At 46.8% G+C, this 54,867-nt stretch overlaps 1 protein-coding gene across 1 annotated transcript; it reads left to right on the plus strand.

The window, feature by feature from the left end:
- The first annotated feature begins 1,504 nt into the window (after positions 1-1,504).
- LOC150040006 (protein Shroom2-like) lies at positions 1,505-51,785 on the plus strand. The gene is made up of 11 exons (XM_090327456.1): positions 1,505-1,675; positions 19,488-19,639; positions 25,163-25,293; positions 27,064-29,396; positions 30,334-30,434; positions 44,588-44,755; positions 45,038-45,238; positions 46,439-46,987; positions 47,931-48,102; positions 50,118-50,390; positions 51,115-51,785. Exons 1-11 carry the CDS (start codon positions 1,505-1,507, stop codon positions 51,379-51,381), a joined length of 4,518 nt encoding a protein of 1,505 aa, XP_090183582.1. The 3' UTR covers positions 51,382-51,785.
- The last annotated feature ends 3,082 nt before the right edge of the window (positions 51,786-54,867 follow it).

Consider the following 54,867-nt stretch of genomic DNA (forward strand, 5'->3'; position numbering starts at 1 on the left):
TTCCTTCTCGTCTCTATGTTTCATTGGTTTCCTGCCAACAGTTTGGCAGTCCCAAGCTATTTAGTTGCATTATTTCTTGCATTTTTTTTTTAAAAAAAAAAACTTTTTCTGAGAGTTCCGTCTTGGAAACACATGGCTGAACAGAGGTATTTCTGGCATTTTTTTTTTTTAAAAAAAAAACATTGTTTTAGTACCCTTTTTCCCCAGTATTGGGAAAGTAAGAAGTGCCAAATAATGTAGTTCATTGGCTACTTTATAAATACTTGAACAACTCAAGGGCTGGTCTTTGAAATGGGATTGGACCCAGGGTGACAGTAGCTCAAGCCAAATACTTCCCATTTTATGCTTGTACAGGGCCTTGAACTCAGAAGCCGAGTGAAGTCCCTTAGTTCCAGCAGGGCTGGAACTGCTTTGAAACGTGCCAGAGCGCGATTGGCAAAGGCCGTGCCAAGGTCCTGGGGTCAGGTGGGGGCAGCGATCGCAAGGGTTTGGGTGTGTGTGGGGGGTGATGGGGGTGGTGGTGGTGGTTGGGGGCTCACCTGCGCTTGGGCGATTGGGAAAGGCCGTGCCAAGGTCCTGGGGTCGGGTGGGGGCAGCGATCGCAAGGGTTTGGGTGTGTGTGGGGGTGATGGGGGTGGTGGTGGTCGGGGGCTCACCTGCGCTTGGGATCGGGCGAAACAAAGGCGCAGGCCGCGCTCGCGCTCCTCACTACGTGGGGGGGAGGGAAGGGGGTGGGGAAGATTGACAGGTGCGCTGCGGGGGGAGGGGAAACACCGTCGCAGGGTGGGACCCCTCCCCGCACGCACGCACAAAGTCTCCAGCGCGCCACTGCGCACCTGGCACACATCCTCCGCCCCCTTCCCCAAACTCCGAAGCGCACGCTGCGCATGCGGGGGTCCGGTGGGAGCTCTGGAGCGCACACGCCACGCCCCCACTGCCCAGCGGGCCACGCCCCCACTGCCGAGCGGGCCACGCCCCCACTGCCGAGCGGGCCACGCCCCCCGCTCAGCGGGCCACGCCTCCCCGCCCAGCGGGCCACGCCTCCACTGCCCAGCGGGCCACGCCTCCCCGCCCAGCGGGCCACGCCTCCACTGCCCAGCGGGCCACGCCTCCCCGCTCAGCGGGCCACGCCCCCACTGCTCAGCGGGCCACGCCTCCCCGCCCAGCGGGCCACGCCTCCACTGCCCAGCGGGCCACGCCCCCACTGCCCAGCGGGCCACGCCTCCCCGCCCAGCGGGCCACGCCCCCTGCTCAGTGCGCCCCGCCCTCTATGAAGCACGCCCCGCCCCTTGCTCAGCGCGCCCCGTTCCCCAGGCTCAGCGTGCCCCGCCCCCTGCCCGGCGCGCCCCGCCCCCTGCCCGGCGCGCCCCGCCCCCTGCCCGGCGCGCCCCGCCCCCTGCCCAGCGCGCCCCGCCCCTCCTTCTCCCTCCACCCCGCGCGCGTGCGCGGCGTGCGCTTGGAGCCTCCGTGCGTCCTGCGGGCGCTGGGGCGGGGGTTGTTTCTCATGGAGGAGGGCGCGGAGCCCCGAGCTGGGCCGGCGGAGGCGGAGGCCGAGCCGCGGGGGTCGCAGGACGGCGGCGGGCGTGTGGTGGAGGTGCTGCTGAGCGGCGGCGCGCCGTGGGGCTTCACCCTGAAGGGCGGGCGCGAGCATGGCGAGCCGCTGGTCATCACCAAGGTGAGCGGGACGGTGATCGGAGGTGCGGGTGGCCGTGGAGCGGGGGGGAGGAGGAGGAGGAGGAGGAGCAGGAGGAGGAGGAGGAGGAGCAGGAGGAGGAGGAGGAGGAGGAGGAAGAGAAGAGGAGGAGGAGGAGGAAGAGGAGGAGGAGGAGGAGGAGGAGGAGGAGGAGGAGAAGAGGAGGAGGAGGAGGAAGAGGAGGAGGAGGAGGAGGAGGAGGAGGAGGAGGAGAAGAGGAGGAGGAGGAGGAGGAAGAGGAGGAGGAGGAGGAGGAGGAGGAGAGGAGGAGGAGGAGGAGGAGGAGAGGAGGAGGAGGAGGAGAGGAGGAGGAGGAGGAAGAGGAGAGGAGGAGGAGGAGGAGGAGGGGAGGAGGAGGAGGAGGGGAGGAGGAGGAGGAGGAGGAGGAGGAGGAGGAGGAGGAAGAGGAGGAGGAGAGGAGGAGGAGGAGGAGGAAGAGGAGGAGGAAGAGGAGGAGGAGGAGGAGCAGGAGGAGGAGGAGGAGGAGGAGGAGGAGGAGGAGGAGGAGGAGGAGGAGGAGGAGCAATGGCTTCTGTTCCCAGGTCTCCCCTCCTTTCCTTCCCCAGCACCCCTCCCCCCTGCAAGGGTGTGTGTGTGGGGGGGGGGGCAGAAAAAAGGGGGATCCCCCCCCCACCCCACCTGTGCGCTTCTGTGAACTCTTCCTGTGCTGCACACCTGCGTTGGCTTCCACCCTTCCACACCCCTGGGCTGGCAAAGCTCAGCTGCTGGAAATTCACTCCATATACTGATTTTTTTTTTTTTTTCCAGCTTCCTGTGTGGAGCCAGAGAAAGTTTTCTTTACAGAAAAGTTGGCAGGGAACTCAAGACGGGTGTCCCCGCTCAGCAGGAAGGGCTGGGGTGTGTGTCTGTGTGTCTGGCTTCTGCCTGGTGCTCAGGAAATGACAATGATGTGGTCCCCCAGCCTCTCATGACCCTGGGAAGGCCAGGAAATGACAATGATCTGGTCCCCCAGCCTCTCATGAAGCTGGGAAGGTGCACAGCAAACTCCCCTCCGCTTGTTTTCTTCTGGGTTCAAAGTGGTGATCAGGGGCCTGGTGGTACAGTGTTTGTCCTAGCATGCACCGAGACCTGGGTTCGATTCCTTGGTACCACAGACATAGAAAAATATAAAAAAAAGCTGCAAGTGGTGCTGTGGCTCAAGTGGTAAGAGCGCCAGCCTTGAGAAAACCCCAGGACGGTGTTCAGGGCCCCAGGACTCGCAAAGAACAAAATTAAAAAATAAAAGCGGTGATTAAGTTTCCCTGGAAAGACTTCAACCTCTGCCCCCCCACCCCCTGCTCCACTTCCAAGAGCAAAGTTCGCTTTAAAAGTAAATATGCGCCACTAGTAAAAGCTATTTGAAGGTGACTTAGTGTTTTATTTATTTATTTTTTTAATCTGCCTGCTTCCCTCACCATAGCAGGGAGCAATTCAATGAAGCCTAACCCACCCTCCAAGTCTGGTTTTCAGGAGGTCGGGTAGCTTTGTTGTTCAGCCGGTGAAGGAGACTACGTGTTTCTCCGATTTGCCCTTCCTTTGCCAGTTTTCACTCCTGCATCAAGCTGATTCTTTGAAAAGACCCTGGGCAGGCGCTTCCTGCACACTTGTTTTTGCTTGTATTTTTCCTTTCTTTGTGCTGCTGTGGCTCAAACCCGGGCCTGGAACATTTCTGCTCTACCACGGAGGCTATACCAATGGCCTGTGGTTTCCAGCGAAGGTTGTAGAAGGCATTCCTGACGGTAACAGTGAAAAAGACAGAATTCACGCAGACCTTGAGTATTTCGTGTATTTCTTTTCTTTTTTTCTTTTTTGTCATGGGGCTTGAACTCTGGGCCTGGGTGCTTGTCCCTGAGCTCTTCAGCTCAAGGTTCTCCTCTTACCCCCTAGAGCCACAGCCCCACTTTCCCGTTTTCTTAGCGGTTAATTGGAAATAAGCGTCACAAGGTCTTTAGTGCCTGGGCTGGCTTTGAACCGTGATCCTCAGCTCTCAGCCTCCTAAACAGCTAGGATGACAGGTGTGAGCCACTGCGCCCCGCTTCAACACCAGTTCTTGCAATCTTTCCTTTGCACTTAAATCTTTGTAATTAAATAGTTATATATGCAGTTTGCTATTTAGCTGACTCTGATTTGGAGTAATTTGGATGTCGTTTGAAAGTCTCAGAAGAGTCCTCGTGTCCACACGGGAATGGGGCTGGAGGTGTAGGTAGGTCGGTGGTAGAGAGCTTGCCTTGCACCCATGGATCTCACCTCCAATACTGCACAACGAAACAGGCAGGGATGTCAGAAACAAGGCCGACTCGGTCCTCTTCAGGTACAGACATTTTCCTTAGGTCATTTTGTGCATGAAACAGTTGTCGGCCCAAGGAGGTTAAATTATTGTGTACCCTGAGGCCCCAAACCTGGCAAATCCTGGGAAGTCCTCTGGAAATTAGCTGGTGACTCCACATCTCCATAATGAGTATTGTGGTGAGGTCTGGGAGTGGCATTGTTAACTGTCTGAGCTGAATCGTGCTCCCTTACGACAGCTGTTGGTTGGCTGGTCGACCCACTCAACAGCTTTTCTCTCCCTACCACAGGCCATTGGCACCTGCCTCCAGGTGTGACAACCACAAAGGGTCCCCAGACATTGTAAAATCATTTGGCTAGGTTAAAAGGTAGGCTGCTGCCTTTTGCTTTTAAAGAGTTCTAGTTGCTTAATTCTTCTTTTTCAAGACATTGGCCTTTGGGGTGGGGTGTTTAGAAGGCCTTGCCATTTCCAGTGTTTGTGTGAAACCCTATTTCCTTCTCTGGCGTGGCCCTGAGAAACCAGCTTTATTTACATAGTAAAATGCAAACAAATACTTGCTTCATCTGTTTTTTTTTTCTGTAGCCAGAGAAAGGAAAAAAGAAACCCAGACTGTCTCCTGCGGTGTTTTATAAGCTTCCAGAGTGTAAAGTCTGACTTTTCTCTCTGATGTGAGGTAAAAGGACACTTAACATCCCAGGGAGAAACATTCAGGGAATGTGAGGAGCTTTGTGGAAGTCCAGTAAGGCCTCTGAGATGCCACAGGCTTCCACCCTGGTGACATTTCCACTGATTGACGTGTAATTTCAACTTTTGTTTCCAAATTTCTATTTGATTGAGTAGACTTTCTTGGAGGCATTTGTTCCACCTGACGTCTTGGATCTGAGCAGTTCGATTTATAACACCGCATTAAAAATATCTGTCGTCGACTCCCCTCTGTCACCGCTGTCAGAGGTCTTCTTCCTTTTCTTTGCAGCCTTGGGCCTTGTATTGAGCGACATTTCCCCCCAGCCCAGCCCTGCTACTTTGACTTTTTCCTTTCCTCTAGAAGTCAGTCAGGGAGAGCAAAGACAGAGCTGTCTGAAAAATGTCACCACAATGGCTTGCATTCCCAAGGGGCACGGGTTGTATTCTTTAAGAAGCATTAAAATGCACCAGCTGGGTGTCAAGAAGCCCCCCTGTGGCCTCAGGAACGTTTGTTAAAGGGTGAGGGTGCAATGGACTCTAGGCTTGCTTGTTCTTAACAGTCTCTCTGCTCCAGCACTACCCCCCCCCACACACACACCAAAAAGAACCCCCCAAAAACCAGAAACTAGGAAGAATGTTTTCATTTAGGCCTGGCCTTACAGAGAGGCTCCTTTGAGATAGTCCCTGCCTTTCTGGTTACCTCTGGGGAAATAGCCTTCAGGACGGAGACAGTGTGCGTGTATGTGTATGCATGCGTGCGTGCACGTGTGTGTGTGTGCATGCGTGCGTGCACGTGTACGTGTATGCATGCGTGCGTGCACGTGTGTGTGTGTGCATGCGTGCGTGCACGTGTGTGTGTGTGCATGCGTGCGTGCACGTGTACGTGTGTGCATGCGTGCGTGCACGTGTACGTGTGTGCATGCGTGCGTGCACGTGTGTGTGTGTGCATGCGTGCGTGCACGTGTATTGTATGCATGCGTGCGTGCACGTGTATTGTATGCATGCGTGCGTGCACGTGTGTGTGTGTGCATGCGTGCGTGCACGTGTACGTGTGTGCATGCGTGCGTGCACGTGTATGTGTGTGCATGCGTGCATGCATGCATATGACTGGTACTGAGACTTGAACTCAAGGCCTTTTGTTCTGGCTTGGCCCTTGTACTCCAGGCTGCTGCTCTTAGCACTTGTGCCACACCTCTGTTTTCTGCTCTTTGCTGATTCAGTTGACATAAGGCTCTCCCAGAGTTTTCTTTCTGCCCCAGCTGGCTTTGAAGGAGGATCCTCATATCTCAGCAAAGCAGATTGGAGCCACCAGTATCCTGTTCCAGAGCAGTTTTTTTTTTTTTTTCCAGTCCTGGGCTTGAGCTCAGGGAGGTTGTGGGGGGCTGGAGGTTTGGAGGTTCAGCTCCTGGAGGATTCCTCGTCTCTGAGACATCAGTGTTTACGAGTCACCCCTATACATCCTACATTTCCCCCATTATGAAACAGCTATAAAGTTTCAGCTGTGCATCATGCCTTGGGTACTTGCTGAGTTCAGTCTGTGGTGTATTTCTCCAACGTGTCCTGACATTTATCTCTTGGTTTAAAAACAAAAATGGAAGAGACTAACTAGTTTTTCCAAGAGCTGGCTGAATAATAAATAGTTGTTTTCAGCAGTTCATCATGAAGTGGGTGCTTTAATGCACTTTTATAGCCAAAGAAACTGGGCCTCTTGTCTGGCCTTGCAGGGGACGGTTTGGAATACATTTTGGGGTTGTTTCGTGTCAGCATGCAAAGAAACCTGAATTTGTGACTAGATTTTTAGGGGTGCTGGAGAGAGGGAGAAGGAGACGGCAGCCTTGGCTCTGTGGAACGTTTTCTTGTGCATAGCAGGCATTGTAAAGCTAATTGTAGGGTATAAAGGCTGAATAGACATTTTTTTTTTCCCCCCCAGGTTATCTTTTACTTTCAAACACTGGTTAAGTGTGGGGCATGACTTTGAGTAGTCGTAATTCTACAGGTTTCTGCTAGCCTTGGGTCTGTTATATCTGCAAACTTGACGCCGCAAAGAAGGCTCAGAAAGAGCTCTGGAGTCCATGTTGCTTTATATGGCTTTTTTTTTTTATTATTTTTTGGTGTCACGCGTGGGCTTGAACCTGATCACGAGCCATCGAGCAGGGAAGACTGCTGATGTTGGATCAGAAAAAAAGGGAAATCGGTTCAGCGTTGAGTAGGAAAGGGTGACATCGCCTTTCGGCCCAAAGGTGACTTAAGATTTTTCAGATCCAAGAGCAATTTGTGAAGCTAGCATTATAGATACCAGCCGCTGCTGCCTAGAGTATTTTCTTTTCTTTCTCTCCCTCCTCCTCCTCCTCCTCCTCCTCCTCCTCCTCCTCCTCCTCCTCCTCCTCCTCCTCCTCCTCCTCCTCTTCTTGCAAATAGTTACCATCACAGGAGCCAAAAAATATATTTATGACAAGTACAGAGAGAGGTTTTTTTTTGTTCCAGGATTACTTGTTATCATCGGCTTGTTCTAAGAAATAAAGTCCTGAAAGAGATCAAAAGTGCTTTAATCCACTAAGCCCCCAGTTTTTGAAAGTGAGAGCATTTTTATGTATATCTGTACAGTAAGAGGGAAGGATTACGTACTTGGTTGAAGGAATCACCGTGGGTGTGCACGGAACACCTAGCTTATTTCCCACACGCTGATTCTATACAATGCGACCTTGGGTGATCGATAATTTAAATTCTCCTATGGTGTTGCTTTGCCTCGGTCTCCCCTTGTCGATGGGATCTCTGGAGAAGTAGAGCAAGAAGGTGTGGGAAATCATTTCCAGTGCCTCCACCTCCACGTTCTGTGGAACTGACCGTGTTGTTTTAGAAATGAAGTACGGGAAGGCAGCTTGTTGAAGAACGGCATCGTCTCCGCAAGGCTTCTAAGTATGATCCTGGCTACTCTGCAGGCTGAGAACTGAGATTGTGGTTCAAAGCCACCCAGTGAGGAAAAAATCTGAGAGATTTAATGTCCAGTTAATCAGCAAAAGCCCACACGGACGGATGATTTCAGTGGCAGAGCATAGTAGTTATGTGTGAGATGCAACTCATAAAAGACGTTCCAATGGTTTTGCAATCAGATGAGATATTCACGCATGCCGATTGAGCCGTTGCAATGGTAAGAAATGACCATTTACACTGCATGTGGCGGTTCAGCCCTTGAAGGCCCTGCGTTCGTTTTTTCCGCACTGCACGTGGGGGGTTGGTGGGACAGTGGAGTAGAGATTTTTTTTTTTCATGGTGGTCTATGAAGTACATAAAAAAAAAGACAAAACTCCACTGTTGCTGACCCTCATCAGAAGCTTACACCTGAAATCCTAGCCACTCAAGAGATGGAGATCTGAGGATCGCACTTGGAAGCCATGAGCGGAAAAAGCTTCGTGAGAGTTTCATGCTATCCGTTCAAGCCCCAGTTCTGCACAACAACAACAACAAAAAATGTGCATATGCACAACACGCTTGGATTTGTGCTTCCTCCGTTTCTTTCCTAAACTCTGGGATGGCTCTTGGGTGTGATGGAAGGGTCTTTGAAACAACAAGATGCAAAAGGAAAGCTTTGTACGTGATCGAATTCCCTATCTGCATTTGTAAATGCCGACGCATTGAGCTCTCGTCGGTCTGGTCGTGGTGCTGCAGCTGCAACTCAAGGTCTCGCGCGCTCATTGGCCATCTACCGCTTGATCCATACCTGGTTTGTATGAGTGAATTGGAAATGAGCTGGTTTCCAAGCACACTGGTGAGATCTCAGCCTCCTGAGTGGCTGAGATGATTAGTGGCCCGACCCTTTCTTTTACTGGTGGAACTCAGCATCTTTCACTCTTGTGGTTTACCTGCGTACGGTGGATGCTTTACCCCTTGATGGACACATTTGCTAGTGGATTGGAAATAGAGTCTGTGGGAATTTTATGACTGGGCTAGCTTCGACCCTCAATTCTCCAGTTCTGAGTCTCCCCAATGGCTTCATTGACCATGCCCAGGCTTCCCAGAGCTTGTGTCGATCGCATCCTGGACTTGAGTTGGGGTGCTTTGCAAGAAAGAGAATGAATGTGTAAAATCTGGAGGGTGTCGGTTCGAGATCCTTTTATCCTGAACTCTGTCTGCCTAGAGTACTTGGTATAAAAGGTGGATTTATTTATTTTTTTTTTTTAACATCTAATGTGCATGTCAAAGATTAGGAGTTTTATGGGATGTTTAGCCCGGTGGTTATAATGAACCTTGCATTGTAATCATCCGGCAAGCTTAGCTTGCCGCATTATTTTTGTTTTTGTAAGAATTCTTAACCTACTCGACCACCAGCAAGTGTATTAGGTCTGGATCTGAGCCGTGGATCATAGAACAGAGGGTAAGAGGGAGACGAGGAGGGAGGCCTATAACAGCGAGCAGGAGTCGGGTCGTAGATTCAGGAGCAAAGGGAGCCATGGAAGGTGGTATGGTTTGGGTACTGTGATCAAATGTTGGTGCTTTCATTTACTAACGATATGTTCACAGGTGACTTATTTCATTTTCCTTATCCCAGTTGCTTCATCTTTTGGATGGGAATAATAGAGGAATCATATTGTATTCTGGAACGGTGAAAGAACATATAACGTTCTCCACGGGAATAACACATAAATCATATGTATTCTCGAATGATGAAAGAATATATACACTTCTCCAAACAGTGTAGAACCAGCCACAGAGGAAGTCTGTACTTGTGATCTATTCTTTCTTGAAATTTTTATTTATATACGGGCTGTGTGATCTGTTTTTTTTTTTATTTTTATTTTTATTTATATGGGCTTTATTTATACTACATACATGATACTTCCAAGAAAGGTGAATTTCAGAAACACAAGTGACAGAGTTATTTGAGAATAGGTTGACAACTCAATAGCCCAAAATGATCCACATAATTGTATGCATCTAATCTTTTTATTTACCTATATATTGACCTATTTTTTTTTTTTTTTACCAATCAGTTTTGTCTTTTGTTTTCTCACTTTTTCTTTTATTAAAGAATATATTAACATTGATTTTTACGTCATATTTCAAATGACATCTTTAACAAGTATTCAAGAAGGGCATCTCTGTATGCAATCACTGGCAGTTGGTTGGCCGTCTTTCTACTGTAGCGGCTATGCTTTTATCTGTGCAGAAACTTTTTATTTTTTAAGTAGTCCCATTTATCGAGTCTCTCTCCAATCTGCTGTGACCCTGGGATTCTGTTCAGGAATCTGTTGCCTGTGCCTTTGAGTTCCAGTGTCTCTGCAACTCTATTGTGCAGTGGTTTCAAGGTTTCCGGTCTGAGGGTTCCAGCATTATCTTGAAGAGAAGTGGAGAGAGTGGGCCTCCCTGTCTAATTCCTGATTTTAAGGTAAATGGTTCCAGTCTTTCACCATTTAGTATAATACTGGCTGTAGGTTTTTCACGCATGGCTTTAATTATTTTAAGGAATGTACCTCTTATTCCTATTTTTTTCTAGTGCTTTCAACATGAATAATGGATGTTGTATTTTGTCAAATGCCTTCTCCACGTCCAGAGAAATTATCCTATGATTCTTACCCTTAGCTCTATTGATGGGATGTATTACATTGATTGATTTGCGAACGTTAAACCAGCCTTGCATCTGTGGGATGAAGCCTCCTTGGTCGTAGGGTATAATTTTTTTTTTAAATTTGTTTCTGGATTCTGTTGGCTAGTATTTGATTGAGGAGTTTTGCATCTGTGTTCATTAGATAGGTCTGTAGTTTTCTTTTTTTTGTTGGGTCTTTTCCTGGTGTACTACTTTGAGCTACAGCTCCCAATTTTGGCTTTTTGCAGTCTAATTGGAGATTCCCACAAGTTTCCTATCTGGAAAGTTGGCTGGCTTTGAACTATCCTCGGATCTCAGCCTCCTGACGAGCGGGGGCGTCCCACGAATCCTGTCCCTTTCTTTTTCTTTTACTTTCTCTGTCTGGTCTTGATTACTTTCTCTTTTTTGATACCTTCTTCCTTCAGTTTAATCATGCTCTCTCTCTGTTTCCGTGCATCCTTTTTTTTTTTTTCCCTCTTTGCTTCCTTTGTTCCTGCCTTACGTCTTGCCGTAACATCTTCCTTTTTTTTTAAAAATTAATTTTTGTCACAAGATGAGGGGCGGGGGTGGGGGGGCGGAGGGAAATGGGGACCAAGATATGAGAAAGGATATCAATGTATGTGAATTAATGCACCTTCTATGTGGCAAATATCATGTAACGCTTGTATTAATTACAATGAAAATATATGAAAAAAAATTAATTCTTGTCTTTAATTGCCTTAACTTTTATGGCCCGTAATTTACAAAGTAGCTATCGGAGTCCTTTTCTCTTAGAAATTGGTAAAAAGCATCACTATCAACCACACATACATAATAGTTCCGCATCTTTGTGTTTGTGAATAGCGGCTATAACCAGCCAGCTGCTTCTGCTGAGATCGAATACTTATAATGATGATTTCCACCAGAAACGACAAGGTAGATGACATAGAAATATTCCTATTAACAATTACAAAGAGTTTTTCCTTTTCCTTCTCTTTACTGGAGTTTGAACGCACTGGCTTTTCACTAGGTTTTTCACTTAAGAATAGTGCCTTCCTACTTGAGCCACATTTTCACAAACCGAAGCAACAATATTTAAGATCTCATTCATTTATTCATTTCACACATTAACTGACGTATTTATTAAAGTGCCGGAGATTAAACCCAGGGCTTCATCATCGAAGACAAGGACTTGGAAACACTGAGCCTCATCCTCACCATTCAATTTACATTGTAAATTGAAGTTTGAATTTAATTAATTACATCCTGGGGTTTCTCCACTTCATCCTTTTAGTTTAAACAACAGTTTAAACATTAAAAGCTCGTTGATTTCTAGCTAGAGCAGGAGAAAAAGTGTTTTAAGTTGGAATACATGAGTCTCTCCCATGTTCTCTGCATCACAGGAGGCAGAGTGGTGCGTTTGCTTCCGTCAAAGGAGGGAAGCAGTTTCCCATTTTGGGATGAAGTATCCCACTTTCAGACTTAGTGGCGTAGAGACAGGAATAATTGACTTTTCCTGATTCAAAAGTTCACTATTCTTGCCATGAGAGCTTGAGGAGGGGGGGTTGGTGCGGGGAAATCTCCTGCAATATCAAGGTTCCAAAGGTTAGGGAGTAATTATATGTTTGAAAGAGGTTTTTTTTTAAAGTCTCTGTCTGAAACTTAAAGTTGCTGGAAGATTCTCTTTGAGGGTCACTATTAAAGGAAAAGCATCTCAGGTTGCATTGCCAAAAGATCAAAGGAGTCATGAATTTTTCTTTTTTTTTTTTTTTCTGTTTTTGCTCAAGGTCAGTGCTCTATCCCTTGAGCCGTAGCTCTTAGTTTTGGCTTTTTTGGTGGTTCACTGGAGATAAGAGTCTTACGGGCTTTCCTGCTTGCCCGTCTTCAAATCACACACACACATACACACACGTGTGTGTGTAAATTTTAAAATATATTCAAAAATAAATTTAAAAATCTTATTCCCCAACGCCTTTCTTTGATGATTATCACTTTGCTCCTCCCCCTTTAAAAATTTGTAGTTATTTTATTTCTATTTTTGGGCTGGAAATTCAATCCTAGGCTTCACGTATACTTAAAAAATTTTTTTTTTCTCTGTTCCCAAGACTATATCATTAACTCTTACTGGTCATTGAGAGACAACAAGAAAAGATTCCTACAAATGCTCACTTTTCACAGAGTGAAAACCCCATCATTTTTAACACATAATGCTTCTTTTTGGGGTGTGGTTCTGAAGTTCCCTAGGTGCTTTCCCTTAGCTTTTCCCCCTCCATGCTGGCACCCTACCACTTGAGCCACGACTCTACCTCCAGCCTTTTCTATTTGATCGGAATGTAGTGGAAAGAAGTTAGGTCACTGAGGGAATAGTGGGACTTTAGCTCCCCCATCCCAGGTCCTTTGACTCTTGTTTGTCTTTTCACTCAAAGTTAGTGCTCCAGCCATTGCGCCCTGTCTCCACTCCAGGCCTTTTGCTAGTTAACAGAAGATAAGAGTCTCCCAGACACGTCTTTGCTTTCCAGCAGCTTTGGGATGAGTTGCTTCTTCTGCCCCTTCCTCCTTCAAAGGGAATGAAGCCAAGTGAGTAAACTGAGGCAGGAATAAACCTCTACTCCTGATAAGACAATGATCCCAGGGTTTTCGTTACAGTAACACAACACTAACTCACATACTGGGAGAGTCCAGTGCCTGGCTGGACTTGTTGTGAAATTTCACCTTGCATAAGAAAAACCCAAGTGGCTTGTTTGGGAGGTGGGTTGCTTGCCGTGTGTTCTGCTTGGCCTGTTGGCGTGCTGCTAAAAGCGCTAGAGAGGAGAGATTCTAGCAGACCTTGCAGGAATTGAGCTTCATAAAAAGCAGGGTTAGCTTGTCCATCTTGCTGATTCCTCTGTGACTGGGAAGAATTCAGGGATAATCTTTACCGTAAATATACGAACCACACGTGTTCATTTGCAAACTGGAAACAAGGAAATGTGACCCAGAAGATCCAAGGTGCTCAGCTTTGACTGTGTGGAGTACCAGAGGTTCACAGGAAAAATGCATGATGTGTGTGTGTGTGCATGCATGCATGCACATGCACACGTGTGTGTGTGTGTGTGTGTGTGTGTTTGTTTGGAAGATAAACAACCTTTGGCAGTGTAAAAAGCTGGTTGGAGCTGGAGTTCCCCAGTGTGTTTGGAATGGAGCCTGGGAGCTTGGTTCTCACCGGGCTACCTTCCCTGAAGCTCTGCTATCTGCACGGAGGTATTTTCCTATGGCTCCTGACACAGGCAAGGCTTTAGGAGTGTCTAACTTTGTGGCTTGGGCGAGGTTGATCATTAAAATCCTTACACTATCAACCCCGTCTTTGCTTGTGCTCCGGGATGGTTTTTTTTTTTTAATGTATTATAAGATTGTTAGGAAAATCTAATAAGCCAAGTAATGTGAAAAATGTGTTTCATCTTGCCTCTCCCTGACCCCAGGAAGTAACCCTGAATTCTTGTCCTATAGAGAAAAAGCCGCTATCGTTATTAACCTGACGATGGAATGGACAAAGCCTTCTGTATATCCCCTGGGTGGTTTCGCAGGATCTTAAAGCCCTGTGCTGTTCCCAGGTCCTGTCCTGTCCAGTCTGCTGTGTGGGCCTGGCGTCTCATGCTTTCTCTGTTTGATCCAAGGGAGTCTTCTTTACCCCCTTTCCTTTTTGTGCCAATACTAAGCTTGAATTCAAGGCCTTGCATTCTCACTTGATTTGCTCCAGGCGAATACTCTTAGCACTCTGCTGGCCTTTTTTTTGTTTTTTTTTTTTTCTGGTTCATTGGGGATAAAAGTCTCAGGGACTTTTCTTCCCTGGCTGGGCATTGAACCTCGGTCTTCAGATCCTTAGATCTAGGTTTCCCGAGTAGCTAGGATTACAGGCGTGAGCCACCAGCACCTGCTTTACAATGTTTTCTTTTACTATTTCCGTTTTAGAAAATAGTTGGGAATTTTTCTTTTATTTTTTTTTTTTTATTGTCATTAGTAAAAGGGTTTACATGATATTTGCCAGATAGAAGGTGCATTCATTCACATGCATGGATACCCTTTCACACGTCTTGGTACCCATGTTATCTGCTATATATGTCCGGTTACTTTTTAATCCCGTTCTAATCGTTTTCCTTCTCTGTCACCGCACAGAAAGCTGACAAGCCACCCAGGCTTAGGCATGCCTTGGCATTCCACAGCTGGGTCGAGGTCAGGACCTGAGATGCCTCTTGTGTGTCTGTGTTCTGGCTCTGTCTACCCCTATTTTCCTTCCCTGTTGCTTTGCCTGGGAAAGCAATGAACCAGTCCATGTCATTAGATTATTTTTTTGTTAACTGATTTCCTTAGTGTCTCCTTATGGGCCCTTTTCTGTGTATGTGTTTTATTCCCAGGACACCACAATACATTGAATCTTCCGCTGCTTAGGTACTGGCAACGTGCTTTTCTCTCAGAATTTTTTCTGATTTTTTTTTTTTCCATGGAATAATGAGGTTTGATTTGGTGGGAAAGGGCCATCTTTTATCATGCATTTTCTTCATATTTAGTTGGCTGTCTGCTTGCCTGTCTGGATCTATTTCCATCCATCCTGTACCGCCCTACCCTTGAGCCAAGCCCCATTTCCCATTTTCTGGAGGTTCACTGGAGATAAGAGGCTCAGGTCCTTTTGTGCCTGGGCTGGCTTTGAACCTGGATCCTCACATCTCAACGTCCTGAGTAGCTCGGATGACAGGTGAGCCACCTCGCCTGGCGCGCTTTCATTTGAGCCTTTTGCTGCAGGATCTCCTCATTTTCACTCTTTGCTCCTGCTTTTTCTCTCTTTTCACGTTTGCACTCTGCTTTCCTTTTCTTGTATTTTTTCTTAAAAAAAAAAACAAAACTAAAGAAAGGTTTTAATAATAAAATTAGTACATCTAGGGCCGGGAGTTTGGCCTAGTGGTTAAAGTGCTTGCCTAGCGTGCATGAAGACCCGGGTTCGATTCCTCGGTACCACATACATAGAAAAAAGCCGGAAGTGGTGCTGAGGCTCAAGTGGTACAGCTCTGGCCTTGAGAAAGTCCAAGGACAGTGCTCAGGCCCTGAGCCCAAGCCCAGGACTGGCAAAAAAAAAAATCTATAAAATAAGACAATTTCCAGGCAAATTATTCAGTCCCAATGACACAGCTTGGTGATCATGTGGGGACCAAACCCAGCCAGACAGACTAAATGTGGATGGAATTTGTGAACTATCTGATTGTCAGTTTTCTAGGGGGTGGCAATGTGATTCTGGTTCCTTATTCATTTGGAGACTTCATTCATTTGGAAACACAATTGCATATTCTGTTGAATGTCAGCTCAATCTCATGTCCCGTTCTTTTAAATTCAATTTAATTTAATTTTTTATTGTTGGGGTAATGTATGGAGGGGTTACAGTTACATTTGCCAGGTAGTAGGTGCATTACTTCTCATTCATTTTCTTGTATTTTCGGTCTCGTTCTCACACTTTTGCTCTCGCCTTCTTTATTTCACTTTTTTCTTGCCTTTGCTCTTTTATTTTTCTCTCATTTTCTTACTCTTCTGCCTCCTTGATGTTTGTCTTGTGCGTTCGCTGGCTCTCTTGACTTTGCTCTTGCTTTCTTTTGCTCTCGTTTTTCACTCACTTTCTGTCAGTATTTTTTGTGAGACTCATTCATCTATTGCTGGTCATTCATTTTAACTGGTTTGACGTCTTTTCCCTTAATTTCTTTTTCACCCCGCCTCAGAGATGAGACATGTTGCACATAGATTTGGAGTCTGTGTTCCCTTGTGACTCCTGCCGGGTGGCTCTCTGGTTGCTCTGCTTGATTGATTGTCTTCTTTCCGCTGCATTTCAGAGTCATGATTCACTTTCCAGGTCAATGTCCACAGAACCAGGAAAATCTCTTTTGTCGAATACCCCGACAGGCCAGGGTTTAAACTTTCAGTCTCCCAATGTATAAGAACTTAGGCCTTCAAGCCTAAGTAGCTGAATCTCTCTCAAGCTACGTAGGAGACAAAGATCTAGGAATCATGTTTGTAGATTATTCTGTGTAAAAAGACGTTTGAAAGACAGCATGCCTACCAATTGCTGGGTGCAATGACATACGCCTGTCGTCCCTAGGGACATAGGGAAGGGCTAGGTCTGGGTGCAGTGGTGCGTGCCAGTTAATCTACAGCAACAGAGTGAAGCAGAAATAGAATTTAAATCCAGGCCACCCACACATGATCTTGGGGGGAAAAAGAAAAAAAAAAAACACGAGAAAGGCTAGTAGAGTGGCTCAAATGGTCACAACTTGAAGGAGGAGAGATTTATTGGGGGTCCTTGTTTATAAAGACCCAGGTTCGATTCCTCAGCACCACATAACATGGAAAAAAGCCAGACGTGGTGCTGTGGTTCAAGTGGTAGAGCTCCAGCCCTGAGAAAGTCTAAGGACAGTGCTCAGGCCCTGAGTTCAAGGCCCAGGGCTGGCAAAAAAAAAAATAGAGTCTAATGGACATTCATGCCGTGATCTCAGACTCTTGAATAGCTGGGATTACAGGCGTGAGCTATTGGCAACTATCCTTGTATTTCCTTTAAATAGGAGAAATGTCTGGTTTTCACATAATGTAGTGAGGCTAAACTTTTTGCAATCACCCTATTTATAAATTGTAACTTTCTTCTTTTTATAATGCTAGAGTGGCTTAAAAATACAGCCTTAGCCTTCTGGGTATCCTAGGGTATGTCTTAACCCATCCCTCCCCCTACCCCCTCCCTCCTCCATCCCCACCATGGGGCCCAGGCTTGCCTCACACTTTTGATTCTCCTGCTTCTGCCTGCTAAAGAACCATGATTATAGGCAAGTGCTACTCTGCCAGGCTTAGACAACTAACCCTTCTTACCATTTTTTTTTTTGTATGATCAACCTGAGAGGAAGAAAACTCCTCCTACCCAATGCCAGGCATAGTGACAGACATCTCTATTCCCAGTTACTTTGGAGATGGAGGCAGAAGCAGTGCTTGAGCGTGGTAGTTGGGTGGGAATCATCCTGAACAGCATAGCAAGACTTCATCCGTAAAAAAAAAAAAAAAGTTTTACAATCCGGTTGCAGGTGGGTCATGCCTATTATCTTTAGATCTTAGCTACTCGGCAGGCTAAGATGTGAAAGTTGAGGTTCAAAGCCAAGCCTGGGCAGGAAAGAACAAAGAGAAGAAAAGTTTGCAGGCAGGTAGTGCACGAGAAATGCTGTTAAAAATTAAGTCTTACACCTTGGAGGCCATGGGCCTCTGTCCCCTCCTTCCGAGTTAGCTCATTTCCAACATAATGTCTAGTGAGTGTCACTACGGAATTACATCACCCTTTATCCCATGGTTTCTGTGCTTCCCTGCCCCCCCTCCCAAAAAAAAAAAATCAAATAAACTTACCTACAAGATAAAGGATACATAAAAAAAAAAGCTGGGACAAAAGGGAAAAATACCAGAAGAAGAAAAAGAACTGCAAATACTACGATTTAAAAAAAAAAAAAAAACCCTTTTATTTTCAGTTCTCGGAGTTAATTTCCATACTTTCCAGCTTTTCTGGTACTTAAGTGGAGGTTAAGACTCTCATGGACTTTCCCGCCCTGGCTGGCTTTGAACTGTGACCTTGAGATCTCAGCCCCCCGAGAAGCTAGGATTCTAGGCGTGAACCTCTCGTCGTACCTGGCTCTGATAGATCCTTTACCCTTTGCGTTCACGTTGTTTAGATGTAAATCCTCCCTTTCTGGGGATTGTTTTTAGCTGTTATCCTTTTAGGCTTCTTTTCTACCTGCATGGGAGTAGGGTAGGCTGACACCTTTGCCTGTGTCCTGGGCTCTCCCTTGCTCCCTGTTGGGTGGAGCCAGCCTTCCTCTTGCAGGCCTTTTTATTCATTCACAGATGCTCATGGACCCAGAGTCTTTTCAGTGCCTGGCTTCTGCCCAGCCTTAACCTTTCCTCCTGACTGCCAAGCTTGCTCGGACCTACAATTCGGGGTATCGGGGAGGAATTCTTTTGTTTGGTGTGCACACACCAGGGTGGGTAGCTTGCCATTCCTGTGGGCTTCCTTGTTATCACAGGCAGTCAGACCTCCGTGCTTGCCCTGGGTGAGTCAGGCTTCCTTTCTAAAGGAAGGGAGCCCCAGTAGAATTGGTCTATGAGCCAGAAAGCATATGGACCCAGTGTTGTGACTGAGGTCCCATTGGAGCAATTCCATACGATCGTGGTTATGATTCATTGAAAACCCAGTGTCAACTTTAAATTGGTTTTTCTCAAGTTCCAGCCTAATAAATGCAACTGAATTTGAGAAGTTAGATAAGACTATACCGTGGAAGTTTTTAAAAGCTTTTTCTTTTTTTTTTAACTACTTTCCCAGGAAAGCACAATAAATATCCGGAGGACACAGCCTCTTGGCAAGGAAGCCAATGGAAAGAAAAATTATTCTAGCTCAAGAACTGGCATCAAACACCAAAACCAAAACCATAGTTCATACTATGGTATGTTATTTAGCCATATAAAAAGGGATGCGGTAAACTCAGGCCATGACATAGTTGACCCCCTAGCAGCATTATGTGAAGCCAAAGAAGCCAGATACAGAAGAACACACATTGTATGATTACATTTACGTGAACTTTTCCAAGTAGGCAAATCTGTGGGCGTACAACGTGCGTTCGAGTTGGGCATGGTGGTACATGCCTTGAATTCTGGCATGCACCAGAATTGAAGCAGGAAGAGTATGAGTTTAAGTCCAGCCTAGGATATATAGCAAAACCCTGTGCAAAAGAAGGGAAGGGGAAGGGAGAGGAGGAGCAGGAAGGGGAGGGAAGGAAAGAGAGAAGTACATTAGAGATGGCCGAAGGCCGGCAGCATTGGAAAGTGGCTGCAAATGGGCATGATGGTTTTGCAGTGGGTGGTTTGGGAACATGTTGTGGAATAGACCGAAACACACCAGGAAAAAATTACATGCCTTACGTGATTGAATGTATAGTGCTCGGACTGTAGTATGAACCATGGAATGGTTGCAAAAACTAGATAATGGGATTGATGTCTGAGGAAATGTTGAGCCAATTAAGAAAATGGCCCCCTTTTATGGCATGGATGCGGAAAATGAACCCATGTGTGTGGATTTCATGGTTTCGGTTGTGAGAATGTCCAAGCCTTCTCGTTCTGTCGGTGATGCACAGAAGCTCCAGTCGGTCCTTGGGGAAAGAAGTAGGGCGTGACTGCACGGTCCCTTCTCACAGGCGAAGCTCATGCAAGCCCGTTGTGTGTTGCAGGTCGAGGAAGGCAGCAAAGCGGCAGCTGCGGACAAGCTCCTGGCTGGAGATGAGATTGTGGGCATCAATGACGTGGGCCTCTCGGGGTTCAGACAGGAAGCCATTTGCCTGGTGAAAGGGTCCCATAAGACCCTCAAGCTGGTGGTCAAAAGGTAAGATGGGGACCCCTTTCCATGCTTACCGTGACAAGAGGGAGGAGAACATAACACGTGAGGGCTAACTGGTTTACCCAGGCCACTGTGGTCATCTGATTTGCACCAAGTCCTCCACGCACACGTGTGTGTGTAATTACAATGATAGCCAGCATTCTAAATCCTTCGGGGATTTTCTACCAAAATATCTGTATGTTCTTTTTTGACAGAATTAATGGCTTTTTTTTTTAAAAGAAAGTAGATTTTAAGAAATAGAACATTTATTTCAATATTGGTGTGTGTGAGTGTGAGAGAGAGACACAGAGAGACAGAGAGAGACAGAGAGGGGGGGGAGAGAATGAGAATATATTGGGGTTTGAACCCAGAGCTCCACTCTCTTTTTCTTTATCAGTTGTGGGACTTGAACTCAGGGCCTAGGTGCTGTCTCTGAGCCTCTTTGTGCTCAAGGATAGCATTCTACCAATTGAGTCACAGCACTACTTGTGGTTTTCTGGTGGTTAACTGGAGATAAAGGTCTCAGAGGGACTTTTCTAGTGGGGCCAGCTTCAAACCATGATCCTAGATCCCAGCCTTCTGAGCAGCTGGGATTATAGGCGTGAACCATGAGCACCCAGCAGGACAGATGGGAATCATAACTTAGAGCCCTGTTTGGCATTCTCTATACTCACAGTTTCTTTTAAATAGGGGTGTGTACAGAATTATTATGTTGTTTAAGTAGAATTAATACTCTAAGTAACAATGCCTAATGAGGCATAAAAACCAAGTGGTTAATTCAAATGCATATATATCTAAGCATTATTTAAATAACATACTTGGGTGTTGTAAAATTTCTTTAAAAACATTTCTATCTGAATTTTGAAACAGTAGAAGTAGATGGACTGAATTTGATCAGACTACATTATCTGCATATATGGAAATAATACAATTAATATATGCTAATTAATAACAACAAAATTCTAGATGTAGAGAACATTATTGCCCACGGGACAGAAAACTTGTTGAACGTGGCGCTTTGTTTAGACGTGTTAAAGGAAACTTTCCAAATTGGCGATTGAGTTAATACTAGAACTGAGCCGTCACGCACCAGCTGATGATAATTGGCTTTACATCCAAAGGTGTCCATACACACTAGAGTCTTGGAAAGCTCCGCACGTTTTGATTGCAGAAGCAGCATGGAGTGCTTTGAAAAGTGTTCATCTTGAAGCCGTGTGCTGATGGTTGATGTCTGTAAACCTGGCTGCTCGGGAGGCTGTGATGATCTGAGCGTGAGCATCATGGTTCCAAGCCAGCCAAAGCAAAGAAATCCAAGAGACTCTTATCTCCAATTAGCCACCAAGAAGCTGGAGATGGAGCTGTGGCTCAAGAGCCCCAGTCTTGAGCAAAGAAACTTAGGCTCTGAGTTGGTGTCCAAATATTGGCACAAAAACTATGTTGACTGTGAGCTGGGCCTGGCACCACACGTATTATTACCCCAATTCCTCAGGAAGCACAGTTTGGAGGATTTGAGGCTCACGGTGAGCGTAGGGAGATAGTTGGAGCAATTCGCAAGACCCTATCCCGAAAGAACAAACCAGGTATGGCGATTCTTTTCTCCATTGGAAGATGGAGGTCTTAAGGCCAGAATGGGAAAATCCCAAGACCCTATCTAGAAACAAACTAAATGCAACATTGGCCGGAGTCATAGAATACAAGGCCGAGTTCAAATCCCAGTGACAGAAATAAAATATACTTTTTCCCCAGGATGGAGTATTGCTTCTTAATAAAAAAACGCAGCTAGACTGAAGCAGAGCTCACAGGTAGTGTGTGTGCTTAGCACGCACAAGGCCACGGGTTCCATCCCCAGCAGCGAAAGTTCATTAGAATGGTCCTCTCCATGGAATACCTGGCCTCATCTATAAACTTGTGCCTTCCCGCTCGAGAGCATGCACAAATGATCCGCTGGATTGCTTCAACCCTTGCCTGGGTGCCACAGGCCACCTGCCTTGGACGGGAGACAGGTGAAACCACACGGCTGACATCTGCCAAGCAGCCTTTGAATAATAGTTTCCCACAGAGAGCCTCTCCTGGATGGCAGGTGCTCGCTGCTGTCTTTCATTTCTCATGATCCTGGGATAGGATGGCTGGGGACCAGGTTCACAAAGCCCCGGCGTCTTGTTTCCTGGGCTGAGGCAAGGTGATCTTGCCGTCACTGCCCCGGGGGACTCGGGATCTTCCTTGTCCCCCCCCCAATCTGAGATGCTTAGAAACAAAGGACTTGTCATCGTCACCTAACCGTGCTGTCTGCTCAGGTGGGTTGCGGAGCTCGTGAGGTTCCAGGTGGGGAGGGGTGGAGATTGGATGGGTGTGGGGTTGGATAGGAGCCACGCCACCTGTCTGGTGGGTGACACAGACTGGAAGCACAGAATTTTTGACTAACTCTTTCTCCTGGAAGTCGTTTGCCGTGTCGTGTGCTTGAAGAAGGAGACGGACGCTGCTCCCTCCGCGTTGCAGGAAGCTCTGGGCACATATGCAGCATTGTATTATGGATATGTCTCTGTTCAATTGTCATCTCGTCTCCTTTGGTGTCTACTTCTGTCCCCAGACACCTTGATGGTCAGGTTTGGAGCACATGCTTTTCGGGTAGAGGGTTTTCAACGAAGGCCACAGTCTATTTTTTTTGGTTTGGTGACAGTTGGTTTTGCCAGTCACTGGTTTCTATGGCTTAGAGAAAGACGGAGGCCAGAAAACAGGTGGCATGGTGACATTTTCTTCGTTTCTTTTCCTTGGCTTCTTGTACTAGGGCTTGAGCTCAGGGCCTGAGCATTGTCCTTGGGCTTTCTCAAGGCTAGAGCTTTACCACTCGAGCCTCACTGCACCCCTTTTCTATGTATGTGATACCGAAGAATTGAACCCAGGTCTTCGTGCATGCTAGGCAAGCACTCTACCATTAGGCCAAACTCTAGGCCCCCATGCACTGGTTATTTTTTAGATAGTCTCACTTCCTGGGCTGGAATCGGCCTATTTTAAATCCTTCGTATAACAGGCTGAGACCAACCAGCCAAGCCGTAGATTGAGATGGTGTCTCAAAGGCATTTCTGCCTGGAATGGCCTTGAACTGGGATCTTTTTTATCACAGTCTCCTAGGAGCTAGGAATTCAGGCATGAGCTCTGAGTATGTAGCTTTCTTTTGTTGTATAAAGGAGTTACTACGATTGTACTGGTGAGATTTACCTGTCAATCGCGTCACTCGGGACTGTTGTGTCAGCTCTGTGTAGTTGGAGGTCCTAACATGGGGATTTGTCATTCCTCCCCATTTCTGCTGCACATGCTGGGACTCTCATGATACGTGCTCGTGTCCTGGTCAGAAGTCACATATTTCTAGGGACTAGGTGGGGGTAAAGACCCTGTGTATTCCTCATGGGGAGAGAACACGAGCCTTGTTGCAAAGATGAGAACAGATTTCCTACTTTTAGCCCTTGGATCCTGACTGAGAACAGGTGAAAGTCAACCAGAAAGCTTTTTCCCCTCTTGGTGCACACGGTGGCACGAGCCATTCGTTGTTCCCAGTCTCTTGATTGTATTTGAGGATTTTTTTCCCCCCCCCCCAGTCGGGATTTTACTATGTAGCCCAGTTTCACCTGGTTCTCAAATCCCTTCCGACTCAGCCTCGCAACTGCTAGGATGACATGCAAATGCAAGGGAGTCTGGCTTGGGCCTTTAGGTAGGAACTTGATGAACTTGGAGAGTCTAACATGTGAACGTTCTTGTTTCCTTCGTTCTTGTGTCCGTACTCTGCTCAGAGTGCCCACATTTCTAAGGGCCAGGTAGGGTAAAGCGCACCAGCGTGTGCACCTTGTGTGGAGGGAAGACCACAGCTTTGCTGAAAAGAGCATTTCCCAACTCCTGCTCTTTGCACTGAGATCCCTGCTGAGACTGCGAAAGCAAGGCCCAGAGAGGGTGAGCGGGGCAAGAAAGGTATGCGTGCTCAGGTGACAGGTGCTTCCTTCAGAGAAAACACTGTAAGAGATCTGCCAAGTAGCTGCAAGATTTCCTAAAAGCACTAGAATTGTCATTTACTCCGCTTGTGGCTGTGCAGGTTTCTTGGGCCAGCTGTATTGAAAGGAATGGGGGTACAAGTCCATAGGAATGGAGTTAAACATTGTCTGGCCGGCCCATTTTGAAGGGTGGAGGGAGCACAAATGGATGTCACAGAGTTGTCTATTGGGACAGCTCAAATTTCGGGGGGGGGAAGTGTTCAAAATTCACCTAGACAAAGTTAACTTGGATAGAATTAACCAAGCCCCCTTTGGGCCAACCCATTTTGAATGGTTGGAGGGGAGGAGAATGTAAAAGATGAGGAAATCACTTGGGCCAGGCCACATACATTAAAGGAAGCGGAGGGGGTTTAATCGGTCTAAAGACAGTCAAGCGTGTCTCTTGGGCCAGCCTATCTAGAAAGTGTGGGGCATGGGGATACTCCTGCTTGGTTTTAACTCTAGCCCAATGGTAGAGTTCCCTTTGAAAAAAGGAGATAAAGCAAAAGTCTCTTGTTCTAGGACAACTCCAGTGTCCTAGAATATTCGTTGTACCTATTCTTTGCCAGTCCTGGGCTTGAACTCAGGGCCTGAGCACTGTCCTTGGGCCTTTTCTCAAGGCTAGAGCTCTACCCCTTGAGCCGCAGCACCACTTCCGGCTTTTTCCTATGTATGTAGTGCCAAGGAATCGAACCCGGGTCTTCGTGCATGCTAGACGCAAGCACTTTAACCACTAGGCCAGACTCCCGGCCTAGTTGTTCCTTATTCTTGTACAAGTTGCTTGGATCAACACTTGTTAAGGGGTGAGTGCAGGTCCATGTGGACTGGAATGGGGGTGGGTGTGCATGCACCTGCGTGTAGATAAGTTTATTGGGCCAGTCCACTGTACAGGTGGGGGTGTGATGCAAGGTTGACTTGGGTGAGAAAGAGCAAAAGGTTTTACAGCCATCTTTTAAGTTGCCACACATAGTCATTTTTTTCATTTCTAGCCCAGCATGACCTTGAACCTGTGACCCTCCTGCCTCTGCATCTTGAATGCTGAGATTGACAGGCATGTTCCACTATGTGCAGTAACAGAACTTTTGATCCTACCATCTTCACATGTGCTTAGAAATGTGGTTCGGTAAAAGCTGAAACTCAAAGGATAAGAGAGCCTGGTTTTATTGGCTCTGGAGGGTAGGGAAAAGGTTGATAGATGTAGAAAATATGCTTGATTTATTTTTTACATTGATCTACAATATTTTTGAGCTTCTGATGATCCGTGTGCACTGGGCACGTCGGTCTAGCGCTCAGGTAGTAAAGCACTAGCCAGTGAGCAGAAGCCTCAAGTACCAAGTTCAAGTCCCAGTCTTGGACCCAAAGAAGAAGGAAAAAAATAAGAGCTCTAAAACAGTGGGAAGTGCTTGCCGTATCTCAAGTAAGCAGTGAAATCATTTTCCATTCTTGTTTTGCCACCTTGGCATGAAGGTGTCCAGTGGGCCAAGTTCTCAGTGTTCATATTGTTTTCCAGGAGGAATGAATCAAGCTGGCGGCCTCATTCCTGGCATGCCACCAAGTTCTCTGATGGCCATCCTGAACTTGTACCTTCACAGCTCCCTGGTGCCAGTGGCTGCCCTTCCTGGCACGTCCAGCACCATGCAAGGTAGGTACTCATTTCCTCAGACCAAGCACAGCCGGAGTAATGTTTCATAAATGCTCAGCAATCCCAGCGCTCTCTGTACTTGACAGTGCCCTTGATGTTTCCGATGAGACGAGGCCGTAGACGCTCCATTAAAATAACACAATGAGCCCGGCACTGGTGGTTCATGCCTACAACCCCAGCTACTCAGGAGTCTGAGATGTGAGCATTGCCGTTTGAGGCCAGCCTGGGCAGAAAAGTCCGTGAGACTCGTGTATCCAATAAGTTACTCGAAAAGCCAGAAGTGGAGCTTATAGCTCAAGTGGTACAACAGTAGCCTTGAGCAAAAGAATGATCCGAGATGGCGCCCCTGAGTTCAAGCCCTAGGACCAGCATAAAAAAATAAAAATAAAACAATGAAATGGTGAGACAGGTGAACAAGGGTGTGAGAGAGGGAAACATGCATTCCCGTATATGTATTCATCTACAACCTGTATGCTTGTGTGTCTATGTGAAATATGACAAATTGTGCAGATTTTTAGGCATGCATGAGTAGTGTATTTTTATCTATCTTTTTACTGGCTTATCTCTGTTATACAAGGAGGGGATTTCTTTTTCTTTCTTTTTTTTTTTTTAGTTTTTTTTTTATTGTATTAATATTGGAGATGGAACTGAAAATTGGGGCTGTCTGTCCCTTAGCTTTTTTTTGCTCAAGGCTGGCACCCCAGCACTGGAAACACAGCTCTACTTCTTGCTTTTTACCGATTAAAGAGTTTCATAGACTTTCCTGCCCTGGCTGGGTCTTGAACCAACTTCCTCCGATCTCAGCCTAGGCATACAGGCTTGAGCCACCAGCACCAGTTTCTTTTATTGTTGTAAGTTTTCATTTGATTGCAGACAGCGAGTAGAGCAACGGCCACACTTGTGTTCCAGGAAAACTTTATTCATCAACTGAAATTTGAATTCCTTATCATTCTCACAGGCCATATTGGAGAACTATGAATTATTCCTTTGATTTATTTTCCCTTCACGGTTTAAGAATTGAAAAATGATTCTGAGTGTATGAGTTGTCAGGTGCTAGCCTCTATTACATTCAGATCATGGAAGCATCGATTCAAGGCATTGTCTGCTAGTAATATGGGTAATGTGTTTCGAGAACGTGTCAGCATTAAAAAAAAGCAATTGTAGACAGGTACTGGCGGCTCACCCTTGTACTCATAGCTACTCAGGAGACTGAGATCTGAGGATCACAGGTTGAAGCCCCATAAGAGATGTTACTCTTATTTCTAATTAACCAGGAGAAAGCTGGAAGTGGAGTTGTGGCTCAAGTGGTCGAGTACCATTCGTGAGCTAAAAAAGCTAAGCAGAAACATGAGATCCTGAGTTCAAGCCCTATTACTAGCATAAAAAGAAAAAGAAAAAAGATCAAAAGCAGTTGTCACTGGGTGTAGGTCACTCACCTTTGTTGAAAATCTGAGGATCACGGTTCAAAGCTAGCCAGGACAGTAAAAGCAGCCTTGAGCTAAAGGGCCAAGCAAAATCAGAGGGCCTTGAGTTCAAGTCCTACTACTGGTGCACACAGAAGAAATAAAATAATAATAATAATAATAATAATAATAATAATAATAATAATAATAATAATGCCGTCATTACAAAAGCACTTGGCAAGTAGAACGCATGACCCGTGAGCTTGTCCTAGGCAGTTACTATAGGACGTGTTTACAATGTCCTTGCCCTCCAGTCTTGCCCTTCCCCATGTCTCGGTGCTAAAGCAGACTCGTGGCTTGTGATCTTGTCCTTGTCTCATGACCTGTCCAGCTCCTGGGAGCAGACGAGCCTGCAGCGCGCCTCGGACCGCTTCAGCTCCGTGGGAAGCATGGAGAGTTTGGACCACGTCTCCCAGCCCTGCCCATCCGGTCGCCTCTCAGCTGCCAAATCCAATAGCAGCATCGACCACCTGGGCAGTCACAGCAAACGTGATTCCGCGTATGGCTCCTTCTCCACCAGCTCCAGCACCCCTGACCATACCTTGCCCAAGCCTGATGCCTCCTCCTCCACCGAGAATATCCTCTACCAAGTCCACCTCTGGGAAGCCTCCAGGCCAGAGGACAACGTGGAGCCCAAACTGGTCACTTCTGGGAGATCAACTTTTGGGCCAGTCTGGTATGTTCCTGACAAGAAAAGGGCGCCTTCTTCGTCGCCCCCCCCTCTTCCTCCTCTGCGCAGCGATACCTTTGCTGCCACCAAGGGCCAGGAGAAGGCCCAGGGCCTTCCGTTCTCAGAAGCCGCCACCACGCAGCCCTTGATGGCTTCGACTCGGCTGCAGCCCCGCGGGGACTGGAGAGTGGAGCCGGCAGATCGACAGCAAAGGCTGCCATGTCCTAGCAGTGGAAAGGAAATGCGAGGCTCCACCTATGTGCCGGACAGCCATGCGGAGTCGACCATGCCAGGATGTGAGCACAAGGCAGGCAGGCTCCACGCTTCCCTGTCCAGCGTGGACGCGCACGTCCTGCAGCCTTACCATGGGGGCCAGCATTCACGCCATGGCAGTGAGCAGAGCTCCAGGGCCCCCACCCTGCACAGGGCCCCCCAGCACCTGCCCCTCCCTGGAGGCCGGCAGGACCCGCTGAATGCCTGCTGCCAGGACCCCAGGCTCCCTCACGCCAGGTGGGCCAGTGCCGCCAGCCAAAACGCTGATGCTGGTGGGCAGAGCTGTTATTACTGTGTGCCTGGCCGGCAGCCCGTGCCAGGGGGCGCCCAGGTGGCCCAGCTCCGGGGACATGACTGGCATTCGAACGCTGGCCTGGAAAAGCCCTCCCTGCCACCCACGGTCCATAGCGCACGATGCCACCTACTTGAGCGCGATGGGGCCCCGAATGCCCAGGACACGCAGCGGTGTCACCCACTAGACGGCGGGACTGAGGGTTGTTTCGTGGGCATCCAGGAGCCTCCGGGCGCTGGCCACGTGGAGAAAGCCAGTCTGCAGGACACGAGTGACAGCTTGAAATGGGTAGATGGGTCAGGCCATCGGATCTGTCGCCAGAGGACACCCATGCTGCACTCCCTGACCCAAGACAGGGCACAGCAGCCAGACAACTGCCAGGATAGCGTGGGGAAGCCACCGCCATTCGATGTCCAGGGCGGGAAACACACACGCAGGAGCGACCGGTTTGCCACCACGCTGAGAAATGAGATCCAGATGCGCAGAGCAAAGCTGCAGAAAAGCAAGAGTGCAGCGGCCTTGGCTGGAACCTGCGAGGGTGACGATGACGCCGGCGTCTGGAGGGACAAGGCTGGGGCCCCTCCACAGGGCTCCTTCTCCAGTGCCTACAAAGACCACCTGAAAGAGGCCCAAGCACGCGTCCTCCGGGCCACCTCCTTCAAGCGCCGTGACTTAGACCCCTACCCAGCAGCGCCATCTCCAAGCTCATCAGAGCACAGGTCTGGGGATCACAGCTGCTCATCCTCGTATTCTGGGGAACCGGACTCTGTGCCCCACTTGTGGGAGGCAGGCCTGGCCAAGCCCTGCTCAGCTGGAGGTGGCACGGCTCACATTTCCCGCATCGGAGGCCGGAAGCGGTTCACCATGGAGCAGAAACTGAAATCTTACTCGGAGCCAGAGAAGATCAATGAAGTGGGCCTGTCACGGGCCCACAGCCCTCGGCGGTGCCATGGCCCGCCTCAGGATGCCATGGGGACTTTTGCCGACAGGTGGAAGTTTTTTGAAGAAACAAGCAAACCGGTTCTGCAGAGGCCAGGCCGGAGACAAGCTGTCACTGGGCTCCCTTTAAAAGAGAAGGCAGAGCGGCCCAAGGTGACAGGCCACGGCTGGGAGCGTGGGGACACTTGGTTCCCAAAGAGGTCCCGTGCCACCTCCTTTGGGGACATCCTCCATGGTCATGACAAGTCGGACAGGGCAAGACGGTCGGACCCACCGCAGAGACTTGGAACCTTTGCAGAATATCAAGCATCTTGGAAGGAACAGAAGAAGCCCCTGGAGGGCAGGAGTTCTGCACGGTATCATTCGGCGGACGACATTGTGGATGTGGATTTGGATCAACACCAGAAGCCGCGGTACCTTCACCAACGATCCCGGTCGTCTCCGTCCACCGAGCACTATTCACAGGTAGGCAGCAGCCAGGCGGAGAACCCGGCCGTGATCTGCCCTGACCAACACCTCAACATGCACATAATATATAGATCAAATTCACCCGGTGTATTTTACTCTTTTTTTTTTAAGCTTTCACCTCCCCCCTTCTAAACAATTTTTAGTAGATTTTATTATTGATTTTCCTCCCCTTTTTAGTGCTAGAGTGAAATGCCGGACCCTCATGCATGCTGGGCAAGCATATTACCTTTGAGCTTGTACCTACCAGTTCCTATTTTTTGCACTCAGTTTCTTAAAAAAAACCTGCATATTTTTTATTAGTAGTTCAACGTCTTCTCTTTTTCCTTATCCCCCCCCCACTTTGCTTTTCATGGGTATGCCCTCTAAATTGGTGTATTTCAAAGAGGAAAAATTTGCTGCAACAGGTTTTCTTGTAAAAGACCCAGTTGTGGCTATGACACAAGATATCCAATAAGAATGCAAAGGAAACGGCTGCATGCCCTAGGACATTCTGGTGGTGGAAACCTGCCCTGGCTTGTCCAGGGTGGCTTGTGACCACTGAGAATGCCATTCTTGCTGAGCAGGAGTGAGGCATCCCAGCCCCCACCACGCCTGAGGCCCAAGCTTTCACCGCAGTGACTTTGTGACCAGCTGTCTTTTATTGTACTTTGTCTGGCCAGTTGTGTCACATGCTTCACAGGCTTTGCGTAGGACTTGTGTTTCCTGCCTGGACGTGGATGCAGGGTCTTAGGTCAGTCGACTCAATGGAACGCTTTGTGGTGCTGAACGGGCACATCCCGTGGCCGCGTCCCAGTACAAGACAAGGGGCGGCATGATTGCCACTGTGGGGCAGGCACGCAAGGCAAGTCCACAAATGAGGGGTTTCAGAATAACAGATGCCATTGGCAGGCAGGCAGCTCTATGACTTGGTGTCTCACAGTGTTGCCCTTTGCAGGAAGCATCTGTGGAACCACGGAGGCCGGCAGAGGATTCTGGTGGGCACAGAGAAGCGCTTTGCTCTGCAGTGCTGGCTGAGGACGGGTGCTCTGCGCGCAGGTACGTGACTTGGGGTTGGGACTTGCTTGCAGGGTGTCTTGGAAGTGAGCTGGTTTGCGGACGGCGAGTGCTGGTTTAGTGACCGTTGACGGAGCTGCTTACCTGCGAGTGCCTGGCGTCCCCGTATCCTGGAGTTTCAAGCAGAGATTCTCGTGGGTCCTGTATGCACGGTGTAGAGAAGCGTTGCTGAGGTGCCATTTAAAATTCCTTTAACATTGCCACTGTTTCTGCGCTGTGATTTTTTGTTTGTTTGGGCACCGATCCTGTGGCTTGAACTCAGGGCCTTGGGTGTTGGCCCTGGGCTTTTGCGTTTACTCTTGTCACTTGAGCCATACATCCAGTCTGGGTTTTTTTTTTTTTGGTGGTTAATTGGGGATACGGTCTCATGGACTTTCCTATCTGGGCCGTCTTCAGATCTCAATCTCCACATAGCTAGGATTAAAGTGTGATGCACCAGTGCTGTGCTAGCTGTTTACTTTTAAGAGCCTCATGTACAGGATTTCACTTCCGTTGGCTTTCAACCAAACCCTGGGAGCTTTATAGGACGCGATCACGTATTTATTTATGTGGCTCTGGTGACAGGTCTGGTAATACGTGGGGTGGGGGGGGGATGTTGGAAGTCCTTGCAACCGCTTTGCAGCCTGCATGGTTCAAACGATTCATCCATGATGCAGAAAGGCTGGTGAACGATCCACGTACAGAATGTCGCGGTGTCTTGAGGAACACAATTAGGGCTTTATGACGGTGGAGTCTGAGCCAGTCACGTGCTGAGTGCCAGCTGTGGTCTGTTTTTCAAAGCCAGCTTCCAGGCACCACGGCAGTCTCAGACCAGCTATGCATTGCATTGTAGGCTCTGCACATACCAGGTCTTGCTCTGCTCCTACCTCCTGACCACAGGCATGCTTGGCGCAGGGCATGGAGATCCTGCGCGGTGCTTTCAGAACATCTCATGAGCCCCTGTAACATATATGTCCCTTGTACATGTAAGTAGCGGTCGGTACTGAAAGGGTCAAGAGGAAGAGGGGAGGGGGCTGTGTGCATTATTTAGGGGGCTGTGTCTTCTACCAGACTACATAACCACTCTGAAGAAATTAGTTCCAGACGTCTTCTGCTTTTGAGCTACAAACCTAGTAATTTTCACAATTATCACGTGTGTGTGTGTGTTTTTGAGAGTGACAAAGCCCAATAGAATTCCCAAATACGAATGCTAAAAAGTCATTTTCAACTTCTTTCCAGAGATCGTTTAATTTCCCAAAGGGTCAGCAAGAAAGAAAATATGTTTGAAAAATTATAAGAAGAATCAAACTTATAAGTTCAGGCCTTGGTCCACCAAAGCAAGAAATCTATAGTGTACTTTCTTAAAAAAGCTTAATGGGCACTGGTGGCTCGTGTATGTAATCCTAGCTACTTGAGAGGCCAAGCCACGGAGCAAATTTCTATGAGACCCATTTTGCATTCCATAGCCAGACACAATGGCACATGGTTGTCACCCTACACTATGTGGTCGACTGAGAGCGGGGACGATCAGAGTTCCGGGTGACCTGGGCAGAAAAGTCTTTGATATTTCGTCTGTCTGGAGGGAAACAGAACACGGGGACTGTATTCCAGCAAAGATGCAAAGCCTAAAATAGGTGGATCAAGGTCCAGGTGTGCACTTGAGACTCTCTCTAAAAAACAGCCGGAAGAAAACTGTAGCTGGAGGGTTGGCTTAGCAGTAAACCATGAGTAAGCAGGAGGCTGAGTTCAACTTCTGTGCTGCCAAAAATAAAAGAAATTCGATATTTTACCCAAGTGTAAAGTAACAGAAAATATATTTGTATAATGAATGAATTACTGATCTGATTACAGATGCGAGATCATTAAAAAAAAGTGCTTTTTGTTTACTTCTGTGGAGGTAACAGAAAAATGTTGACACAGAAATTATTTTTATTGGATGGTTATTCATCCAAGTCAAATGGAGATAACTTTTCTGATGTGTTTGTAATTTAAGATATTGTTGTACACACACACACACACACACACACACACACACACACAGACACACACACACACACACATGTGATGGTTCAAAGCCAGCCTAGGAAAAAAGTTTCCGAGACTCTATTTCAAACAATAGCTGGATACAGTAGTACTCACTTGTCACCTCAGGTACTTGGGAAGTGCAGACCTGAAGGTTACCTTGAGGTTTAAAGGTAAGAATTATTTGAAAATTAATGAAAGTGGGCCCGGAGTTTGGTCTAATGGTAGAGTGCTTGCCTAGCATGTACGAAGACCTGGGTTCGATTCCTCGGTACCACATACATAGAAAAAAAAAGCCAGAAGTGGTGCTGTAGCTCAAGTAGTAGAGCTCTAGCCCTGAGTTCAAGGCCCAGGACTGGCAAAAAAAAAAAAAAAGAAAATTAATGAAAGCAAAATAGGCTGGAGATAAGGCTCAAGTGGTAAAGCATCTTACATAGCAAAAGCAAGGCCCTGAGTTCAATCCCCAGTGCTGGCCCTGCGCCATCCCCCCCCCCCCCAAAAAAAAGGAGTATCCGAAGTCATACTGGACTGGAGAGGTGTGGGGGGAGAACACAGGTGCTTGGAGTTCTGTCATGGACTTATTTGCCACACATTTTCCCCGTGATTGCAGGATTTCCCTTCTCGTTCCCGGCCACCAAGAAGACTAATAGTTTCTTTTTTTTTTTTTTTTTTCATTTTAAAATAGCCTTCCTGGTAGAAGGCAGTTGGATGGATAGGTGGATGGATGGATGGATGGGCAAGTAAATGAATGGTTAAGTGTACACGTGGGTGTGTTGGTAGGTTAATAAATGATTACAACCAACTTTTCCTTAAGTGAATCCTTCTTGAACATGACGCATAACGAGTCCATTGTGCTGAAATTTTACTGAAGATTGTCGTTGACATGCCAGTGAGTGAAATGGATTATACTTACCTTTCTGCACTCGTTTTAGAGTGAACGTTAAGCACCTCAAAATAAGTCTGTCGTGGGGACTTGTTTTCCTGCATCATACTTGAAACCTGTCTAGGATGTGCTATGTTTGGCCGTTGCTCCTCGCATCTGGGTGTCTTCAGTGAGGCTGGGAAAGTGAGCCTGTATATTTCCCTGTATATTTATGCCTATGTGGACTTGGGCACCCGCAGCCTGCTAGGCGGCCACAGACTTGTTCACTTCTTGTGACTCCACATTAGAAGGAGTTGTAAAGTGCTCGTCTGAATGAAGGCCACAAGGCTTGGAACTAGACATGACAACCAGCAGTGAATTGACACAGACCCAGCCACCACCAATACGGAGGAGAAAATAACTTTAAAATGGGGCGAACACTATCAGATACACACATCTCCCACGTGGAGTGAAATAAGCCGCGTGGATGACACTTGAACCAAGTGCTGGGTAGAGCAAAAGGGAATAAAGGCTTGTGTGGGCAGAATGTTGAGCACTGCCTCTGCCTGGAGTTCCCACATATGGAGCTGAAGTTTCCATAATCCCTCCAGTGACTTTGGTTCTTGTTTCTTCTCATGGGAACTGCTTGGTGTCCATGTTCTTTCTTCTGTTAGTGACTGAAGTCTAGTTCATCCTTAAACATGTAGGACGACAAGCATCCCTCATCCTTGAATTGTATGATTTACGATTTTGACTGTGTGATTCCAGCACCGAGGAAAATCCGGCCCGTAAGTGGATGTTAAGATGTTCTTGGGCAGGGTTGATCTCCTGGAAAGCATGTGATGAAAGGTGACGCACAGAGATGGCCAAGGGGAGGAGGACACACGAGGTCCAAAGTGATGGAGGATCCTGGCTCAGTTAACCCATTTCTTCGACATTTGACGACCTTGCCTGCCTTCAAGGAAGCTTGAGAATAGCTACGTCTTCTGTATATTTGTGTGTTGAACTATGAACTGTTGTGTCTGCAGATGGGCATGTGAGAATAAAGGCTAGCTCGCAGTGGATAGCGACAGGGACTGGCTCTCTTGCCTTGACTGCATGCCATGTCCTTGACTCTTAGGCCTTGCCCATGTATACATGGAGGACTGTGTTCACGGTTACTCATCTGTGAGGTTATTCTAAATGGCGCACTCTCAAATAAGCCTGTACATTTATTTACTTACCTTTAAATGGTAAGTAAACTATACTTACTATAAGCTTACTATAAACTATACAAAATTTACCACCCTCACATGTTAAACTTAGGAACACGTGAGTATATCCCCAAAGTTTTTCAGCCATCATCTAGCACCAGAATGTTTTCTTATGCCAAAAGTAAAAGCTCACACTCACCTTACAGTCTCTCCTGAAAAGTGTATTTATCATGTTTCACTTGAAAGAACCCCACAGAAATCTACTTAGCGTCCCCGTTTTGCGGAAGGCTCTGCTCATTTGAAATAAGAAAAGGAGAGAGTTCTGTGAGTCTCCTTGTTTTCTTATCATCGCTTGAAAATACATTTCAAATATTTGCAAGGAGTTTGTAAACTCGAACCACCCCCAGGGTTTGGTAGAGGAGGATGTCAGAGCCAAGTGTGTAACATGGTTTTTCCTGTTCAGAAGAGAGTAAGTATACATCTCCCTCGTGAGCACTGGTTGTCCTCTGAATGGGGGACCTCTGGCTACTGTGCCAATAGAGGTCTGTGTCCCTCTGGTCAAGAGAAAAAATCATGAGTAAAATGGGTCTTTGTGACATTTGGGAAGTCAGGGTAGCTGAGCCTAGAAGTGGCATTGTGGTGCCTGGCTGGAGCCCTGAGTATCATCCTTTATTCTCAGAGTGCTTAAATGTAACTCACTGATTAGTTGTGTGGTTTGTATCCTGAGAAATGAAAGTAAGGATAGAACAGATTTTATACTTAGATATACTTAATACAATAGAAATAACATATGATCCCATTTCAGTACACTATACAGCATAGACAAATCCAGCAGAGTCGTTGAGTCAAGGAAAGGTGGCAGTTTGGAGTTGGGGAAAGGCATGTGGATATTGTGTTGGGATGGGGGTTTCTTGCAGAATGGAACAAAAATGTTTTAGAATTAGTAACCACGATTATATAACTCGGTGAATATGCCAAAAAAAAAAAAAAACGATGTCAAAGGCTAACTTTTATGACACACAAATTTTATCTCAAGTTTTAAAAACTCAATTTAGGAAATCTACATGACAGCTCTGTGTGTGTGCACGTGCGTGCGCATGTATGTTGTATATGTGTTAAGGCTTGAACTCAGGGCCTTGAGATCTTGTGTGGCTTTTTCTGTTCAAGCATGGCCCTATACCACTTGAGCAACAGCTCTATTTCCAGCTTTTTGCCGGTTAGAGATAAGAGTCTCACAGACTTTTCTGTCCCTGCTGACTTTGAAGTGTGATCCTCAAATCTTAGCCTCCTGAGTAGTTAGGATTACAGGCATGAGTCACTGGCATCCAGCAGAAAACTTTTGATTTAAAAATGAATCTGGGGCCTGGAGTTTGGCCTAGTGGTTAAAGTGCTTGCCTAGCATGCATGAAGACCCGGGTTCGATTCCTCAGTACCACATACATAGAAAATATTACTGGCTGCTGGAGGTGCACTTGTCCATCACAAGGCAGCGGGCTCTGGCACTCCAGCTGTTGCCAGGCAGTGTGATGTGGTGACTGAGCTGTAAATAGGGAGTTGTTACTGCGGTAGCAGCAGCAGCAGCGGCGGGGCAGCAGCGGTGAGCTATGGGTGTCCAGATCACATAGCTGCTTCACGGCGGCGGGGCAAGCTGTGACCTCGTGCAGAAAGGCAGAAGAGCAGGTAAGGGTTGTCATTGCTCCTTTTTGGGGGCACCTCCTTCTGTTCCTGGAAGGGACTCGTGTAGAATCATCCATGCCATTTGTGAGGGGGTTGGAGTTCCCAATGCCTCTATTGTTCTGTCTTGACAAACAGGACTACTTCTCACCTCACCATGGCATGGATAAGATCCGGCAAGATCTGCGAGGATTCTCATGGTTTATGGTTCTGCCTGAAGAGAAAAAAAAAAAAAGAAACCCCATGCAAATCAGGGTGCAGATTCCAGCTGCAGCTCTGCAGGCAGGCACGGGTGTGCATGCGTGGGCATGCTCGCTTGCAGTGCATGTGCTCATATCATACCATTTTTGCAGCTCTGGTTTTCACCTTGGAGCTGCAAGTCAGAATGCCATCGTCATCCCAACCGGTGGGGCCGGTAGCCTTTGTTGTGTGAGATCTTTGATGTGTGTGTGTGAGCTCTGCAGATGGATTACCGAGCGGGCTGTCTGGAGAGAATGCCAGAGTCACATGTCTGCCTTGCCTTTTCTTTTTGGGTAACATACGTAAAAGGCATTTTCACTCCCTAGACATTGGCAGTGGACATGGAAAGAACATGGTGAGTCAGACGCATTTAATTTTTCGTTTTTAAGAAAAATGAAGTATTGCATGTTTAGTCGTGAGAAATGCTCCCTGGATGCACGTTGTTAATTGCAACTGAAAAGCTTTACATGGAGAAAATGGAACCGCTGTGGTTTATGCATTTTGCTCTTTGGGATAATTTTGAATTGTGCAGATACTTGCCATTTCTTTTAAGAGTACATATTTTTGTTTGGTTTGGTTTTTGATCTTTCCCTTTCTGTGGAAATAAAAAACATAAAAAACGATGATCTTTTTTTTTTTTTACCATATTGCAAAATGATTTTGATTTTTTTGTCCTGGCTTTTTGAAAAGGTGGCTTTTGTATGTATGTGAAAGGAGATGCCATTTTCACAGGGAAAATGCGACACACATCTGTCGGCACATACATACATGCTGGCTGTCTGGGTTTGACTTAGGAGGAGGTGTGTTTTTCAAATGCATGTTTCCAGCTTGTGCACATTGAGAGATTTTTTTCTTAAGGAAAAAGAAATTGAGGAAAATTTGCAGAAATCTGTCTGGCAGCATTTCTACCTAAACATAAAATATAACTGAACAGCCTGCTGCCTCTGGACTGTCTTAAGATTTAGAAAATGAATGAGTGAAAAATATTTAGGCATACCACATTAAGAATAATGGATAACTGAGTATAGATTTGATGAATGCTTGGCATATCTTGTACACAATTGACACAAAATAGTTTTGATGATTTTTTGCAGGAAAAAATTTTCATAGATGGGAGAAAGGGATATGTCTGTACTTGCTTTTGTCATGTATTGTGAAAAACATTTTAGTCTCACTGTCTTATCTCTTACACACACACACACACACACACACACTTGCTTTAAAGAAAAACTTTCCAGGGGAATTCTCATTTATACAGGAATACACCCGATATTTTTTAAAAGAAAGAAAATTAAAGATCTACCAGGAGTGACAAATGACCGTAGTGGACGTACACTAACTGATGCTTGTTTCGCATGGCTTATTTGCATCTCTTGAAGTCTGCCTTTGGATTTTGGAGGCTGAGGGATGCTAGTATTTTATTTGACCTTTGGGATACCTTTTAATTCTTTACCCCTTACCTATACTAAAATATAGGAAGATTAGTGGAAGGAAGTAAAAACACTGACATTGGTGTTCACCCTGGACCCCACCCGTCCTCCCCTGTCCTTGGGGTTTTGCCTTTTCTGCCAGGCTTTTACCAGCCTGTTTCTTGCCTACGAGGCTTATGGACAGCCCTGGATGTCTGAAAAGACCTAAGAGTTATTTAATTATTTGCATTTATGAAATATTTGCAGCTGGATGTTAACGATTTACCGCTGTAACCCTAGCTATTCAGAAGGCTGAGATCTGAGAATCACAGTTCAAAGCCAGTCCCAGCAGAAAAATTTGTGAGACACATCTACCAATTTATCACCGGGAAACTGGAAGTGGAGCTGTAGTTCCATGTGATTGAGCACTAGCCGTGAGCAAAATGGCTCAGGGACAGCACCCAGGCCCTGAATTTAAGCCCCATGACCAAAAAAATAAAATAAAATAAAGAAAAGAAATATGTGCAAAAAATCCTGCTTTTTAATTCCTGAAACTCCACAGTGTATTTTCACAGCTATGTCTTGGGTCTCACAATGAGGATCTCCTGTTCATTTCACATAGAAACAAACTGGAGTTGTATGACAAGATTCTCCCATTAGCTAATGGAGACTTCGGCATGCAGTATGGCTTATCGTGTTTCATGTATTTGACATTGACTTATCTTAGGTGTTTATTCAGTGTGAAGATGCATGGTCAGCTCTCACGTGGTGTTCTTGGCGTGATGTATGTGACATTTGTTGTCTACTTTGTTAGAAGATCTAGCCAGTAGATCTTCTTTAAAACTAAATATTCTAAGCCAGGTTCCATTGGCTCATACCTCTAATCCTAACTACTCTCAAGAGACTATGATCTGAGAATCATGGTTCAAAGCCCGTCCAGGCAGGCAAATCCTTGAGACTTTTATATCCAGTTAACTAGCAAAAAACTGGAAGTGGAGGAGTGGTTAAAGTAGTCAAACACCATCTTTAAGTAAAGCAAAAGCTTCAGGGGTTGAATTCATGTTCCATTATTGGAGAAAAAGAATCACTGCCAGGTTCGACTCACACCTGCTACTCAAGAGGCTGCGATCTGAGAATGTCAGTTCCAAGGCATCCCCAAGAGGAAAAAACCATGGGACAGACTATGAAAAAGCCAGAAGTGGTGCTGTGGCTCGTGTGCTACAGGACCAGCCTTGAGCAATAGAAGCCTAGGGACAGAGCCCAGGTTTTGAGTTCAACCAGGATTAAGAGTACACATACACAAAACCCTTCTAGAAATTCTACAAACACATACAACACAGCTATACGCATGTAAATATCACACCTTTATATACTGCAGTAGTCACTGTAGTAACTCCACATAGAAAGTAGATTTTCATACAGCAAATACTTGAGTATCCATTTCCAAATATGGCCCAGCTGAAAAAAAAATGATTAGGCAATTATCTGAGATGGGAGATTTTTCAGAATTTTCGGCTTTGTGCAGTTGTGATAAAGACACTTGAACTCAGTGTTTTTCTCTTGAATTAGGAAGATATGCGATTCTACCTAGACTTTTCATGTTTTCCAATTGTGTATTTGTGTGTGTGTGTGTGTGTGTGTGTTGATACTAGAGCTTGAACTTGGCCTTGTCCTCTCAATCAGCTTTTTTAACTTATGACTAGTGCCTCTACCACTTTAGTCATGCCTCCAGTCTGGAATTTTGCTGCTTAATTAAGAGAGTTTTCTGCACAGGCTGGCTTTGAGCCATAATCCTCAGATCTCAGCCTCCTAAGTACCTCGTATTATTGGAGCTGAAGAAACTCATGAAGTTTCCTTCCTTGGCTAACATCAAACCTGGATCCTCAGATCTTAGCCTTCTGAGTAGTTATGATGACGAGTTTAGCCGCTGTCTCTACCTAATCAATGTATGTTTTGGAAGTCAAAGTGTTACTAACCTATAGATATAGCTTCCTGAGTTGTTGCATCATTTCTAATAATGGTTCCTTTGTTTAAAAACTGTTTTACTATTTGAAGCGTTTTTTTTAAAAGAATATGTGATGAGATCGGGCGCATTCAGGGTGGTATGGCCGTACACTTAGAAAAAATCATATTAAGTGAAGTAAGCCAGACTCAAAGAACATAGGCTCCATGGTTTCCCTCATTTGTCATAATGAGTAGAAACCTTGGGCTCTCCTAGCAGAGATTTACAATAGAACAAAATCTAGATACATAAGGCCAAAGAGTATGACACTAAATGTAAGGACCTCCAGGATAAGGAAACAAAAGCCATATAATGAGTGACTGTTGTCCTTAATGTACTGTTATCTCTCAGCTCTTTTGCTGTCCCTTGGTTATCTCATATTGTTAGAATATTTCACCTGGTTATCTGATATATTGTATATATGCTTGATTGGTTATTTGAAATTGGATAGGGAAGGGAGGAAAACAAGATGAGTGGCGGGAGGTGGGGGGAAGGAAATGGGGACCAAGACATGAGAAAGGGTATCAATAGCAATGTTGGTGACGTAATGCACCTTCTATCTGGTGAATATCATGTAACCCTTCTATTAATTACAATCAAAATATATGGGGAAAAAAAACCCCCAAACCCGTAGGTGTATATAATTGCTCATTTGGTAAGCAGCATGAAGGACAGAAAGATCAGTACTAGCAGGGAAGGGACAAAAGACGTGGTGGAGGTGGGAGATCTGGATAACTTTTCTGGCCCCCTTTTATTTGCTTCTGTGACTAATGTTCATCTACATGTGAACCTGCATAGAGCCCCCCATGGTATGCCTTTTGAAGTCAGCATGTAAGAAGAGATGGCCGGCCCGGGCTCTAGGAACATAGATAAGGATCCTTAGGTCTGGCACAGGGAGTGTTGCATTCATTACTTTTGTAGATGGTAACTATTTGCGTTGGAAAGAACGTACCAAACCAAAGATGAAGACTTCAGGAGATGGCTTTCAGTATTAAGATGTCCCTGGTAGAAGATGGTGACAGAAGGAATTTGGGAGGAGAGGTTTTGGAACATAGAGATTTCCAATGCTCCATATTGCCTGAAAGACTTTTCTCAAGGTAAAGATTCATTCTTCCTACTTCTGTTCCCATTGGTTAGATCTTGGGACCAAGAATGATGTTCTTCAGCTGTAAACATGGCAGGGGCCTTCAAACAGATTAACAGCACGTGTGTCCTAAAAGCAGCGGCAGAGGGACACTTGAGCAGCTGTCACTGATTACCATCTTCAAATACAGGGTTTAAGACACAGGCCTCATATCTAAAATATATCAACAGCCCAAACAATTCAATCACTCCAAAACTGATCTCCAAAGAAACAACCATCCCATTAATAGATGGGCCAAAGACTTAGAGAGTCTTCTCTGAAGAAGAAACAAAAATGGCCTATAGACACATGAAGAAATGCTCCACATCTCTGGCCATAAAAGAAATGCAAATCAAAACAACTCTAAGATTCCACCTCACTCCAGTTAGAATGGCCATGATCAGGAAAACAAATAACAACAGATGCTGTAGGGGATGTGGCCAGGAGGGATCACTACTACACTGTTGGTGGGAGTGCAAACTCGTTCAACCACTATGGAAAAGTGTGGCAGTGCCTCAAAAGGCTAAACATAGAACTCCCCTATGACCCAGCAATTCCACTACTTGGCACTTACCCAACCATCCAGAAACAAGGACATACTAAATCCACCAGCACAACGATGTTCATTGCAGCACTATTCACCATAGCAAAGATATGGAACCAACCTAGATGTCCCTCAGTTGATGAGTGGATCAACAAGTTGTGGTATTTGTACACAATGGAATTCTATGCTGCTGTCAGAAAGAATGACATCGCCCCATTTGTTAGGAAATGGAAAGACTTAGGAAAAATCATATTAAGTGAAGTAAGCCAGACTCAAAGGAACTTAGGCTCAATGGTTTCCCTCATTTGTCATAATCAGTAGAAACCTTGGGCTCTACTAGCAGAGATTTGCAATAGAGCAAAACCTTGATACATAAGGCCATATAGTAGGACGCTAAATGAAAGGACCTCCAGGATATAGAAACAAAAGCCATATAACGAATGATTGTTGTCCTTAATGTACTATGTTATCTCTCATCTCTTTTGCTGTCCCTTGGTTATCTCATATTATTACAGTATCTCACTTTGTTACTTATTTGGTCATTTGAAATTGGATAGGGAAGGGGGGAAAACAAGATGAGGGGTGGGGGTGGGAGGGAGGGAAATGGGTACCAAGACATGTGAAAGGGTATCAGTGTATGGGAATTAATGCACCATGTATCTGGCAAATATCATGTAACCCTTCTATTAATTACAATAAAAATATATGAAAGAAACAAATATAGGGTTTAAAAAATTCTGGATACTAACTCATCAAGATATCAGTCAGTGCCTGTTGATTTGGCTTTGGATCATCTGCAGTAGAATTTCTCTTTTAATCTGTTCTCACCCCACACTCCTCCTCTTTAACCACACATGACTTATCAGTCGATGTAATTCAGTCGCATTACTGTTTGGCATCCAAGACAAGCAGAAAAGCAAAACCCCAAGGAAGCCGCAGACCTTTTCAATCTGTCTATGAAGACATTGGAGAAATAAAATTTATCTGATTTTCTTAAGTGATTGCTTTTTCCGTGTGGCATTAGAACTGTGTCAGCAAGCCTGTCAATAGCTATTGTAGAAAAGCTTAAGCAGAGATGAGTGAGTTAACACATGCTTCTGGACTTATCTTCTTCCTGAAAGAAGTTGATCTAGACTTTTGTAGGTCTAGGCTCCATGAACTGCCCAGGTAGCTCCCAAGACAGAGTTCCGGGGCAGACGAATCTCTGGAGCCCTCAAAGTTGGTTCTGCAGTGAAAGTCTAATGAGCAGCTATTGGTATTGGAGTCTGCATTCCGCTTGGTGGTGACTGGGTTATGTCTTACTGGTGCTGTTGCTTATTTACTGGGCTTCTGCTTTTTGCCATTGTTTGGGTCTTGTGAGACAACTCAAGTTCGTCTGGGGATCCAACCCAGAGATGTGTATGCTGGACAAATGCTCTTAACACTGATACCCCCAAGTTCTCAGAGGTTATTTTGAGGGGGTGTTGTGAGGCTTGAACTCATCCTGGGTGCTGTCCCTGAGCTCTTTTGCTCAAGGCTAGCACTTGGAGCCTGAGTTGAAGGTCCACATGTGGTTTTTGAAGTAGCTAATGGGAGATAGAGTCTCACTGGCGCTTTTCTGCCCAGGTTTGCTTCAAACCAGGATTCTCAGATCTCAGCCTCCCAGATAGCTAGGATTACAGGTGTAAACTGCCAGCACCAAGCCTCGGAGGCCATTTTTAATCTGAAAATAGCTCCTCCTTAAATCACTGACTTTTTTTGTAACTCTTTTGTGTTGGCTTTGCCACACAAAAGGTAGGTGTTGGCAGACTGCATGTTTGGGAGTTTTCAACCGACACATTTTAGTGAAGACAATAATAACCACGCATGTAAATCCTGCGTGTGTGTGCATGTTTCAAGCATGCTTATGTATGTCTTGCATATATGTGTGACAAAACTGGGAAGATCTGTAAGTCCCAGTATTTCCAAAAGAAATAGCTCTTCTTTGTTTTTCTTTATTTGGTACAGGGGATCAAACAGATCCTCTTTTTGTCCCACTTATTAAAATGTACCACTGCTTTTAAAGACTGTCTTGGCAAAATGATTGGCAGCCCATCTTAGAAAGGTCTTTCTCATAAGCTACTTAAAATATGGCAATTTGGAGTAAATAGTTGTGAATATAACTACTCTAGGAATTTTACAGAAATACGATTGTCAGTATTTTTGGTTTTGTTTTTTATTAAAAGAATGATGGAAGAAATGACATTGATTGTGCTCATAAACTGACATTGACTTGAAAGTATTTAAGAGATAATAAATTAGTTAATAGATAATAAAATAATAAAAAGGGATATAGTTGGTGTGTGTATATAAATACATATATATATATCAGTCTATGCCCAGTTTATGTGTGTATGTGGGGGTTGCCAATACTGAGGCCTGAACCCAGGTCCTGGGTGCTGCCCCTTTTTCATTCTAGGCTGGTACTCTGCTCCTTTAGTAATACCTCCACTTTTTTCTTTTTTTTAATGCTGGTTAATTGGACATAAGAGTTACAGATTTTCTTGACCCAGCTGGCTTTGAACAGGGATCCTCAGATGTCAGCATGTTGAGTAGGTAGGGTTACAGGCGTGCATGTCTTTAGTATCTCATGTTGCATATCTAACCCTTTTTAGCACACAGCTTCCCGTGCTCTGTCACGTGTTCAGTACTGTTACCGAGCACCAGGCATGACAGCAGAGACTTAGCCAAGCACCGGAGGCTCACACCTGTCACATTAGCTACTTAGGAAGCTGAGATCAGAGGATCAGTGTTCCAAGTCAACCCAAGCGGAGAACTCCAAGAGCCTCAAACCTCTAACACCACAACATCCCAAAGTGGACGTGGTAGAATGACAACCTTGAGCGAAAAGCTACAGCACAGTGCCTGGCCGAGCTCAAGCCCTAATGAAAGTGCCTATGCCCTCACAGGTGCCTGTGTGCATGCAAACTGGTGCGCATGCGTGCACACACAGTGAATGGATTTCCCTTTGTAAAATGGTCTAAGGGGATTATCAGTGTATGAGTTTACTTGCATGTAGGGAGAATGGGTTAATTAGAATCCATAATGAATTTCTCTTTATGCTTCTAGACAAGCAGGTCCCCAGTGTCTGGAAGTCAGTCCAGGAACATCACAGGATTCACAGGACCAGAAGCAACAGACCCTGTCTACATCATCTGAATCATCTCATAGTTGGGAAGCCACAGCACTGCCCCAGGAGGGCCGGAGCCGATCAGGAACTTTACCTAGAGATTATAGGTATTCGGAGGAGAACACACAAGCAGACTTGAGACCCCCAGCCAAGGGCACCCTTTCACCCCCACGTGGTCAGGGACAAGGCGGGTGGCCGCTGAGCACCGTTCCACTCCCCAAGAAGACAGCCCCACAGAGGCCTCCACCACCCAAGCTCGAACTCAGGAAGTACAGGGGCCCAGACAGCGCACCTGCAGACATTCGCCGGGCTGCTCCTGACAAGCCTTGCCCAACGCCACCTCCTGCGTCCCTAGGTGCAGGTGTGACCCTCCCGTCTCCTTCCCGCAGTCCCTCTGTGTTCAGCAGTGCCCATCCCCAGCATGTGAGTGCGGACACCAGCTGTCCTCAGGCAGAAGTGCTGCAGGCGTCCAACCTCCAGCCTCTGCAGACATCTACCATGGAGACCTCTCGCTCCCCATCTCCACAGTTTGCCCCACAGAAGCTGACAGACAAGCCTCCCTTGCTCATCCAGGATGAGAATTCAACAAGGTATTGCCCTTGACCCTGGTGTCTTGTGTCCATCCTGTCTCCCAAGCCGCCTTCTGTAGGTGCAGGCCTCAGCAGCCAGTACCTGGCATCAGCAGGAGACACTGAGTTGACATTTGGTCCTGGGAAGTTAGCTGGAGGAAGAGCCTTGACTCAGTGATCTTTTTTAAACTCATCCACTGGGACACTGCTCTTGCATAAAGGAAACGAGCCGCCCTGAATCCCTAAGCCACATATCTGTATGTCTGTGTGGCCTTCAGGCACCTGCACTCTGGGCATGTTTTGCCTGTGCATTTCATATTTAGGATCACAGTTCAGATAATCTAAACAAGAGAACATTAGATGAAGTTAATGTGTTTTACATGAAGTCCAAAGGTTTCGTACTCCCCTTTTCCTGAAATTTAAAAATAACAAAATGCTCAGTAGAGCTGGGTCCCGTGGCTCACACCCATAAATGTAGCTACTCAGGAGGCAGAAATCAAGAGAATCAAAGTTCAGAAGTAGGCCAGGTTCTTGTGGCTCCTGCCTGTAATCCTAGTAACTCAGGGGGCTAAGATCTGAGGATCATGGTTCAAAACCAGCCTGGACAGGAAAATCTGTGAGACTCTTATCTAGCTAGATATCTAGCTAGTTCCTTCTGTAGGAACCCTACCCATCCTGGTAGTGAAGTACTGAGCAGTTTTCTATTACCATTGGGAATAAAAGCAAATGAGCAGGCAGTGGGGGCTCATGTCTGTAATCCTAGCTACTCAGAAGGCTCAGATCTGAGGATCTCAGTTCCAAGCTAGCCAGGGAAGGAAGTCTTATTTCCAGTTAACCACCAAAAAGCTGGAAGTGGAACTGTGGTTCTAGTGACAGAGCACGAGCCTTGAGCAAGAAACTAGGGGACAGTGTCGAGGCCCTGAGTTCAAGTTGTAGTACTGGCAAAAAAAGCAAATGAATATTAAACAGCAGGAAGTCACCTTCAGGCACCTATAGATATGTTGAGTGTGATGGTTTGATTTGGACCCAGCTTCTTCCAACTTCCCTATAGCACCGTTCCTTTTCCAAGAGGCATAATCCTGGTGGCTTCAGCCAGCTGGGTGAGGAAGCAGTTGTTTTGAATCAGGTTTTCTTGAGAGGGCAGGGGGGCAGTGGCCTGCTGAGTCCTGGGTTAGAACTCGAGCCTTTCCACATCTCAGAGAATGGCACTTCTCTTTCCAGAATTGAGCGGGTGATCCACAACACCACTGTGAAGATGGTGCCCATCAAGATCGTCCATTCGGAGAGCCAGCCAGAGAAGGAGAGCCGCCAGAGCCTCGCACGCCCGGCTGAGCTGCCCTCACTACCTAGTGGGCTGGAGAGAGACCAGATCAAGACACTGAGCACCTCGGAGGAATGCTACTCCCGTTTCTGTGTGTACACACGGCACAGTGCCGAGACCGAGACCCCAACCAAAGCTCAGCCTCCGGAGCCACAGTCCCCAAGCGTTCCCACATCTTCTTTGAAGGATGGGAGTACCGCCTCTCCTGGGTTCAGCTATGTGAAGGCCAAGGAGAAGACCATGGAAGATCTAAAGTCAGAGGAGCTGGCCAGGGAGATCGTGGGAAAGGATAAGTCCCTGGCAGAGATCCTGGACCCCAGTGTGAAGATCAGAACCACCATGGATCTGATGGAAGGAATCTTCCCCAAAGACGAGCATCTCCTGGAGGAAGCTCAGCAGCGGAGGAAGCTACTCCCCAAGATTCCCTCACCCCGAACCACAGAGGACAAGTAAGTAAATACCGCACTCCACTGGAAGCCTGGATCCGGCCCCACATCTCTTAGGCTTAGAGAGGGAGAAGAGCATGATCGCTTTCTTTGGAAGACAGATATTATATTATAGGGGTGGCTAGTGCTTAGCATTTTTCTGGAAGGTCCCCACAGAGGAGGTAAGGGTTATAGACACTATCCCTTGGCGTGATGACTTTGGGTCATGAAGATTCACACTGCAGAAGCTCAGCTCCTTGCCTTGGAGCTGGCATGATTATGATTATGATTTTTGAGGACCACATCAATCAATCATTCAATCAGTCAGATGTTTCCCACTTGTAAACCTCAGGATGCTTAGTGTAATTACTGTCTAGGAGTCTTTCCAATGACAGTTATTCCTGGTACGAGGGGAAAGTGCAGTGTCAGTCACAGGGGCCATTTAGAAATATCGGAAAACATGGATATTGGTTAAGTGGCCCCAGATGTTAGTAGTGCTGACAGGAGAGGCCTAAGCAGAGGTGAACGTTTAGATTTGAGTGTAAGCCTTTCCTTAACGAGTAGGAATTGTGTGTGAGTGTGTGCGTGCACACACACATGCACCAGTACTAGTTCGTGAACTTAGGGACTTGAGCTGTTTGCTGGTCAGTTGGAGTTAAGAGTCTCATGAATTTTCCTGCCTAAGCTGACTTTGAACCACGATCCTCAGATTTCAGCCTCCTGGGGAGTTAGGATTACAGGAATGAGCCATTGCTAGCTGGCTAAACTTTTGCTTCTTTATACCGTTTGCGGGGGGAGGTTTTTTGTTTGGTTGATCTTCCCCTCTAGCTGTCTCTGGTTGTCCCTGGTTGGTAGCCTTATTTTAGTACCAGTTCTGTTTGCCACTACCCATAGAGCGGGTCCAAAGAGGGGATGAGCTTCTGTGAATATGGTTGCAGATAACGGAGACTGTAATCTCTGTATCCAGGAAAGAGGAGCCAAATGTGCCCGGGGTCACGTGTCTGGCCACCAATTCCACATACTACAGCACATCAGCCCCCAAGGCCGAGCTGCTCATCAAGATGAAGGACCTGCGAGGGCAGCCGGAGGCTGAGGACCATGTGGGCAGTGACTTGGATCACGATCTGTCAGTGAAGAAGGTAGGAAAGTAGAGGCAGGCGCTGCGGCTCCAGTGCCACTCGGGAGGCTGAGGTAGGAGGTCAAGAGCAAGCAGACAAAACAGCCAGCCCCTCTGCTCAGAGCCATTCACACGGGCCGCGCTGGTCCATGCCTGAAATCATGCCTGCTCACAAGCTGCAATCTCAACATTGCCTGGGACAACAGAATCCCTTATCTTGACATAATCAGAAAAAAAAGCCAGAATGGAGCTGTGGCTCAAGTGGTAGAGCGTCAACCTTGAGCCAAACAGCTAAGGGACAGCACTCAGGCCTAGAGTTCAGTCCCCAGTTTGGTACCAGAATCCACACCAAACAGAGAGACATCCATATTGAGGGTACTGGGCAAATGAGAGGCACTGAGCAGAGACCCTGACCACATGTCCGAGGGCACGTGCTGAGTTTCCTGTAAGATAAGGAAATGTGAGGTCAAATGAGGAAGACCTCTATGGTTCATTGTGTGTGTGTGTGTGTGTGTGTGTGCACGTGTGTGTGTACACATGTGTGTGTACGTGTGCTCATATTGGTGCGTATACTGGGGCTTGAAATCAGACTTATACTTTTCCTTTTAGCTTTTTCTTGCTTTTAGCTTTTTCTTAATGCTTTGGAGTTATGCCTCTACTTCTAGCCTTTTTCTGGTTAATCGGAGGTGAGAATTTCTGAGATGTATTTTCCCACACTGGCCTCAAACCTCAGTCCTCAGACCTCAGCTTCCTGAGTATCTAGGATTACAGGCCAGAACCACCGGCACTCACCTTTTTTGTCTGTTTGATTTCGAAACAGTTCTTGCTGTGTAGCCCACTCTGGCCTCAAATGCACAGTCTTCCCGCTTCAGCCTTACTAGTACTAAGATTAGAGACTGGGCACACTATACAGAATTGATTTTTCTTTTTCTTTGAAATCAGAGTCTAGTCCCTGCTAGCCAAGTGCTCTATCACTAAAGTTGCATCCAAGCCTTTTGTCTCAAAACCTTTGAAAGCTAATGTCTGTTTCTCCTTAGTGGCCCCTCAAAAACAGGAAAAATACATTCTTGATAAAAATTTTCATAAGAAATGTAAAGGAATCAATAAAGAAATCAGCCTCCTTCCAGAGTTCTGTTTCAAGGTAGCCCAGCTGAGGTGGAGGTTGTTGTTTGCTTGGTTGGTTGTTTCTTTAGTGGGGGGGCACTCTCACTTAGCTACTGCTTCTTTTTTAAATTTTTTGCCAGTCCTGGGCTTGAACTCAGGGCCTGAGCACTGTCCTTGGGCTTTCTCAAGGCTAGAGCTCTACCACTTGAGCCTCAGCACCAGTTTTGATATGTGGTACCAAGGAATTGAACCTGGATCTTCGTGCATGCTGGCCAAGCATTCTACCACTAGGTTACACTCCCAGCCCTCACTTAGCTTCTTGGTGTAAGGCTGGTGCTCTTCCACTTAAACAGCACCTCAGCTTCTGGCTTTTGGGTGGTTACTTGGAGAAAAGAGTCTCATGAAACTTTCCCGCCTGCGCTGACTTCGAACCTCAGTTCTCATATCTCAGCCTCCTGAGTAGCTAAGATGACAGGCTTGAGCCACCAGTGCCTGGCTTTCTGTTAAGTCTTTAAGTCTTAAACACAGGAACTGAGCACAAAGCATCACATAGGCCCTGTAAATCCTTACAAAGCCATTGTGGAAGTAACATCTACTCCGTGTTGCACCAGAGCAGCTTTATAGTATGTTTAAGAGGGTGTTAGCAGACCAGAATTCAAGCTTTTGGGGTGTGTGTGTGTGTGTGTGTGTTGTTAGTAATGGAAGTTAAGGTGTCAAGCCTGGGAACCCTCTATCCCTGCCCTCCACTCCCCCTCGCAGGCCTGTTTTATTTTAATGCATTTTTGTATATTTGTATATGCCATTGTGTGTTCATTGTATTAGTTAAACGCAGCTCATGTACCCAGAAATCCTTGGTTCCTTAATGACGCCCAGAGTAACTTTCACTGCGCGTGGCCATCCTCGTGACGTCCCGCGCTTCCGGTGCCTCTCCAGCAGGAGCTCATCGACAGCATCAGCCGAAAGCTGCAGGTGCTCCGGGAAGCCCGGGAGAGTCTGCTGGAGGACATCCAAGCCAACAATGCCCTCGGGGACGAGGTGGAGGCCATCGTGAAAGACGTCTGCAAACCCAATGAGTTTGACAAGTTCCGGATGTTCATTGGGGACCTGGACAAAGTGGTGAACCTCCTGCTGTCACTGTCAGGCCGCCTGGCCCGAGTGGAGAACGCTCTCAATAACCTGGACGACAGTCCATCTCCTGGAGATAGGGTATGTGCACGTGGATCCGGCTGGGCACAGTCCTGGGGGAAGGCTTTTGGGGGTGCTGGAGCGCCTCTGTGTGGATCCCATGGGGTCTGAGGCGGCCTCAGGGTTTTCACTGACCACCTGGGAGGCAGCACAGCCCCCAAAGTTGCCACGCTTTCAAGTGTGTGGCCCTGCTTTGGCCTCTGTGTATGCATGTGTGCGTGCGTGTGTGTGCACGCATGCGGGAGAGGGGGTGAGGGAGAGAAAAGGAGGGAGGGAGACGAGAGAGAGAATGAACTGGGGCTTAAACTCAGTCTCTTTGCATTTTTTGTTCAAGGCTGGAGCTCTACCACTTGAGCCACTTCTGGCCTTTTCTGGCTTTTTTGGTGGTTAGTTGGAGATAAGAAGCCTCATGGATGGGGCCGGGAGTTTGGCCTAGTGGTAGAGTGCTTGCCTAGCATGCGCGGAGACCTGGGTTCGATTCCCAGGTACCACATACATAGAAAAAAAAAAGCCAGAAGTGGTGCTGAGGCTCAAGTGGTAGAGCTCTAGCCTTGAGAAAACCCAAGGACAGTGCTCAGGCCCTGAGCTCAAGCCCAGGACTGGCAAAAAAAAAGAAGCCTCATGGAGTTTCTTGCCCAGGCTGGCTGCGAACCGTGAACCTCAGCTCTCAGCCTCCTGAGTGGCTAGTTTGCTCAGCTAGTCGTGGCCTTTCCACGGGCTCACTTCTCTGTTTCTCCCTCCACAGCAGTCGCTGCTCGAGAAGCAGCGCGTCCTCACCCAGCAGCACGAGGACGCCAAGGAGCTCAAGGAGAACCTTGACCGACGGGAGCGCATCGTGCTGGACATCCTGGCCACCTACCTCAGCGAGGAGAGCCTGGCGGACTATGAGCACTTTGTGAAGATGAAGTCCGCCCTTATCATTGAGCAGCGGGAGCTGGAAGACAAAATCCACCTGGGCGAAGAGCAGCTGAAGTGCTTGTTCGACAGCCTGCAACCTGAGAGGGGCAAATGACAGCCCCGATGTGGTGGAAGGCAGGCCTAGAGCCTGGATGGGGGGCAGGCTTCGAGCGAAGCCCCCAGCCACACTCCTCTCCTGGAGACATTTCTCCCTGTGGCTAGTAGAAAAGCAATAACATCCGTGTGTGTCTGGGATAACTTATTGAACGTTTTTAGTTTTCTTCGGAATACCGAGCATCCTACAGGGCTACCACAGGACACTGAGCTGTGCCGACGGGTGAGACCCCCCTGTGGCAGCCCAGGGCTGTGCCCTGAGGGGTACACTGACAGTGGTCTGTTCTCAACCTTAGGGCCGTGTCCCTAAGGAACACAAGAGGGGAGCCCGTGGGGCACCTTCCCACGATTTGTCTGTCTTGGCTTGTTCAACAGTGAGCACTCGTGGTCTGTGTCATGTAATGATGTCCTGTGAGCCAGCAAAATCATGAGGGTGATGGTGATGATGACCTATGAACATGGAGGAATGATTTCATGACGGTTCTAAACCAACTGCGAAATGAATAATCTATACATTCGGTGCACTCATTCGAAGACTAAAATTGCCATTGAAAGAAAAATCACGCGCATGCTTTACAACAGGCACCAAACAAATAGCTGTAGTCCTCATCAACGTTGAAATGGTGTTTTTCCAGCCAAGTTATTTTACTTGGCTAAAAGTGTGTCCCGTAATAGTGTGCTTCTTAGCTATTTCTTGCCTGAGATCAATGGAATACTTCCTAAGTTACCTTTCCCTAGGACATTCGTTTTCTGTATGTGAATGAGTGTGTGTGTGTGTGTGTGTGTGTGTGTGTGGTGTGTGCGTGTGCGTGCGCGTGCGCGTGCGTGTGTGCTTAATGCTAATTGGCTTTTCTGGTTTTGCCTCCAAGTCTGTTAAGATGCCATGAGAGCTATATTCCACGTTAAGAGCCTTTCATCTGGTTTTGCAGAGGTCCTGTGGACTATCGGGTCTAAACTTGATCTTCTGCCATAAATATTTAAATATTATATACCCTTTTTACTGGTTGAAATAGTAAGATTCTAAAAAGTCTTACTCATTCAAACAACACTGCTAGATTGTCAGTTTCCAACTGTCAAGTCACAGTAGAAAATCCAAAAAAGGATGTGTATAAAGAACTCTCAAAACCCAACTGTAGGAGGGAAAAAAAAATCCAAAAACCCAGCCCAATTAAGAAATGGGCAGGTGATGGTAGCTCACACTTGTTATTTAATTACTCAGGAGACTAAGATCAGAGGATTGAGGTTCAAAGCCAGCCTGGGCAGGAAAACTTGGGAGTCTCTCATCTCCAAGTAACCATTAAGCAAAACCAAAACTGGAGCTGTGGCTGACATGGTAAAGTGCTAATCTTGAGTAAAAATACTCAGGGACTCAGCACTCGGGCCTTGAGTTCAAGCCCCAGTACTGGCACACGCACGCGCGCACACACAGAAGTGGGCAGATACTTGCAAAGAAGGCACTTCACAAAAAAGTATTTACACATAGCAAATAGTTACATGAAAAGAATGTTCAAGTGCTGATAACTTATTTTATCTAATAATGTGGGTCTGCTGTAGTTCGCAAAGTGTTCATCTAATTAAATGCATGGTTAATGGTGAGCAAATCCCTTAGATGACTTGAAGTTTGGCAATATTACAGCCTCTGTTCTATCAGAGGTGACTGAATCCTCATTCCCCCCATAGTTCCACGAAAGAATTTCCAGCTGGTGGGGCGATTGTCTGCGGTGAACACAGCTCCCAAAGCACATGATTGCTGACATGTACACAGGCTGTCCTAATGCAGTGGGGCGCATGCTGCCTGAGCCCCAGGCACGCGTGTACGTATCCTTTGCTGTTTCCAAATGGTCAGGCTTGGATTCTGCAGGCGCTGACAACCCCCTTCATTTTAACAGCCTACTAATGTCAGTAGAGTGAATGCTTTTTCAGAAGGGTTCATTCCTATTCAATGAAGCTGTGTCTACCTTGAAGAACTGCTCTTGTGCCTCTCAGCATTCTTGTCTCTTGGCTCTCCTTTGCTGTGAACTTGGACCGCAGATCACATCAGAAAAGGAGAAGCTGGCTGTCCACATACCTCCCTCCCAAGGATATTTCAGAATATTTGTTTTAATTTCGACAGCGTTTTAACCTGTGATTCTTTCCTCTCAAATACAGTATTGTAATCAAATAACAATCTGTGTGTAAAATGTGAATAATGAAATTTGTGTGTCTATTCCCAACTTTTGGCCTCTTAGGATTTCCTCTTATGCATAGCAATATATAGTGCTGTAGAATGCTTTTAGCAAAGCACACATAATCATGCTCTTCCATGCACTTCTCTGTTTGCCTCTTCAGTGTCTGGCTAGCAGAGACCCAAAGATTTCCGTGTGTCCATGTACATAACTGTATGTATGGTTCTATTATTGCACAGGCAGATGATGGGGTGCTAATGGCTAGGCCTTGGCGTTCCGAGGCAGTAGGTGATAGCTAGCCGCGGTCACGGCACAGCTGTGAGGCGCAGTACATAGTGAGCTTGCTTTTGCAAAGAACTGTTATCTGTGGCTTGTACCCTGCGGTCTACCACGGCAAATGTGTACAACTTCATGCTTGACACTTACCATGTGTGAAAACACCGTCCTGCTTGACCCTTGCAAAATAAACAGTGTGTCTGGAAGTGACAGAGCGTGCCGTTGCTTTACCTCCATCGCAGCTTTCTCAAGATAACGTCTTACGCTGCCCCTGCGATGTCTGGGACCAAGCAGACAATGCAGGGTGGTTGTGAAGCTCAGGACACAAAGTCGTAAGTGCAGCATCGCCAGGATTGCCCCGTTCTTCCCTGCTGTGCTCTCCCTTCCCTCGTTTCTCTGCACATCCTCCTTCCTGCCGTCTCTTCCTACCTTTTCTGACTTCCTCCATTCTTCCGTCTCCCCCTCAGACACTTTCCTTACCTCCATCATTCTACCCTTTTCATTCTTCATATCCCTCAAGCCCTCAGCGGCTTCTTTCCTCCACAGCTAGGTCAACTTGGTGCTCGCAGCAACTTGTGACAACACAGCAACAGGACTTTCCCGAGAGGGTGCCTCGTGTCACTGCCCCACGCCCTGAGTGCCAAACCCAGGAAACGTCCTCTCCCCCTCGGGGTGTTTAAGCCTCCGCTCCTGCCTCTTCCGCCCTCCATTGTCACCACACTGCCCCTGCTGGGTGATGCCTGGGTTCACGTAAGCACCCTTTGTAAGAAGCTATCCAGTGCTGTCTGGGGAGCCAATTCTGGAGGTTGACCTTGCAGTCACCCTGTCGTTGAGCTTCATTTGGTCAAGGCTAGCAGTGCACCATTTGAACCACAGCTTTACTTCGGCTTCTGGGGTAATTTGCTGGACATAGGAGACACAGGCTTCCCTGCCTTCAAACCAGGTTCCTCCATCTCAGAATCCTGAGGAGCGGAGATGGCTGGCATGAGCCGCCAGTGCGCGCTTAATGCCTTTAAGAGCCATTCGTGGCTTTGGGGCCTGCCCTC

The sequence above is a fragment of the Megascapheus bottae genome, unplaced genomic scaffold (assembly GCF_031878675.1).
Source record: "Megascapheus bottae isolate mThoBot1 unplaced genomic scaffold, mThoBot2.hap1 HAP1_SCAFFOLD_263, whole genome shotgun sequence".
Classification (NCBI taxonomy): domain Eukaryota; kingdom Metazoa; phylum Chordata; class Mammalia; order Rodentia; family Geomyidae; genus Megascapheus; species Megascapheus bottae.

Bases quoted from the DNA above. Each gene is read 5' to 3' on its own strand.
- LOC150040006 (XM_090327456.1), top strand. From the start codon at position 1,505: ATGGAGGAGGGCGCGGAGCCCCGAGCTGGGCCGGCGGAGGCGGAGGCC. The intron at 44,756-45,037 runs GTATTCGGAGGA...TCCTTCCCGCAG, and splicing joins ACTTTACCTAGAGATTATAG to TCCCTCTGTGTTCAGCAGTG. The intron at 45,239-46,438 runs GTATTGCCCTTG...TTCTCTTTCCAG, and splicing joins CAGGATGAGAATTCAACAAG to AATTGAGCGGGTGATCCACA.